The sequence below is a fragment of the Musa acuminata genome, chromosome BXJ3-5 (genome assembly GCF_036884655.1).
Source record: "Musa acuminata AAA Group cultivar baxijiao chromosome BXJ3-5, Cavendish_Baxijiao_AAA, whole genome shotgun sequence".
Lineage (NCBI taxonomy): Eukaryota > Viridiplantae > Streptophyta > Magnoliopsida > Zingiberales > Musaceae > Musa > Musa acuminata.
Genome location: NC_088353.1, coordinates 4,112,214 through 4,179,283, shown reverse-complemented (window position 1 = coordinate 4,179,283; position 67,070 = coordinate 4,112,214). Strand labels below are relative to the sequence as shown.

The following is a 67,070-nucleotide window of genomic DNA, read 5'->3' as shown; positions in this document are numbered from 1 at the left end:
CCTGCGCCTCGCTGTCTCTGAGCTCTATTTGGTTGGATTCTTTGGGGGTTCTCTGTCTCTAATTTGTTCGTATCCCATATTTTTTTAAGCTCCCTCTTCTCTCCGTCTTCTTCCCTGCCCAATGGCTCGTCCGAATCGGGCCGGGTAATCGAGAGCAGAGCGAGAGGAGCCTCCTTTTTTCTATCTGTCCTTTTAGCTCTCCGCTTTGTTCGTTCCGGAATCCTTCGGCGGAGATACAGAGATCTCTCCTCCTGTGCGATTTGCTTGATCCCCGCCCGAAAGAGCCCAGATATTGCGTAATTTTCTTCGGAGAAAGGTCGGAGTTTTTTTCCTTGTTGTGATCTTTAATGAAAGAAAGGACAGGTTTTGATATGTTATTCTTGTTTATTTGGAGGAAACGCAGGATGCGTTCTTGTGGAAGGTAGGAAGATTGAGATGCTCTTTTATTTCTTTCGGATCAGTCGTTGGTGGTATTGAGAGACTGCCGAATTCGAAGCGGAAAGCAGCAATTTTGTTCTGTTTAACCGACTTGGCAATTTTGGAGCTTGGTAGTGATATTTTCGCTGTTTTGCGCTTTTTTCTTTATTTCACGTTCCTTCTTCTTCTTCTTCTCATAATCACTAGGAATTAAGAGAGATATGGGGCTTCCGCGGTATGATTTGTAATTGGTCAAGAACAATTTTTTTGATGTCGTCGAAAACCCGAGGCAGTTCCCCATAAGATGAGGGATGACGGAGAGATTTATGAACTTCCTAAGGTCCTGCTGGGGGCCGTCGTCACGGCGGCACGACCACTCGGGCACCGACGCTCTTGGGCGGCAAGACGGGCTTCTCTGGTACAAGGATATAGGACGGCTTGCGAATGGGGATTTCTCCATGGCCGTTGTCCAGGCGAACAGCTTACTTGAGGACCAGAGCCAGATTGAGTCGGGTTCGCTGAGCTTGCATGGGCTCGGCCCCTACGGGACCTTCGTGGGGATCTACGACGGACATGGTGGTCCAGAAACATCCCGGTACATCAACGATCATCTTTTCCATCATCTCAAGAGTAAGTTTCTGAAGCTGGAGTGTGAACCTTGTTGCCGTTGTGTACTTATTTATGTGGATGGTGCATCGACATCCTTCAATGTCCTGATCAATAGTTCTCCCTTAATGAGTTTGTGTTCGCATTATTCTGACCTTAGAACGCAATTTATCTTGACACATGGTATGATATGATTTTTTTTCCTAATGCTTCTGGTGTAATCAGCTCCATTTTGTCTCCTAGCTTTTCAGTCATATTCTAGGATTTGCTACAGGATAAGATTTCCATGTGCTATATAATTCGCGCTGGTCCTTTTTTGGTCATTCCGATGTATAAAAATGTTAATTCTTTATATGAACTATAGCCAAAAATCACCCCAGAGCATGCCATCTGATATATATGTTGCATGGCAGGATTTGCATCGGAGCAACAATCAATTTCAGCTGATGTGATACGGAAGGCATTCAAAGCGACGGAAGAAGGGTTCCTATCTCTGGTAACTAAACAATGGCCTGTGAAACCTCAGATAGCAGCCGTTGGCTCCTGCTGTTTGGCGGGCATTATCTGCAGCGGAACCCTATACGTTGCAAACCTCGGAGACTCCCGTGTTGTTTTAGGTAGGCTTGTCAAGGCAACTGGAGAAGTTCTGGCTGTCCAGTTATCAGAAGAGCACAATGCAGGGATTGAGTCAGTCAGACAAGAATTGCATGCCTTGCATCCAGATGATTCTGAGATTGTAGTTCTAAAACATAATGTTTGGCGTGTCAAGGGAGTCATACAGGTAAAAATTAATCAAATCGTCGTTATGCCAATTCATATTTTTGTTATTTTCCCTGGATGAGTATTAATCAAATCTAGAACTTTATGATGGACGAGTATCAATTTGGAGGAATTAGTTTCTCTTTTTAAGTATATCTCTTGCTGATTTTTGGTGGATGGATGTCCTCCACTCTATCCTATTGTCATCAAGGTCACATTATTCATCCTTTAGGTCTATGTTGCATGTGTTTCTTGTATCGATGCTTTTAATGGACAGGTTTTCTTTTCACGACAGCCTAATTTCTATATGGGTATTGGTGTTGATAGAAGATTGCTGCTATACATCCTGTGTAAAGCATTCTTCTGATTAGATGTTCATATTTCAAAATGATGCATGGTTACTCAAGAGTGATCACAAATAGTATCTCAAAAACGCAATGCATTCTACAGTATAAATTGAAATTCAATTATGCAAATAGAATTAATGAACAAAGTGTGGCATGCATGCAACTCTGAAAAGTTTACAGAGTTGAGATATTGGCAAAGTCTGCAATTAAATATTGTTAATTTTGGCAAAGTGTGGCATGTATATACATATATTTCCTGATGTTCTGCTTGTTATCAGCAGTAGGTACTGTAACTCTGAGGTGTTATGATCTTGCTTGCAGGTTTCTAGGTCGATTGGAGACGTGTACCTTAAGAAAACAGAGTTTAACCAGGAGCCTTTGCAAGCAAAGTTCCTTCTTAGAGAGCCTTTCCAAAGACCAATTCTTAGTTCTGAACCATCAATTTCTGTACTACCATTGCAGCCGCAAGATCAATTTCTGATATTTGCCTCTGATGGCCTTTGGGAGCATCTAAGCAATCAGGAAGCAGTCAACATCGTTCAAAATAATCCATGCAGTGTATGTTCTTCATCTCAAAATAGCTAGTTGTTAAATTGGGAGCACAACTTGTATATCACAATGAAGCCACATTCAATACTTATACGATCCAGAAATTAATTGCGAGAGTCTAACTGTTTACCATTGTTTGAGGGGAGATCTCAATGACAGAAATAGTTGATTTCTAACGGCATGTGAATTTATGTGAATAAGAGTTTGTAGTGGGCATGCACAATTTTACATGTTAATACAATCATGATAGTTGAATAAGTTTCTGATCGTGAACTTTCATTACTGATTTTTTTTTATAAACTAGAATATCATTTTCTAGAAGAACGGTTTCAGATTTTTAAGGCAAAGAGAATTGCATCCTTTTTTGTTGAATGTGAAATTATCTAGAACATTTTCAGATTGTAGAGTGAAATTCCTCAATTAGGCTAACCATGAATGTCCGAGCTGATTTGGGGTTTTCTAACTTCAATTTGTTTTCCAATATTTAGCTTTAATTTTAAGTTGATATTGTGCCTTCTTCCAAAAGATAACATTGTTACCCAAAGCTTCGCCACCTTTTGTCTTTCAACTGTAATGCTTCAATCTGCAACAGGAACTACATCATTAATCCTTGACATTGATTCTCGCAGGGAATCGCTCGGAGGCTTGTCAAAGCTGCACTACAAGAAGCGGCAAAGAAAAGAGAGATGAGGTACTCTGACCTAAAGAAGATTGATCGTGGAGTTCGCCGGCATTTTCATGATGACATTACTGTCGTCGTTGTGTTCCTCGATTCAAGTCTTACCGGCTGGGTCAGCTCACACAAAGGTCCAACAGTGTCAATAAGAGGTGGTATCGATCGTCCTGCAAGTTCTCTTACATCTTATGCAAGTGCGAAGCTCGGAAATTCTTACTGAAGGCAGATCATGTGGTTTCATGTTGTACTAAATTAAAGCACACATTTTTCCATACTGTTTCGATCGACTCTTCTGCAAGCGATGTTTTGCAGATGGTCAATTATGAATCTCACACGCTCATTAATTAAGGGATGTCCATCTTATCTTTTATGAACAGCAAGGAGAGGAGAGATAGAAATGTGAAATTTTGTTATCCAGGAACTTGTGGTTCTTTTTTGTTATATATTTCCATTTCCATTTTTCCATATATATTATCTTTTGGAATGTGTACATCTCTATATATTGTAGGAAAAGTATGCACTTTTCCTTGCAATTTAATTTTCCGGGCATAATGTTCATCATTCCATACTAATTATGTATTGCATGAGAAGATGGGAACAAACATATAGCAGCACACCAATGCGGTTATGCTTATCCAAAGTTTGCCTTATAAACATTGTTGGATTCGGCCACACTCGTGTTTAGTCATTTAAGATGTGGATTTCGATGAAAGCAGAGATGGTGAAACTTTGGGCTTTTGTCATATATAATGCGTCCAGTATTTGTGTTTATACAGCTCGACTTCTATTAACATCGATATGGTAATCCCCCCATTCCACGAGAATTATCATCCTTTGTGTTGACACTATTATATGTTCGTGCAACCTGACAGCCTTTGGTGAAGCTTGCGATTTCTATTTAGCTCGCAAATGCATCTTATTTCTTCATTGACTCCATTAATTCTTAGCTCAAGCCGATTAATTCGCAAATGTAATGTAATGTAATATAATATAATATAATGTAATGTAATATAATATAATATAATGTAATGTAATATAATTATACTATATTATTTAATGTAATATAATTATAATATAGGCTCGAGCCGTCAACCACAATACATTTTGCGGTCACTGCTGCGCATCGCGTGCAGCGGAACTGCTTGATCCAATGGCGACTCTCCCCTCCAAAGGCATCACCGTTCCCGCATCCCTCCTCCTCCTCACCGCGGCCGCCGCCCTCCTCCTGTTCCTTCTTCTGTCTTCTCTCTCCCCTGCTCCCTCCTCCTCGTCTGCTGCATCCTTCTCTTGCCCTACCACCTCCGCGGCCTCCTCCATCGCTGCGGCCACTGGACCCCCAGATCCGATCTCCCCGACCCTCGACGACATCGCCTGGCTCAAATCCCAACTCGTCCTCAACTCCATCCAGGAACCCCCATCCTCGCCTGCCGCTTGGCATTCCCTCCGCAAGGGTATCAACCCTCGCACCCGCGACCAGCAGCTCCAAGACCTGCGCCGGTCGATTCCTCTCCCATCGATCGACCCAAGTCCCTCAATTTGGTTCAAGTCCTTCAAAATAAAATCTGATTTTGATTTGTTTTCTGCAGGTTCAAGGGCGTCTCTCACTACAAGGGCGACGACGCCGAGAATCACACGGCCCTCCCTTGCCCCGAGGAGCTCCTGGTGGAGGAGCACCACAGTAATTACGGCGAGCCATGGGCCGGCGGCCGTGACGTCTTCGAGTTCCTCGCTACCGCCGCCAGTCTCTCGCCCGCCGACCACGTGCTCGAGATCGGGTGCGGCACGCTCCGAGTCGGCCTTCACTTCATCCGGTACCTCGACCCGGCCAGATTCCACTGCCTCGAGCGGGACGAGCTGTCCCTCATGGCCGCGCTCCGCTATGAGATCCCTTCCCAGGGTCTCCTCCACAAGCGGCCGCTCATTCTCCGAGGGGAGGACATGGAGTTCGATCGATTCGGGTCCGACGTGCTCTATGATCTCATATATGCTAGCGCGGTGTTCCTCCACATGCCCGACGCGCTGGTCTGGGTGGGCATGGAGAGGTTGTCAGCCAGGCTAAAACTCGAGAAAGGTCGGATCTTTGTGTCCCACAACATCAAGTTCTGTTCACGATTGGGCGGCGATGTGTGCACCAACAGGCTCACGAATTTGGGATTGGAGTACGTTGGGAAGCGTACACACGATAGCTTGTTGTTCAACCATTACGAGATCTGGTTTGAGTTCAGAAAGTTAAAAGCTTAGGGTCTCCATGGTTGCTGGAATTGGGGGGTTTCGGTTGTAGGCCAGGGAGAACGGGCATCGGCATATATCAAGAGCAAGGCAGTGATTGCAAGACACTGAAGGAAGATAAAGGAGTGCCTTACATCTTCTCCTCGTTACAGGCGCAGATACACCTGGTGAATCTGCATCATTGGTCTTCTCCTCCTGGGAGTTCGGTGGATCTTGCCATGCGTGTAAGAGTTCTTCATCTTCTGGAGCAGCTCCAGAAATGCAGTAAGTAAGAACTGTGTACTTTTACTTGGCTCTGAGGAATTCTTAGAATGCAAATTATTTCTTTTTTTTCCGCTGGTTGATATTTGGGTCAAATTGTTAACTACGAGGATTCTTTGGAATGCTAGCGTAGATCGATCTGCATTTCCTTCTCCTCGAAGAAATTTATGAAGAGATCTGAATAAGATAAAATGACAAAATCACCAGCTTTAAGCCTTCATTCAAGGCTGACACCCAAGAGAAGGAAAAGAAGCTTGAACCGATCATACCTTGAAGCATATGTCAAACTTAATGGGTTGCATTGGTCTCTCTTCTCAAACATAGGACCCAGATGAAGATATCATCAAGTTATCTATGCCAGCAGCTTTCTATCATCCATCAGACTTGCAAATCTTGTGGAAGTACTGACCAACCAATTCGAACCAATTCCTACTTATTTCTAGCTCCTTTTTACCTGTCTCCAATCACTGCCAACGAGTCTCAAGTCAACTGCTAAAGTTGGTAGATTCCATGAAATCTGATCTTGTTCCTCGGATGTATTCTTGATCCACCAACCCTTCATGAATTCTGGAAACCAATGGATTCGAGTGTTCATGAATTTACAGTCAACATTCACAAGGAATGCTCACCAGTAATCACCGCAAGAACAGCTTCCATCCTTGAAGTGATGAAACCGGTTTGTATCTCTTACGAGTATCTCCCTGCCCTCGAAGCTTGATATGAATTTTATAGCAGCATGACAGTCTCCACATATTCGAAGATTCTTGATCACCCGGAGCATAGTCCCTGTCGGCGTGCTAATGAGTCCCAATGCTACCGCTAACTTCTCGCTGTGCCCGCACAGGATCTGCTCTTTGTCTTGCTCCTCCACATCCTGCAACACGAAGTCGGTGCTCGGGAGGTACCCCAATCTCTTCATCTCTACACTAAGCTTCTCCAACCTCTCGGCAATCTGGCTCATCTGGGGATGTGATTTGTCCCCAGCCAACAACATGTGCACCTTGTTCTTGATCTCGATCCAGCTACATCCTGGGTCTTTCCTCACACCCATGTTCTTCATGACATCCCTCATCCTGTCCACCCCCTCCAACATCCCTTTGGCAGCATAGATGTTTGAGAGCAACACGTAACTCCCGGCATTTCCAGGCTCCAACTGGAATAGCTTCTCTGCTGCAATCTCTGCCAGCTCGACATTGTTGTGAATCCTGCAAGAACTGAGCAAGGCTCCCCACACACAGCCATCTGGCTCAAGTTGCATCTTTCTTATCAGACCATACGCCTCGTCTAGCCTTCCCGCACGACCGAGGAGGCTAACCATGCAGGCATAATGCTCCATTCTGGCAGTGATCCCGTGCTCTTCCTGCATCTCACCGAAGTAGCGCTCTCCCGCTTCTGTTAGCCCAGCTTGACCACAAGCAGAGAGCACACAGGTGAAGGTTATATGGTCGGGCTTTCGCCTGCATTTCTTCATCAAAAGGAACAACTCAATTGCATCCTTCGCCTTTCCGTGCATTGCGTACCCTCCGATCATTGCATTCCAAGAGACCACGTTCCGTGATGGCATTGCATCAAAGACGACTCGAGCATCCCTGATCCTACCGCACTTTGCATACATATCCGCCAGGGCGCTGCCCACGAACACATCCGCGAGAATGCCCTTTCGAAGAGCAAAGCTGTGGGCCGATTTCCCGTGCAACAAGGCTGCGATGTTTGCACAAGCCGGCAACAGACACGGGATTGTCACCGCATTCGGCTCCACCCCAACAATCTGCATCTCCCTGAAGAGCTCCAATGCTTCCATGTCCTTCCCGTTCTGCGAGCAACAAGCCACGATCGAGGTCCAAGACACAACATTTAGCTCCACCCCTTGTGCTTCGAAATTGCTAAATGCCTTTAGAGCGTCATCAACACGGCCGTTCCTCGAAAGTCCAGCAACGAGAGCATTGCAAGAGCCGACATCTCTTTGGCCCGCCTCATCAAACACTCGGACCATCTCCTCCGGGCGACCACTTTTTCCGTGCATATCGACTAGAGCACTGACGACGGAACTATCGGCTCCCAGTCCTGTCTTGGTGACATAGCCATGAATCTGACTTCCGATCACAACATCCTCCATGTCACCGACCGCCGAAAGCGTGCTCGAGATGCCGACCGCATCCATTTCAAAGCCCTCGGAGTGCATTCTCCGCATCAGCAGCACAGTGTCATAAGGACGCCCACTACGGTTGAAACCCACGATCATCCCATTCCAGGTGATCGGATTTGGCTCTGTGCCGGAACTTCGCATGCGTTCAAGCATCCGCAAAGCCTCGCCTACGTGTCCGTAAGTCGCGTAGCCAGCTATCATGGCGCTCCAGGTCACGATGCTCTTCTCCGCCATTCGGTCGAACGCTACGTGCGCGTCGGCCATCGCTCCACATTTGAGGTACATATGGACGAGAGCGGAGGCGACGAAGGGGTCCCCGGAGATGCCAGCCACAAGGGACAGGGAATGGAGCTGCCGGCCGAGGGCGATGGAGGGGAGAGCGGCGCAGGCCTTGAGAGCGGCGGGGATGACGAACGGGTCGGGAGCGAGGCGAAGGGAGAGCATGGAGGGAAGGAGAGAGAGGGCTGGGGAAAAGTGGCGGGATCGGACGAGGGCGGAGATGAGAACGGAGAAGGAGAAGGGGTCGGGGCGAGGGAGTGAGCGGAAGAGGAGAGCCGCATCGTCAAAGCGGAGGTGACGAGCGTAGAGGGTAAGGAGCTTGGTAGTGGGGTGGGCGTCGACGGGGACGAGGCCGCACTTGAGGAGGCCGGCGTGGGCTTGCTGCGTCTGAGGCAGAGAGGGAGATGAGCGTTGGAGGAGGTGGAGCGAGGTGGCCATGTATGAGGAAATTGCTCTGAGAGAGATGCTGAGAGTAGCGAGTGAGGAAATTGCTCTCATAAGGCACGCATGAAACGATCCTTATGGCTCAAAAACAATTTTTGATTTGATTTGAATTTTTTTATTGTACCCACACAAATAAATATTTAATTAATTTTATTAAAAATATTATATAAAATAATATATGCCGCTCACACATGAATTCAAATATAAGGGATTTAAACTTGAGACCTATTATGTATAGGGCTAATTTAGTTAGCATTTTAAAAGTTATATTTGGGACTCCATAATTTTAAAAATACTATAAGTTAGTTGACTTTTAACTCAATTATATTCCTTTGTTGGAAAATAGTGCACATAACATCGTGTGCAAAATTGGCACAAATAGATAATAAAAATAAGGATATTTTGATTAAAAAATAGGATTGTAGTTTACTTAAATTAAATTTGACTTACGGATAAACTTTCACCGTGGGACCCACGAGGGTCACTAGTTGTATAATTACATTTATATTAGTAATTGTTGTGATTTGAAAACCGTATCTCTATTGACTTACTCTTCCTCGCCTTCTAATTCGATATGTGATACAATGATGCGATGGTGCTAGCAACCTATTGTTGTTTTCATCTTTTTTACTATTTCCTTCTCATTCTATGTCTCTTGTGACTTCCTCTCATCTATCACCTCTTCATCTCCATCACCACATTAAACTCCACCACCTTGACCTAGCCTATCGACTGCTTAATGAATCATGTCATCCATGAGCTCCTTGCATCCCTCTGCCACCTCCAATCTTTACTTCTCCTGTATTCCATCCTCCTTTCCGATTAAGGAGATGCTACTTCTCATCTCTCTTAATAATTCCTCTACTATAATCAGTGGCGTCAAACTCTTCTACCTCTTTGACACGAGTGTCACCCCTCCGGCCCTTCACGTTAACTCTTCCTTCTGAATAATATTCACCATATTCGTCCTTTCTATACTTTGGCATCACTTTGGAGCCATCTTCATAATACCCTGATCTCAAGTATCCACTAGTCAACATGGCTCACGTATGAATCATTCTCTATCGCACATGACATCGTCATTTTTATTAAGATCATCAAGTTTTTAAAATAATTATGCAATTATTTTGATCATCAATTTCACATGTGAAGTGTTTTTTATTAAATAATTAAATGACAGAGTTAGTAATAGACTAATAATCTATAGCATTTTCAAAACTATTGAGATCACTTTTAAAAATCCAACATGAGAAAATATATAATTAGTCCTCGTTTATAAAAAAAAATATACTAAAAAATCATATATCTAAAAAAACAGATGCATCTTTTGTATTCGCTGGTAAGTAAAGGAAATCTCGACAGAACCACTAAGGTCTGTGCGCTCCATCATCCATTTCTATCGAGCCATTGGGTTCTTCCGCAAGATAATTCCCAAGACATTTAAAATCGACCACTTAAATGATTCTTGTCGACTGGCACCAACAATTATTCCCAACTACTTGCGGTACTGTTAAGTTGCATGATTGATCTGACCGCAAAGTGTGCACTATTCACATTGACCCGAATCAGGTTCGGTCAAGATGCTGACGGACTCCAACTATTATTCGACCAAAGACTTTGCTGGGTCAATTGTCCATGTTTGCAGTTCAAGTTTGTGGACTTGACTCGCTCATCGAACACGTTGACCCAACAGTCCCAGTAAGTTTCCCATGCAACCGAGGGAGGAAGGTGGAAACGCAGGTGACTTCTTCGTGTTGTAGGAGGAAGCTTCGGGGATGAACACGATGACTCCATGCAAGTTTGGCCATGGCCATCTTTTCTTCAGGCAACATATAATAACGGGCCTTGAACTAACCGAACCATATGGATCAGATGTTCTACTCCTTCACCTTCTCAAACCTGTGTTGGACAATCAAGATCTATATTAATAATATTAAAATAAAGTATTAATATTTTATCTTAACTTTGATAGATTGAGTCGATTGGTATGTTACCCAAGACATTTTCCACTTATATTTCAACATCGCCCTTGTATTAGTATGATCAACTTCTGTACATTTATTTTGAAATAGATAAATTGTTAGAATAATATACCTTTAATCCTTTTATATCAAAAGAGACACAATTAGCCTCGTCATGATTTTGGGATTATCGGTTTCGTCTCATGAAAAATAAAATTATATGCAAATTGTTACGGGTGATTATAGAATTATTAATTTAGATTCTACTTTTTAATATAATTTTAAAAATATATCGTTGACGTCTTTATCGGTACGATGTGATCCTGATTCGAAATCATTCAAATGAAAAACATCTTCTTCGAAGTTGTTATCAGTACGATGCTTCAGTTTAGTGTTGATGTCCACTTCTCTGACTCTAAGTTCTCTTCTCCTTACGTAGAGTTATAAATTTATTTTTATACCCGACCTTGAGAAGACGAAATATCCTATAAAAATTTTATAGGGGAGACGATTTATAATCAATCTAAGTTGCCTCTAGACTCTCGAGAATATTTCGTAAGGGAAACAGTTCGTAATTATCCCAAGTTATCCCATGAACTCTTATAAATATTTTTATTAATATTTCACGATGGAGATCGTTTGATATTGAACTCGTGCTATCATATATATATATATATATCCCGTTCAAAAAATATAGATATACCATTGTAGTCGATCTTCTTCGTCGGTTGTCGATGACGTAGACACTAATATATACTTCAAAAGAATTGAGAAATATAAACTTTAAATAATCGACGAAAACATAAAAAATAAATCTTATTTTTTAGTTGGCGTAGTAAGGAGGACATGAAGAGTTAGCACTATGCAGTACGATTGCAGTCATTCATTAACATACATGTGGACCATGACTAATCACATCCATATTAAAACTGAAAGGTACCTATCGAAGAATCTCCTTCACGCACATGAAACGGGGCCCATCCCTCGTGCTATGATGTTTCAAGATGGGGGAAGGTTGCAATAGTGCAACCATACCTCTAAATAACTATACATAATGACTTCTTCCCACTGGACAACCTAATCGGGTCCCACCATAGCATCGGACCAACCGCCGAGTCATTGGACCGCCCAATATGAGCTCCTCCTGCTTGAGCTAACGCGCGGATCACATGGAACACCATAAAACTCGGGAGTTTCCAAAACAATGTCAGTCCATCCACCAAGAAATTGAAGTGCAAGTGACGGCCTGTGTACTGACGATTAAACTCGTCCTTTTTGCACTGCAATAATAATAACGTTTGACTCGATGCGCCACAACATGAACCGCTTGGCACGTCTCGATTGGCCAAACAATTGCACGGTTGCTGTTTGCCATTGCCGGTCCTCGGTTCACCACCGACTTAAGCAAGAGAGGCATAACCACATGGGAGTGCAGCGCAGGAAACAGAGGTCTCTGAAAGAGGGGTTGTTGTGCCTTTGACTCTGAGAAAGGGTGAAGGGAGGGGTGATGGCAGAGACGACGCCGAATCACACGCAGACTGTGTTCGGATGGGCAGCGAAGGATTCATCCGGAAAGATCACCCCTTTTGTCTTCAAGAGAAGGTGATGCTGCTTTGTGGTCTTCTTCTTTCTCTGTTTCTTTCTTTTTCCTGCTTCTTCTTCTTCTTGTAGAGAAGGCCTTAACCGGAAAGGAATGGGTTTGCTTTGGTCAACATAGGGAGAACGGAGTCGACGACGTGACGATCAAGATACTCTACTGCGGGATGTGCCACACCGATCTCCACTACATCAAGAACGACTGGGGAATCACCATGTACCCTGTTGTTCCTGGGTACACTCTTTCTCTTTCTCCCAAACCTATAGAATTCAATTTTCTGTCACCGAGAGTCAGATCGACAAGTGACGCATGTCAGAGATGAGAGGTTTTACGATCTCTTCCGCATAAAGACATGTTGGAAGCAGTGCGGACATCGAATCAAGGCTAAAAGTAGAGTTTCTACTCCTCGGATCAGCTGTAATTGCTGATTGGATAGTCTATGATGCGAGATCGATGAATATGAATGGAGTCTAGTGGCGTTTCTTTTGTGGGAAAAGAGATTGTATTAGATGATTTTTATGATCTTAATTAATTGATTAAGATATATTAAAATTTTAATTATATTTTGATCAAAATAATTAAAGCAAAGTGACGTCTTTGTAGATTTCATATGATTAAAGCTAAATAAATGAAATTATTTATGGCAGGCATGAGATAACAGGCATAATCACCGAGGTTGGGAGCAACGTGAGCAACTTCAAGGTGGGAGACAGAGTAGGGGTAGGATGCTTGGCTGCGTCGTGCCTCAAATGCGAGTTCTGCAAGGATTCACAGGAAAACTACTGCGACCAGCTCCAGTTCACATATAATGGCATCTTTTGGGATGGTAGCATCACCTACGGCGGCTACTCCCAAATGCTGGTGGCCGACAACAGGTCAAATCCACTTCATGGATTTGTCATCTCCTAGAATCCCATCCCTTTTCTTGTTCTGTGATCTTGAAGTTTCACCACCATAATATGTTTCAGGTATGTGGTGCACATTCCGGACAGTCTCCCCTTGGACAAGGCAGCTCCGCTGCTGTGTGCAGGGATCACCGTGTTTAGCCCCATGAAGCAGCACGACATGCTGCAACCAGGCAAGAAGCTGGGTGTCGTCGGCTTGGGTGGGCTTGGTCACATAGCTGTCAAGTTCGGGAAAGCGTTCGGGCTTCACGTGACCGTGATCAGCACATCCCCCTCCAAGGAGACGGAGGCGAAGATGCGTCTGGGCGCTGATGATTTCCTCGTTAGCACCGATCCGAAACAGATGCAGGTATGGATCGATCACCCTGGTGAACTGTAGCTGTCATCATATCGGACTCTCGAGCTTAAGAGAGTCCCCTGGCTTGGCATCAGGCTTGTGCGAGGAGCCTGGACTTCATCATCGACACGGTGTCGGCGAAGCATTCGCTGGGGCCAATACTGGAGCTGCTCAAGATCAGGGGGACGTTGGCTCTCGTGGGAGCTCCAGATAAGCCGATGGAGCTCCCATCCTTCCCTCTAATCTTTGGTGAGTTGACATGGAAATCCCAAACGAGTGGTGGTGTGCAAAGGTCGACGTTCTTGTTAGTGATGGACCGGCGATGTGATTTTGCAGGGAAGAGGACGGTGAGCGGAAGCATCATCGGCGGGATGAAGGAGACGCAGGAGATGATGGACGTGTGCGGGAAGTACAACATCACTAGCGAAATCGAGCTGGTGACGCCGGACCACATCAACGAGGCATTAGATAGGCTCGCGAGGAACGACGTCCGATACCGATTCGTCATCGACATCGCTCCCAAGACCAACCTCTGATGTCACCAAGACGAGGAACGATGGCTCTCGTCTCGGTGTCTTCTTCCAAGAAGGCTCCTTTCATTTGCTTGTGTGCCACCAGTTTGGATTCTAAGATCTATGTTATGTAGCCAAGAAAGCAAGAGAAGCTTGTGGTCGAACTCGTTATAGCGAGACCTGCTTAAGTAAGTGGTCGACGATCCAATTCGGATCGATTGGTCGAGAAGCATCGGCATGACTCGTCGAGATAGGGCTCATTAAGATCGTAGCCTAATCTTTCTGCGATAATTCTAGGCATCACTACGAGTACGATCGTAATACGAATAAGTTTAGAACAGAAGTATTTAGCATCACTTGGAAATCAGCATTGGCAGATCTTAAAATAGTCATGATTGATTTCAAGAGCCCATAAAACAAATCCAATGGGCAAGCAACTAAAGAACAGTTATCAGCAGAAGAATCCGAATCCGAATCCGAATCCGAGGTGGTGGAGATCCACACGGGACGCAGACCATTGTTAGTAGGTCGTCCGACATGTTAGGGATTGATACCTGATTCTAACATAATATTATGTTAGAATCATCAAAAGTAACTCCATTAATTTTTAGTTTCTAAAAAATAATTAGACATCTAAGATATGTTGACCATCTCGTCATGCTCTAAATGATCAAATGTTATAGGTAGTAGTATATAAATATGTTGACATTAGTGGTTTTCGATTGAAATATCATGTTGATTAGACATTTAAGATGATGAAAGAATTAGTTGATCGATATGTCGAGCTGACGAGATGGTCAATGGGAAGTTCGATGAGGATAGAGTAATAGAGTTATTTTAAGAAACTAAAAATTAGTAATAGAGTTTGTCGATTACGAGATATATCCTACTTGGATGCATAATCAACTAGTGTTTATATATAGATAAAGGATTTATTTGAGAAGTAATAAGCGCCTTTGACATCTCTCTTGAGCCTTATGTTGGATAGAATTATAGTTAAGTCTGATAACCTAATGATTAATATAAATAAAGGTCAAACATAGCCTAAATGTATTCGGCTCACTCGATTAGGGCTTGATTAGAAAAGAATCTCGTATCTATTTAATATTTTAAGATTTCTTCATAAGTAGTGTAAATAGGTAATTTGAGTTTCTAGGTTTCTATTATTCAAAAATAAATTATTATTTTGGCTACCATTAATTTTCTTCGTCATCTTCCTCGAGTTTTCTCTTCGGTCATCAAAATGGTTTAATGTTGGTGAACAATTCAAATTTGAGCTCATTCATAATACAAGAGTAATCTATTAGGTCATACAAATCATATCAAAATCGAGCCAAACATAAACAATCATATTCTCATTTACATCAATCACAAATAAAGGTTTTGTTTTGTGATCGACATATATAGCGCGAGACCTAATTCGTCATAGGTTCAGTAATATTTTGGATTAGTCAGAGTGGGAGAAGACTTGATTTGAGTTAATGATGATTAGATTGGTTTATTACTATTAATTTGTTTTGAATATTCTATGTCAATAATTCAAGCTCAATAAACTTAATAGATTAACTATTCTATCCAACTGAATAGTGGCATGCTTCGAAGAATATTTCGGGAGGAATATTAACAAAACATCCCTTCAAGATCTCAGAAAAATATTTTGAAAATCATATTTTGTTATTATTAATAGTGCACATTTCGATATTGCCCACATGGACCAGACAAGTAAACACGACGATATAGACATAGAACTTTAAGTTCGATGTGGCGCACAACACATATACGATGGGTAACCGCTCATTGCCCTCTCCGTACGAAACGATATCATCATGGTACAGTCATCCCGGAAAGCTCGGGGCGATGCCGCACAATGCCAATCCGTGTAGATTGGAAAGCTTAACCCTTTTAAACCATACCAGTGCTAACTTAACCTTTGGAGGGGCTAAGTCGGAAGACCCCTCCCCTCCTGACTCAGGCCTATGTGCAGAAGCTTAACGATGACGAAACAGACTGCGTATTGATTGACGGAGCGAGAATGGAGCCAACTCCTAGTTTGACTCGACGAAGGCCTTGTCACTGGTCCTGAACATCGACAATTGGACCTAATCGTGTTGACACTTCGACTAAAAAAAGGTGAGACTTGGTTTTCTTTTTTTTTTTCAACCTCGTCATAGCTGTATAGCTACATGTATTTAATTGAATTATATAAGAGCAACAATTGGTAAATATACATAATTGGATCTCCAATTAGATTTTTTTTTTTTTGACAAGATGATAACTAGTCGTAATGTCTCAATTATTTAAGACCTATTAGATTTTTCTACTTCATTAAAATTTATATATGCTACAGATATTTTTACCGTGTCAGTACAAAATTTTTGTCGTCCAACTAATTAAAATGGAAGAATAGTATGAATAGTTTCAATGTGTTGAGACAAAGAGATTGAGCTAAGAAATTCTAATAAATGCCATTAAATTTGGTATGGATAAAGAAGCAGCAGCATGCCATAGGTTCAATATTATTGTCAATCATTTTCATTTCGTTCTGCTCCATATTTTATTTCAAATCATTAAGAGTTTGAATCATTTGATTATTTCTTGTCTTTACTCATTCGTGGGTCATTATGATGGCAGTACATATAATTCACATTATTTGTACGTGATAGAGACACGGAAGAAGCCACGTTTTCCATCACCCTCGAAACACGCAAGTATTGTTGGGTCATTATTCGAAGCTTATTTGTTGATCGGACATTGGGACTTGTCCTCGAGAACAAAAACTTAAACAGGCCTTTTAATATGATGATAATTCTTCAGCATATTTCAATATATACAAATGTCGAGTATCATACAAAGCGGCTAATTATATAATATAATATGCAGTTAGTTATCTTTAGTCTCTCGATCTATAACACTTTAAATAGTTATATTAATTTCTCTATATTTACGAAAGTGAAACATGTAAGTTCATATATCATAACGTTATTGATTTTATCAATGAAAATATAAAAATATAAAAATAATTTTAATGTTTTAGTTGGTGATGATAGACGATGGCACCATTAGAGATTGCAGAAGACAGTTATGGATGAGAAGAGCAATGACGAGATGAAAGAGTCATCTCAACATTGACACATTGCTTAGCGATTCTTTCATCTGTTTACATTTATATCAGTGTCGGTGCAGTTATAAAGCAACAAAAGGGTTGTTTAGCAAATTGCGTCGACACTTATATAATTTGTCGAGCGACGAAAGGGCTACCAATACATATGTAGAAAGGTAAAAAAGTCACTGGGCAATTGTATGGACATCGACGCAAATGTAGAGCGATTGTCATCTCTCGTGATCGCTCTCCTCATTCATAATAGCTACCTGCGATCCTTAGTGCTGCCACCGTTTGCCACTACCAACATCGTCCGCCATCATTAACTGGAATGTTAAAATTATCTTTTTACCCTTTGTTTTTTATATTTTCGTTGATAAAATCGATAGCGTTAGAATAAATGAATATAAATATTTAACTTTCATAATTATAAGAATATTAGTATGACTTTTTTAAATGTAAAAATCGAAATACTAAAGATAATAATTATTTAGATAATATGTAATTAGCAAATATCTTTTTATCCGGAAACAAATTCTAATTCTTGCTGAATGAATTGGTCGCTGCACCGTAATAATTTGATAGGAGGATCGATTACGTGGAAGATTTGCAAATCAATAGGTTGATTGATGTGTACTTGTGAGGCTTGAATCGAAGAACTTGCAACGTGATCGAATTTTCTACACCGAAAGGAACAAGACCCTTCACGAATCTTATGGATGGCCACATCAACTATGATTAGAACACGACATTGTGGATCAGGTTGGCGAATTCGATTGATGCTCGCTGCTGCGGCTCGAATTGGAAAATATGTAATCTGATCGAATATGAGAGGTCTCTTCACACCACTTAGCGGCGGTCGACAACTGGGAGTGGAAAAGATGAGAACACCACTCACAACATGATCGCAAGTGTTGGATCGAGAAGCTTGTGATGGCCATCGTCGATTGCGAACGGAAGGGACGATAACATCACGAGGGATCTTGTGACTCGATGGACAAGCACCTTCCTTGTGTGCCTGCCATTTCAGACCTTCTCCCTCGCCAGTGCTGCAGCACACCAACAAGCTGTCAATGGTGCAAGCCAAGTGCAGCACGCCACAGCTTTACAGAGCTGCGGCAGGAGGGCCAACCTGAGAACTCCACACTGTGAGCTTTCGACGACCAGGGACAGTTATCCGCGTGGCACGGCAGTCGGGAATGAACAGCCTTTCGCTTTGCACGAGGCAAAAGATCTTTCTGTCTTTCGCTCGTCTTCTTTTGCATAAAAGAAGAGCAAAGTAGGGTTGGGCAAAGTAAAAGAAGAGCAGAGTTGGGTGGAAGCAAGTGGAGGACAAGTTAAAAGATACGGGCCGAGGAAGCAAGTGGAGGGCAAGTCAAAAGATAAGGGCCAAAGGTGGTGGGTGTGATATGTCCTGCAAATTGATTCCCCTCTCATAATTAGACTACCAATGAGCACAATTTAAGACGATGTTACTGAGAACAGACAACGGTGTTGTTAAGAAATAGACTAGAAGACAACAACCCATAGTTTCCCCCAACTTGAAGTAACCAGAGTGCCACACATCCCCCTTACATTACACAAGGCAAAGAAGAAGCTGAGAGAGACGAAACAAAGGCAGATAAAATAAGGAAATCAGAAGCAACCCTCTATCCCCCTTTCTCTTCACTTCCCTCGCGTGCAATCATCATTCACACAAACGAAAGAAGACGAGAAAAGGCGAGGCTTCTGCTGCTGCATGCTTCAAGAAGCTGATTTTAGTTGGTGGGGTTGCTCCTGAAGGAACCCAGAGCCTTGATGGCCGCTGCTCTCAGGATGTACTGGTGGTACGCCGCCGCGGCTAACGCTCCGACGAAGGGACCCACCCAGAAGATCCACTGCATGCACAACCAGAGAGAACACAATCATTCCACCTCCAAAACAACCACAGACATGAAAGAATTCGTATAATGCCCGAAATTATGGTCTCACATGGTCATCCCAGGGCTTGTCCTGGTTGTAGATGACTGCAGCGCCAAGGCTCCGAGCAGGGTTGATGCCGGTCCCGGTGATGGGGATGGTGGCGAGGTGCACCATGAACACGGCGAACCCGATGGGGAGTGGTGCCAACACCTGTAAACAATTAATTCAAGTCAACAGAATCCACTGAAAAAAGACTTCAAAACACCAGTAATTTAGGGTAGACATGCGTGTTGTCTTTTTGGTACGTACGGGAACGTGCGAGTCGCGAGCGCTGCGCTTGGGGTCGGTGGCAGAGAAGACGGTGTAGACGAGGACGAAGGTGCCGATGATCTCCGCCCCGAGGGCGGTACCCTTGGAGTAGCCGGCGGCGACCACGTTGGCTCCGCCGCCGAGGGAGTTATACTGGTGCTTCATGATCCCCTTCACGATCCCCACCCCGACGATGGCTCCCAAGCACTGCGCCACCATGTACAGCAACGCCCGTATCAGCGACACCTTCCGCGCCAAGAACAGCCCGAGCGTGACCGCGGGGTTGATGTGCCCTCCTACAGAACCCAAGCGAAGTAGGATTTAGCACATATGCATTTTAGTTGAATTTTTGGGTTAAAAATCGAAAGGTGGGCGAGGAGGACCAGAGATGCCGGCGGTGCAGTAGACGAGGATGAAGATCATGCCGCCGAAGGCCCAGGCGATACCGAGGAGGCCGACGCCGCTGCACTGGTCGGCCGCGTTCTGTTCCTTGTGGCCGATGACGGTGGCGATGGTGACGTACAGGAAGAGGAGTGTGGCCACGAACTCGGCGATGAGAGCGCGGTAGAAGGACCAAAGCCGGAGCTCCCCGAAGTTTAACAGCGGCTCCGGCGGAGGGTCCGTGTAGTCCTTCACCGGCGGCTGCTCCCCCTCCACGTTCACCTCCTTCGACATGGCGGTCTTCTCTCTGCTTTAGCTCACTTGCGGCTACTGCTACCCTCGGTGGCTCGTCTTCTCTATCATCGAATGAGGGTGCGGGGGGTTTTATGGATCGCAAGTGGACTGCCCTGCTTGGTGGGCTCGTCTTTTCAAGAGTTATCTTCATGCCATAGTAAATCTCCGAATCCGTAACACGACCACCGTTTACACAAACAGGTATAGTAAGTTCAGGTATTCGGGAGAAGAAGGCCCACGTCAACGGCAGCTCCACCTGTCCGCCTTTGATTCCAGCTCCAATCGGGAAAGAGCTGTTGGATTATGTGTCGTGATGTTTGCCGTCGTGAAGAGATAAGAGGCAGATGAGTTGTAAGGTGGTCCAGGTAGGGCCCGGTGACAGCCAGACCATGTGAGCTCATCATCTTTCCTATTCATTTCTGGGTGGCGCAGTAGATGAGGCTGCGTCTTCTCGCACAGGGAACTCTAGCCTGCCATGTAACGGCTCTTCCATCCTTTACAACCCAACAGTCATTAACTTTGTGTACGTGTGTCTCCTATATTTAGATACGGATCTGTCCTCTTTTTTCTTCCTTTATTCTTCTTCCTCGAGATAGAAATTGGGCGGTGGAGTGAAGCTGATTCGTGTCACCCGTGAACCAAATGTTTGACCGGGCAGCGCTCGAGGGAACCAAATCTGTGGAATGTGTTGGTCCCATCCGGTCTGGTTGAGCCGACTGTGGAATATTCTACTTGTTGCTACGCTCCAACTTAGGCTGACACACAGTCGAGTGCCTTACGGGAGCCACAAGGAGACAACTCCAGCTCGAGACGGCTCGGCCACCAGCCGTCCAGATGCAAACCAACGACGGCTTTTCTGCCCTTTAAATCTCCAACGCACCGGACCCAACCTGGGTGAAGAAAGGAAAAGGAGACGCTCGAGTCTGCGATCGAGCTCGTGTCACGTGGAAAAAAGGAGTCGGGCCCTGCTTCGTCCTCACGGCCTTTCGCTGCGCCTCGAGGGGCGGTCCTCGTCAACCTGACAGTACTTCGATCGCTCGCTGCATAGCGCCAAACAGCAAACAGTTCGATCATGGTGGATCGCTTCCCGTAACGTGTCGGTTTCCTTGGCTGCTTCCGGCCTTTTTCTTCCTTTTTATACGTTATACCAAAGACAACGCAGCTGTGCCATCGAGGACAGCAATCGCACTTAAAACCCAGCAGAATAGAGGAATCGCGGAGTGGACGCACTCTTTGCTTCTGTGTTTCAGAGGGACACTCGAAGAAGATGCTGTCCCACTCGGAACAGCTGATGGAAGTAACATGGGACCGACCTTTCCCCCATTTTTCCGCTGAGCAACTATCATGCGGGCCAGCTCATCGGCTGTTTGTCGATGGTCACGGAACAAAGTGATTTACATGTGGAATCGCGACACGTGTATCCTGGTCGTATGTTGTCCAATGGGATTCTCGAAATTAGGCTGTCCGTCCATCCATACATCCACTAAATCCGTCTCTTGAGAGGGTTCGCTGCAAATCTTTAATTCACCAATTTTAGCATGCGCATGGATAAACATGAATCATGACAACTGCTCAATAATAATCCCTGAAACGAGGCGGACGCCATTTGATTTATTTAATCCAATGCTTATTATATCTCAAAGTCAATGATTAGTGATAATTCTACATTAGCGCATGGACTTAATAGGCATTATGCCGCAAATTGAACCATCATCAAGGAAATTTTTTGCACTTCTTTCGATTTCAAGCTTTCTCAATAGAATCCCAATCAGAAGAAGCAAAGGCATTCGAACATGTTTTGATTCGCACAAGGCTTCGTTTCAATGCTGAAATGTTGTACACCTTGGAAAATAGAAACACATCACATGAGACATGACGAGATGAGATTGATCTTGCTTATGATATATCTAGGTTGTGTATCATCGATGCTCTAAAGTAAACAGAGTTCGGCCAACGACAGAAGCGCGATAATTCAGCTAAAATTCGACAGCTCCTCGCCAAGGGTGAATGAAGCCTGTCGACAGTAGACACGGTCTACATCATATATTTTTGGGCACATCAAGTGGCATGTGTCGATATGTTATCATAGAATCCAAACACGCTGCAAATAGTGCATGTCACGTTCATATCCCCATCACGCATCTATCCTGTTAAAGTCGTATGATTAAATGCATACTTTCAAGTAAAGAATTAGATGATAAGCTGTCATGCCTTGTATACTCTCATTTTTCTCGCTAGGTATCGTGTTGTGGTTCATTAGTGATAAAGCTAATGCAAGTTTCTGATGGGATCAGAGCAATTGACAGAAGTAATCCTAACATTACTGTCAAACAATGGCTAAAGAGTGTTGGTCGGTAACTCGGCAGACTCGGTTGGCCCAAGACAGAAAGGGGTCTTCACACTTCACAGTTCCAAAATGTACATGAAGTGATCCTCACGTCATCCTTGAGGATAGACTTCGACTGCAGTCATGGGGATTAAGGAAGAATCTTTTAGGTGGGAGGTTCGAGAGTAATGTATCTACTTCTGCTGGAGAAGGTTAACTGATTCAGCAAGCAACAAGCACGGTGGGCTTCCATCATCTGTACTGCATGGATATATCTTCTTTTTCTTTTAAGAAGAAGATAAAAAAACTGCAACAGCATCTAATGAGACAGTGAGGTTCTGCTGGCAGCTTCTTCTCTGGATATATCTTCTTTTTGTTTTAAGAAGAAGATAAAAAAACTGCGGCAGCATCTAATGAGACAGTGAGGTTCTTCTGGCAGCTTCTTTTCTGGAGAATATGCTCGCTGAAAGAGTGGTTTAGGGTTTTTGTTAATCAAACATGACCAACGAAGCATGGCGTCTCAATCATTGGAAGCCAGAAGGAACCACAGATTTGGTCGGCGGGCTGCTACAAAACAAATCTTTTCAGTGGATTGAACGTTGATTGATGGCTAGAGAGAGAGAAAGCGAGAGAGGTTAACGAAGCCAGTTTTCATGGAAGCATCACCATCACGTTTTTTTTCAGAAGGAAAGCTCAGTTCTACCAGCAACAATCCATATTATTTACAAAAACTGCAGCTCAAGTCAATTAGCCTTTCTGATGATGGGAATTAGCTTCATTTCGAATACTGTAGAGTAAGAAGTGTGTGTGTGTGAGAGAGAGAGAGAGAGAGAGAGATAGAGAGAGAAGCAGACTCGCTGAAGATGAGGGACTTATTGTTGTGACATGCACCTATAAGTTTCACTTATTCTAGAATTAGGACATAAGAACTTGTACCGAAAACCCTGAACTGGAGCATGGCTTAAGTGCTAGAGAAGGTTCGATGTTGTTCCTTGCCACAAATTCGTGTGTGATTTGCTTCAGCTTTGAAGGAGAAAAATCTCCGAGGCCGCATGTCGCCACTTCAAAGATAATATTAATACATGGTGCACAACAAATCGAGATGCTCTCAGACCTCACATGAAAGAAACTGTAGCAGCTTCTTTGCAGTCCATCCCTTTCTCGCCCGGTTGTGGCCTCTCATCTCTCCATCCTTAACTGGTTGGAATGTGCCGTCGGCCTCTCACGCGTCTGTCTTGTTTGAGTTTATTTTGGGCTGATGTGAACCTTTGCTCGCCAATGCCCCCACAGATTGTTGCAATCGTTACCGGGCTCAGCCCATGCGCATAACTTCTTTACCTTTCCCTTTCATGCTTGTATATATATATAAGCGTTTTGTTGTGAGTAGATTTGCATCGCAAGTTGAAACTTGGTGCCTTCCCACTTCTTACAGCTCCTACCTTGGAAACTCCATATGCTGTTGGAGGAGATCGGCAATTTACTTCAGGATGTCTCCGTGCAAGATGCAGTGTCTTCTTTCTCGACTGCTACTACGCCAACTCCTCCCTTTCAACGAAAACACGGCCTCTTCCTCATCTGCTCTGAGAGCGATCCAACTTGAAACCTGAGAAGTGCTGGCAAAAGGGCAGAGCGTGCGATGAGAAGGAGCAGATGAGATCCAAATAACTATTTCGGAAGAAAGGTGCCTGTATACTGCTGCTCCGGCACAGTTTGAGTCGATGCATAACGAGTTAATTATATATTATATTATAGTTAATTATTTTTAGTATACTGATTCTTATATTTTAAAAAATTATATTAAAAATATTATTATTTTTATAATAAGAAAGTACGTTTTAATTAGTTGTGATGGACGATGACACCGTTGAAGCCACCGGTGACTATAGTAGATGAAGATAATGACGACAAAAGGTAAGGGTCATTCTGTACATTTGTCGACATCGACGCAGTCGTCGAAAATGTATCAACACAATTGTCAAGCGATTCTCATCTCTTGCTATCGCTATTCTCATCCATAATAATCATCTGTGGCTTATAGTAATATTATCGTCTATGATTATCAACTGAAATATTAATTTTTTTTTTCATATTTTTATTTATAAAATTGATAATATTATGATAAATAGATTTAGATGTTTTATTTTTATAATTATAATGATGTCAATATAATTTTAAAATATAAAAATTAAAAATATTAAGGATAATTAGCTACAGTGTACACATAATTAGCCCGTACTCACTATTAGCTTCGTTTATACTCGCATATTTCTTTCCGATCTGGCACAGTACAAATGACTACAGAGGTTCGTCGCATCCTCAAGAGGGATCATTTGGCTCTTTGGCCACTTTTGGCCCCAGGTTCTCATCACCACAGTGAAACAAGAACTCCATCAATTATCCCTCCTTTCATATCATATCAAACATCACACTGCCCTTTTGCTTTGCTTATACCATAAAACTGTAATATAAAGCAAAGAAAAGTATGATGAACGCAAAGATATCTCATCAAAGTCGGCTTCATATCATGTCAAAGGACAAACTTGTGCCCCATTGTTTCCTCCCCAAAGGACAAAGGAGCCCATAAGCGAGCTCAACAAAAAGAAAAGCCAACAGAGTACATGTTTGGTGGCTGTATCTGGGTTCTCAGGTAAGTATAATTTTTCTCTGTGCATTTCTTGTTTTTGACTCTCATAAAAGAGATCTAATCGGAAGATGTCTTGCATACCATGAATCAAAAGGAGGTCCATATGTGTACTTTGGTACGGATTTCAATTCTGTTGTTGTTAAGAGAAGAAGAATGCATTACGGCGCAATTGATGGCAGAGCCTCGTTTCATCCCTCTCTTCTTGACCCCAGAGCTAGCATGAGAAACCTTTTTCTTCTCCTTCCCTCACGACCTACAGTATCTTCTTCCCTACACAGTCATGAGACCAACAGCAAAATCGACCATTACAGAGTAGCAGTAGCTCCAAGGGGTAGTATCATCGTCTTCGACAAGACCCTCCCCCTTCGTCCAACTCTTCCGTCCTCGTTCCCCAGATACCAAGCAGGAGGACCATGGAGGAGGTGTGGAAGAATGTGACTCTCAACAGCCTCTACCAAGACAAGCCCATGACGCCTGTGGACTGCTACCGCCACGACCACCCGACCTCTTCACCTTCCTTCAGGGGCATGATCCTACAGGACTTCCCTGCCGGGCCATTGAACAGGCCCCTCACCATCTCTCCACCTGCCATCGAAGAGCTACCGGTGCCACCTCCTCCATCCCCTCCTGCCCACCCTCAAACAGTCGTCAATTTGAACTCGGGTTTGGAGTTCCAGCACCTTGTAGTTGATGCCAACTCCCGCTCCAATGCTAGCAATTCCAATGGCCAGTACTCATCCGCATTCTCGCCCACTGGGCTCTTCTCGTGCTGCTCCAACAGAAAGATGATGAGGGAAAGCATCGCCATCGGCATTGATCGCAAGCATAAGAGACTGATCAAGAACCGGGAATCTGCCGCCCGATCACGCGCAAGGAAACAGGCATATCCATCTTTCTCTTCGACGGTTTATATGGCTTGGCTTAAGTCTTCGTTTTTATTCTTTCATGATCAATCCGGTGCAGGCGTATACCATTCAGCTAGAGCTGGAAGTTGCCCATCTAAAGGAGGAGAATGCCAAACTAAAGAGGCAAAATGAGGAGGTAGACTTATTTGTTAGAGATGATCTTGGTGTTCCTGATGTTTTCATTCTTTCGGGGTTTTAAGATAACCTTTCTTTTACGTGTTGTTGATTGTTGTACTACGGGACAGCTGCAGCTTCGTTTGGCAATGGCTACCCAGCTACCCAAAAGAAACACACTCCAAAGGAGCTCCACACCGCCATTTTGAGGCAGAATGGAAGAGAAGTAGAACATTTGGCTGCAGCAGAGGATCTCTCTCCACCACTCTCATTCCCCTGTTTCCTTCGATCTATTACGTGTATCTTGCCCTCCTCGCTTTTCCTTTTCACTGAAACAAAATAGTAGTAGGAGCTCTGCTATGCAGAAACTGAAGCATCTGATGGGTAGCCTATCACTGAGCTCCTTTCTTACTCCCTTTTTTTCCCGCTAATCAAGCACATCCCACATTCTCTCTCTCTCTCTCTCTAACCAGGTAGGACTGGATTACCCGGTACTTTTACTATGGCGTAAGACTGTTTTCAGCCATATTTGCATGGTTAGATGACGACCCTTATAATAGAAGGCAGCCAGAATCGCTTGCTTAGCAGTGTGGGGGTGAAGTGACTCTCCAAATAAGAGGGAGGGCCGGAGACCGTCGGTTGCCGGCGGGGAAAAGCTTTGTTGCATGCCGGGCATTTGGCTTGTAGCGGTGCGGGCCACTCGGGCTCCATCACGAGCACTGCATGTCAGCTGGATATCCAGCGTCACCGCCACTCCGCTCCGAGGTTTGCGTACGTGCTTGGCACCGCTAAAGTTCTGCTATACGGCACTGCCATGACACGATGGGAAGGGAATCTTGCAACCCTCAGGCCTTTGACCAAAAGTGTAAAGTTGACCATTCAACACCTTCGATTTCCGGTTAGCATGGAAAAAATAATCGAACCAGCATTATCGAAGTTGCCATAATTGTTGATTCCCATGCATGTTCCAAACGAGCTCACCATTGCTCACATACGTACTCTTACGAGAAGCCACGGTAAGTAACATCGACTTAGGGGCATGCGTCCGAAGAGGGAGACTGAAGGCGGAAACATGTACTCGTTAATCCGATTTGACTAGCGAAAAAGTCAAAACATTGTTTTGTACTTAATTATTGAGTATAATGGATCATTTTTAGAAGGCTGTATCAAAGGGTTGGGCTTAATCGGGAGAAATATAAGTCAACCTTGAGTATCTATCTCTATAAATAATCATATTGGTAAAGCAACATATTAAAGCATTGTGCACATTTATGAAGTATGCATTGCGTCCAAGTGTATTTCAAGTTAAATATTATTTTTTAAGCTGATAAAAAAAATATAGATTTTTTAAAATAGATTATCTTTGAATAATTAGAAACTGTTTGTCCACTTTAATCTGACAATTTTTTTCTTGGACCAAGTTAGCCATAGCTCATGTAAATCATAATGGATTTTTAAGTAATTTTCACACTTTTTGAAATGTTTATTCAACTTTAACAAGTCCAAAAGATATCATAATTCGTCGCAATTAGTCCTCTTATCCATTTTAGGAAAGATCTGAGTTTGAGTCATGAATTTTTTTTTTATATTTTAAAAATAATTTAAATAGAAGAATATTTATATTGACTCATTTTAAATTTCATATTCACAGGAGCTTCATTGATTAGGTATATATCTAGATTTTGTAATACGTCCCTAATATCTCTTTACATTCTCATTTAATTTTGGTGACTCATCCCTAACATCTACATCGTAAAAAAAGATAATTATTCTTTAGCAAAAAAAATTCTATTATAAAAATAAAAAAAATGATCACAACTCATGAAAAATGGTCAAATGATATTTTTATTTTAAAAAAAAATCATATGTATCAAATACTGTATGGATGAATTTGGGAACAAGCTTTTGGTTGTAGTAAGATTTGATGGACATCAAAAGAAAGAACCATTTTCTCAACATAAAAATGGTAATAATTAGTTGATTTGAGGCCACAATTATAATTTGTGAAGGTAACGTGAGATGCAATCTAGCTTATATTTCAATTCAACCAATTAGATGCACCATAGGAAAATGCATGATAACTTTACTACCGCAATTTCTTTGAGACTACACGTTGGATTTGACTTTGATATCGGATAAACATAGCTTCTTCGCATAACACCTTTTGACGAGGGTTTGGATGTAAAGTTCATAGTTTAAGATCAGTGAGTTGATTATTTGTTATGCGTTCAGGTACACTCTCCATACATCTGCTCTTCGACATCTGATCAAAGTCTTTGAACCCAAACTCACTATAAGTATCAGAGAGGAGGTGCAAATATAGTATTCTATCTAGAAATCTATTTGGTTAATTTCGAATCATTATCCACGTTGGACAATCAACGTAGCACGCCCATATGATGATGTGTAAACGGGTTGGTCTGTGCTTGTGAATGTGGTATGAGATCGATCCGAGGAACAGAGATATTGGATGGTGAAGGCGATCCAAGTGCGGTGGGTTTTGGATCGAGGTGTTCCAAACCCAGCCGCAACGGTGTCCTGTTTTCGTGGGTGAGAGAGCAACTTTGGCTATCATGCTCCGCTATCCGAATCTCCCCGGAAAAGTGATCCTTATTCATGTGAAGACTCCAGACCAAATCAGGCGCTTTCCGAACTCTCCTCGACGTTGCGTTGGGTCGTATATATTTCCTACGTGTATGTTGCGGCGGACCACCAGAACAAAAACCCTCTCTACGTCGCCCCTTCTCTCGTGGATTCTTCCGCAAGGATTCCCGTCTCGTCTGCCGCCGTTTAATATTTGCCCTAATAGAGAGAGAGAGAGAGAGAGAGAGAGAGAAGAGAGAGAGAGAGAGAGAGAGAGAGAGATCTGTTCTTGAAAGGGTCGGATCGCATCGGGAGAGAAGCAATGGGAAGGGTTGCTCACGGTCTCATCGCTCGATCCCTTCTCCGCCGCAACCTTGCTCCTCCCCCCTTCTCCTCCTACGCCGCCGCCGCCGCCGCCCAGCGGACGGTCCCAATTGCATCTTCCTGCGGCACCGCCTCTGATGTTGCGACCTCTCCGAGGCCGAGATGGCGGTTGTTCTCTCTCCCGGTTGCGCCTTCGAGGTCCGTCTCTGTCGGCCTGGCCGGAGCTCTCTCCTTCTCCTTGACCCTTGTGACGGCGGCCGAGGCGAAGGAGCCTCCGTCCCCCGAGCTGATCCCCAAGGATGTCGTCCTCTACCAGTACGAGGCCTGCCCCTTCTGTAACAAGGTCAAAGGTGAGTCCTTCGTGTTGGATTCTTGGCCGACGCTTGCTTTATTATGGATTTGAAGGAATTAGCCGACAAGATGAGCTGCGTATCTTTTAATTTATTAATTTACCGATGCAACTTCCGGTTCGACTTTGTTGTACAATGCGTGCCGTGAGTTATTCGGTTGAAGTGATTGTACTTTGCATTAGGCGATGAGCAAGATTACGTAGCAGAAAAATTAGCCACGACCAATGATGTATATACAGGATTAGGAGGAAAAATTGGTAATTCAATTCTTTGGATTACATACATGCTGCTTCTTTCATGGAGGACCTAAAAAAGCTAATACAGTTGACAGGGGGCTTAAAAAACAATTCGTGTAGATATCATTGGTCATACATGATGTTGAAGGAGTTTTTGACTGGGGGATGAACACAATACTATTAGGGTATCAAGTTAATCATCTTGATATGCTAACTTTGCTAATCGGCACATCTAAGTTTCTTTCATCAACCTATTCTTACCAAGTGTTCGCTAAAACTTTAAAGAAAGGATAGGTTGTTTCTCTTTTCTCATGCACCTTTCATGGAATTTTTGAAGTCGAAGATCTCTTCAATGACAAGCATGTGCCATACCACTAGCAGCCCTGTAGGCGAGAACTTGTTGGTTATATATTCATGGTTGTACTCAATTTACCAATTCCGGTTTCTAGGTTATTTTATTCACTCAATGGCCAGTTCTAGTTTTGGTTCAGTTTTATGCAAGCATGTAGTATGCATGTCCTTGAAGGTTCAAGGATATTTGACTAAGAAATTACAATTGATTATTTTCTAGCAGTGTGTATATTTATCTTTTTAACTATGGTTCTCATGTTATTCTTCCAGCTTTTTTGGACTATCATGATGTACCATACAAAGTTGTAGAGGTCAACCCTCTCAGTAAGAAGGAGATCAAGTGGTCTGATTATAAGAAGGTTCCCATACTGGTCGTGGATGGAGAACAGCTAATTGAATCATCAGGTTCTATTGATTTCGTATTGTTTTAAGCAAAGATATTTGAATCGTCTGATTTAATGCTTAGAGATATGATAGGTGGCCAGGACATAAAAATTCTTTACAAGATTTCTTACCAGCTTGTCAACATTTGGTTCCTGTTTGCAGATATAGTTAAAAAATTAAGCCAGAGGTTCCGTCCTGAGAATTCCGTCATTGATGAGGAGGAGACAAAATGGCTTAGGTATGCTTTTTCCGAGAGCCGTTGGTTAGATCATATTTTAAGAACATTGCTTTACATGCTAGAAAAATATGGATGTGCATTTGTAGTGTTTGAATTAGTACTTTTTTTTAAAAGTAAAAGTAAGTCTATTCAACCATCAACTGTAAATTGAGAACATTGTTCGGAAGAAAACACTGGAAATATTTATATAGTTGAGAGACTCTAATGCAGCAGATATGACCCAAATTTGTACCATATTAAAATCTCACTTAAAACAATAAATTAAATGTTTCATTATTTGATTTTTCTGCTATATTCAGTACTCCAGCTTGTTCATAATCTTTGATATATTTTAAAATTTATGCACTGACAATTTTTATTATATTATGCTAGCACTAGAAGCTCTTTGCATTTAAAACAAGATACACAGAGACTGGTGGTTATGTATGCACATATTGAGATTTTCAAGTTGCTTTAATAAAAAACATATGTTATTTTATCATACAAGTTAAGTTTGAGTTCTAGTAGTGGGATGTGATGCTGATGCCATGATACCAGCATTTTCTCAAAGGAATCTGCTCTTGATACATTTTGCTTCATTGTAGGTGGGTTGATGATCACCTGGTGCATATGTTGTCACCAAATATATACAGAACTACTTCTGAGGCGCTGGAATCCTTTGATTACATAGCCAAGCATGGTTTGTTCTCTTGATGGTCAAAGCAAACCCTTTTAATTCCATTTTTCATTTTTTTATTAAGGATCAAATCACTCCAAGAAGAATTGTTATATGTTCAAAGAAAATGCTTAAGATAATCTGGTTGTTAAAGGGCAAATTCTCATATTCTGTGAGACTCACAAGATTGACATTAGTGTTACAGTATTATATAGCATGTGGAAGAGCACTGGTAGACTTTTATATAGACAAACCAGTTTTAAAAGAAATCCTGATGTATTCCAGACCCTCACCTCCAGCCTGTGTTTCTCTTCTTTTATCAGTAAATACAGTCTTTCTTTCTACTAAGTGTACATTGTTTTCCAGTTGGTTTGATCGTTTGCCTTCTTTCCTTCACTATGATAACTATCATTTTTTACTGTAACTGTTTGAATTTGGCCAGTTGTAGAACCACTGATATTATTATTCAGCAATGCAAATCTTTATAGATGTCCCTGTTATGATAGCTAAATGGGAAAATCATAAACATTTACATTTATATACTAAATGACATTATGAAGTGTCATTTACATTTATATTCCAGACCCTCACCCCCAGCCTGTGTTTCTCTTCTTTTATCAGTAAATCCAGTTTTCTTTCTACTAAGTACATTGATTTCCAGTTGGCTTGATCGTTTGCCTTCTTTCCCTCACTATGATAACTATCATTTTTTACTTCAACTGTTTGAATTTGGCCAGTTGTAGAACTACTGATATCATTGTTCAGCAATGCAAATCTTTATAGATGTCTCTGTTATGATAGCAGCTAAATGGGAAAATCATAAACGTTTACATTTATATACTAAATGACATTATGAAGTGTCTCAATGATCTGCATTTTATAATCAACAATTTTTTTTTTCTCTTTTTTTGTGTGTATTTGTCATTCTGCAAATAATTGTATTTGACATTGTGATTAGAACCCTTTTAATTTCAGTTGCGATCATGAGGTTGCTTCAGATGTGGTTGAGTATAAATTTTGTCGTATAAGTATCAATCTGTCATAAAATTATAGTACAAAATAGACAACTTTCTAGTGTGAGACAGTTGTGCTGCCTGAGAATTAACTATCGCCATTGGTGGTTGATTTCTGAGCTGAGTGGATATCCTTATTTGAATTAACTATTGCCAGAATATTTCAGAACATATTTTGTTACTAGTGTGTTGTTACTCAATTGTCAGAATATTTCAGAACATCTTTTGTTACTAGTGTGTTGTTACTCGATTGTGAACACTCTGAAGGTTGACATGCTTCTGTGGGAAAATTTATGGTCTAGCTATCACTTCTTTTCTGGTACAACTCATAAAAATCCTCAGATGACTATTTTTTACTTCTGTAGGATCTTTTAAACATTTATAAACCCAAATACTTTCAGATAAACTTATCAGCTGCCTGATAATTCCTTCACAAAAAACTTTTTTAGCAAGCTCAGCTAGGCATTGGAACGTCAACGTCACGTGTAAAACTACCTGTGATTGCAGGAAACTTTAGCATGACAGAGCGGTTCACCGTGAAATATGCCGGAGCGGCAATCATGTACATGGTGTCCAAGAAGCTGAAGAAGAAATACAACATCACCGACGAGCGTGCTGCATTATATGAAGCTGCACAAACATGGACCACAGCACTTGATGGCAGAGATTTTCTTGGTACCCAAGCCTCAAACTTGAGGATTGATATGAAAGTTATTTTGTTTATTTGCTTCATTACTAGCCTCTATAAACAAATTTTTTCTTGATTTTCCTTCAGGTGGTGCAAAACCCAACTTAGCAGATCTTGCTGTCTATGGTGTGCTGAGACCAATTAGATATCTGAAGGCTGGTAAAGATATGGTGGATAACACTAAGATTGGTGAATGGTACCAAAGAATGGAAATTGCTGTTGGAGAGTCGTCAAGGATTGCAGCCTAATATGCAAATTGGTTTATTGCCAACTGATTTTGTTAAGGGAAAGCACAGAATTCTTTTCGGTCCTTCCTTGCAGTAGTTTTTTTTTTTTTTCTGATTATGTTTTACAGAAGCCAAAACCAGTTTTGGAAAACAGTTTGCCGGTTATAAATTGAGAGACTTAATGGGGAGATCTTATTGTTTCTCTGCCAGACAGGAATATCAATCTTGTTTCATTTAAGAATAATCTCGATTTGTATGGTTTATGTATTGAGGTCGTTTCTCTGCCAGACAGGAATATCAATCTAGTTTCATTTAATAATAATCCATATTTGTATGGTTTATTCATTAAGGTCATACTTGTGAACATTCTGGAGTTTGGTTTATTTATGCTTTTGCTTTTTCTGTTCTCTTTTCTGAAATAATTTTATTGCCAAATCAATCTAATTTATCCTTAATTTCTTGCAGTATATTTAAGCTATAAAAGGTCATAACCAAACTAAGGTTTTAGGGCTCTGTATTGTCGAGTCGAACAATTTAGATTTAGGTAGATATCAAAGATCTCTTCATTTACTAAAATTTAAATAACTATGTAATTTTTGGATTTCCAAAGTTTCTTCCTATCCATCTAAATAACTATATAGAATGGATAGGACAGTCGAGCATGGCATGGGCGTGCCAAAAATATAGGCTGGATGGATGATGACAAAATTGGTGGAGCAACGAAGCAAGCAATGATTCGATTGCATAATTGCAGCAAACATCGATTATGTGGCCATCTTGTTGTGATCTGCCTTCATGTTTCCTCCATACGAACAGGTACGACAAGAGATCATGCAGCATACGAATTCACCCCTCGGCAGGTATGAAGATGAAGGGAAGAGAGGATGACGAAGAGTTCCGAATGATGCTGGAGATCAAGGAAGAAGCAGTGACAACTGCGGACATCCTACCGATGATTCATACTACTGCTCATGTTAATTTTATGACGATTACATTTCTTTTAAGAACTTAACGAAGGTACGGTAACAATAGCAAAACGTATACTTCACGAGAACCTCTAATCAGCAAACTCTGCCTACTGCTACTTACTACCACATACAATAGGGTTTGTGATCCAAGACGGCGATGATCTGCGTCAAAATATCAGCACGAGGCGACTCTCGGATCTCTGAGCCTCACGTTTTACACTGCATGTGAGAGATGCAGAAAGAAACAAACTCAGCTCGTTCGATGATTCCTCACCTCCACGCATCTATCCATCCACCAAATCCACAGTCCATCGAAGTAGGTGCACAATATCAGCGTTTACCACTACTAGAGATTGAGATCACCAAGAACCATTGAATAGCTGGGTACAGGAAGCTGGCTCGCAACCACAAAGCAAGTACACGCCCTTCAGAATATTATTCGCAAGCGGAAGAATCTCTCTCTCGGTTTGGACTGCATGCAGAAGTTGGGTGAGTTGTTCTCCAGGGAAGGCTGGACCGGTGGTCAAGGAGACCATTTGTAGGGCTGCTCAGCGAAAGCTACTGACGAGCATCAACTGAGGTACTAAACAAACCCAGGCGAAGTATCCTCCTCCCTTGATGATAAAGGCAAGTCGGTCAAGAAAAAGAAAGAGAGCAAACACCCCCCTCTTTGTTTCACGTGGCCTGCATGAATGCCTTTTAGGAAGGCCATCTCACATGCCACCCCGAAGTCTCAGATACGGCTAAGTACGTCGGAAAAGTGGGGTGAGCCGCTTCTTCCGCCCATAAGGGAGTCGAAACTAAGTTGGATAGATATGTGTCCTCGTAAGCCTGTTTTGTACTTTATTCAGTGGTTCGGCCAATGGATCATAGCTTTCTACCATGCATGTATGAATAAAATTTATCGATATCATTAGCTTTTTTCTGGGATTATGTTAAGCAAAGGCTAGCTAGCTATTAAAAGCCTGTGACAGTACGTACATAAGTGGATAGAACAGTGAATATTCTTGTAACATCAAGTCAAATAAAACTGTGGTACAAACTGAAGAGAGATTAGCGAGGTCGAGTTGAATTAGGATCCGTAATAGAAATAGTTATCATATGGATGACATAAAAATATACGAGCTATCGCAAATCCAGACCACCCATCCGAAGCAAAGTCCGCGTGTACAGAATCGACCCAACATAAAACGACGCCACAACCATAATTTACCCAAACACCCCACGTTGGATGTTTCCGCCTGCATACCGCCATGCACGACTTCACATGGAACGTGGAGAGAGGAAGGAAAAGACAAAAAAAGAAAGGAAACCTCCCTCCCCTTCCCAATCCATTGAATGAGTCCATTTAATACGCATGTAGGTAAAGAGATCAGGGATTCGGCGTGTACGGTGAGCTCAGCCTTTTAAATGCCGTATTGAAGTCAGAGAGGCGAGCGAATCCGAAGGAGAAACCCACGGCTCCCCATAGTCCAGTCTTTGTAACCTTTCCCCATGTAAATCTTGCCATTACTTGCGGGTATTAATTGGCTTCCAGGCCTATGTAAGAGAGTCTCCTTCCTTCCTTCCCCCCACGTCGCAATCAATATATCTGTGAGATATAGCAAGGTTTGATGTACTGAGGAAGCCAAATCTCGCGGTTTGAGGAAAAGATCAGGAGGCGGCGGCTTTCCGTCCTCCGCCACTTCTTTCCTCCCATTACGTCGACGCGTGTTGTTGCTAGGAGATATCAGGCTTATCCCGTTACCTTTACATGAAGTTTCGAGGAGGAGAATAAGTGTATCAGAGTCCAGAGAGGGGGAAGCACCTCATCGCTTCTGCACCACCAACTCTTGCGTTGATTCAGCATCGGTCTCTCCCTTATATTTCATGGCCATCCAAGCGCCGCTTCCGTTCTTCTACAGCAGCGGCAGCAGTTTGGACGGGATGATGGAAGGCGGAGGACGATTGCCTGGTGATCCATGCCAATCTTTTCAGCAGCAGCAACAACAACAAATGGCGATGATGCCTTGGCCTCTTTGTCCTCCTCCTGCAACGTCGACGACAGGGTTTACTTTGCTTTCCTCTTGGACTTCAGGTCCTTCTGTTTCCATGGATCCTTCTCGTCATCTTATACAGAGACTTCTGGAGAAACAGGGGGATGAGATAGATCAGTTCCTTCGGCAACAGGTACGCTTTCGCTAAAGATCAATTTTTTTGCGCAAAGAACGATTAGAAAGATCGTTTTTATTCGTCTTCTTCGATGGCCGCTGATGTATCTACTGTTTCTGGAAAGAGCGACACGTTAGTAGCAGAACTTCGGCAACAGGCAAAGCGGCATACGGCGGCTATGGTACGGAGTCTCCAGTCCAAAGCATCCTTCCTTTTAAGACAACGGGAAGAAGAGTTGGCGAAGGCGAACAAGGTAGGTCTGGAACTGGAGTTGCGCCTGAAGAGTGCGGAGGAGGACCGGGCAAGGTGGCAAATTGTGGCCATGGAGAACGAGGCCATGGCTATTTCTCTCCACAACACTCTGGAGCAAGTGCGAGAACCATGCTTCTCCACCACCAACGGCGTCCCGACGGAAGAGGCGGCGGCACCGGAACCGACGGCGGGGATGAGCTCAACAACGCTGGGCCGCTGCAGGGTCTGCGGGCATCGTGATGCGTGCGTGGTGCTGCTCCCCTGCAGCCACCTCTGCTGCTGCCCGCCCTGCGCGTCCTTCCTCGAGGGGTGCCCCCTCTGCAGTTCCGTAAAGAGAGGCAGCGTGGAAGTGTTCTGGGAATGATGGAAAGGAAAGAAGCGAAGGGACAGGAAGACGGAGCGACGGAGATAAGCAGAAACGGCAGCAGCAGATGAATAGGACAAGACGAAAACCGTATAAATATACCATTTTGGGGGGTCACATTAACGTCTTTTCTCTTTTTTCTGCCGGTGCTGCATCCATCAGTTCGCCTCGCAGTCCTGTGTGCGTGTGTATAGTCTACCATGACATCAACCAAGACGGGATTCTGAATCTTTTGGGCAAAGACCAATAGGTCTTCTTTGACACGCTGGTAAATCTGTTGTGTTTCGACGTGGGAGGAGACGGGCGTGGAGTGCGTCGTGTACGGATCACGGAAGGGGTTGCTTGAGGTGGAGGGGAGTGGCATGGGGAATGCTGAAGGCGCTCTTCTCCTGGAGATCAGCCATTGGTGTGTGCCGAAATTTACTGAGTTCTGATGTCTTCGTTCCCTGTAGTAGACGTTGCGTTTTCTGATAGCTTTGACGCATTTTTCGGATATATATATATATATATATATATACACGACGTGCGTAAGGTCATCTTCCAAGGGGAAGACGATGGGGGAGTGAGATCGGGCTAGGGAGGTCAACTCCGAGGTGTTTCAAGGATATCCCGAGGTGGAGTTGAGTTGTGCTCGATCTAATCGGGATTTTATATAATAGGTCGACGTTGGGAGAGGGATTCTCGGATCGATCCTTTTGGTTAAGTTAGTGAATGAAAATATGTGAAAAAGGTTCTCTCCTTCGGGGGATTAGTCTTTGTACCTACGAAGATGATCCTATCACGATTGATAATGATCACTAATATCGACTCGTATAGTCCTGTTTAGCACAGAGCTGACAGGAGAGGCATCATCCGATAAATTTTATATTCAAAACACTGTTTTATTTTGTTCGATAAATTTCATATTCGAAACACTGTTATAAAATTTTATCCTCATCACATGTCTTCGAGAGCAAAAAAAAACTCTAAGAATTCTGCTCCCAAGAGAGAGAAAAAAGTGAACGAAAGTCTGAGTTTTGCTTGCTTCTCTTGCTTGAGATTGTGGTCTCAATTAGGTTACAGGTAAAAACAAGGCTCAGGCAATTAATACAAATGAAATAAAAGAACGCCTCAAATAATGAAATTTCTTATGGAATTTGCCATTCCATTGGGCTCACAACCATTCTTGAAGACTAATTCTGCACTGGAAGAACCATTTCACGCTAAAATTGCATTTTATGAGCCAAAGAATCATTGCACATCAGCAGACAACATCAGAACAAAACTATAGTGATATTTTTCATTTGGAAGTCGACAATCGTAACTAAGCAGGCGACCAGTAAATCTTCGAAATTTATAGTTACTATTACACATCTGGTAATGCAGCCATAGCGGCGCTCGTATAAAAAAACAAATGCAATTTTAGAACATTTGATCATCATCAAAACAAAACAAGACCAGTCCTCAACTGCCTATGATGGCTGGAGGTGTCCAAATTAAAAGCATAGCCAAGAAAGCTGAAATCTACCAGTGGCAGGACTTTTACCACACCTTATTCTTCACTATTTCCCCTTCTTTGCTCTCAGATCATTTGCAGCTGCCTTTGCCAGAGACGATGGTTTCATGGCACTCTTAGGGTTAAGCGCCTTCCGGATTTTGAAGACCGCCCATGCGGTTCCGAAAGCATGCCCTGCAGCATCGAGGCCCTCATGTGTGATTTCAGCAGCTTGGTCACCGTACCTGCAATGTTAGTCTAAAAGAATAAGTTGAACTATCTAGCATAGCTAAATTCTGTTTAGGAAAATCCAATATGCACAGGTTCTATAATGCTAAGAAGTGCTTATGGTTGATTGCAAATCTCGCAATTCTCAATGATGTGCCACTGCCCTTAAAGCCAATGATCTATTGCAAGCAGTAAAAAATCCCTAGTCCTATGGTAAGGTAGAAATTAAAAGACATAACAAGACAGTCTTGTTTAAGCCATCTATGCAGATTCAAGAACGTGAAAATTAATCGAGCAAAACTTTAGCTGATACCTGTGTGACACAATTCCAGTAGTCACAACTGAAGATGTTTGCAGGACATTCTTACCAGCTACTTCAACAGCATCACAAATTTTCCCTGTTGATATCCCATCACAAGGGGTAAAAAAAAAAAGAGCAAGTTACTACAAATCATAAGAATTGAGAAGGGGAGGGGGAAATTACGTTAATTGACAACATATACTGTAATCTTTAGAAAACTAAAAACAGTTGCAAATGATCAGCTTGAGCTAAAAATAAGATGGATCATACCACTGCATAACTGAAAGTAGCATGCATTATCTCCCAAAATTTATATACTATATGAATAACAAAGGACAATTTATAGATTAATAGTTAAGCACTGGACCAGAAATGAAAAAAATGTTGCAACACTGATTCTCTTCTCAAATGCCTAGATATTAATACCTCGAAATTCACTTTATTCCCTAAAACAGCCTAATTCATAATCATGCAGCATTACATTAGCAATTGAAACATCTAATGTTGGACCATTAAGCTTAAATAGAACGTATAATACATTAGCGATTGGAGAAAACATTTAAGAAGAGTAGTACCGAATCCATCTAGAGAAGCAAGGACTAACTCCCCAGGCAGAAGACCAAAGAACTTGCCTACTTTTGAATTTACAACAGAGCTTGTGAAAAACCCAGAAACCTTCACAACTCCAGATAGAACTCCGTTTGCTACTTTCTCTGACATTTTTGTGACCCTCTTTACCCTGGGGGAAGATAAACAAGCTAATAAGTAAAAGACCACGGAGTGGGGAAGGAAGATCCAGAAAATTATTGCAGAATGTAATAAGCAGCACACAACCCATGCACAGGATAACATGTGGATAAGAACTGCAAAGTAAAAACATATAAGAGAGAAACCAATGCTGACAAACTACAAAATAGCATTTCTTTACTTCCACTTATCATTCAGTCCTAGGAGACCAAATTTAAAAGGAAAAGAAGATTAGATTAATATCTGTAGCTGGCTGTAGCTAGATCCAGAACAGACATGTCTATATGACAACAATAAACATGTTTGTATAGCCATTATCCAGATTAATACGGGCAATGAACCTACTATAATTTTTAAAAGGTTATGCATCTTCACTATGTAAAACTATCAAAAAATAAAAATCAATTATTTCGTTACGATGAAACCTGGTCCAGTTTTAGATCAAATCATCATAATGAAGTTCTGCTGCATCCATTATTGTCTAAAGCCATAAGTATCAGAACATCTTAAAAATTCAGAAGCAATCATTATACAATGACTTGATTTACATCTTTAATTTCGGCTATCAGAAGATCTCTTCCTCAACCCAACAGACACTACCCCAAGTAAGGTTGGAAATCAAACCAAACTAACTTAAGTTGTACCCTCTCTATTGTTTTATTTTCTCCCTCTTCTCTTCTTCCCTCTTTCTCCTCTGTCTCAAAGAGTTAATTCACTTTCACATTATAAATTAATATACTGTCAGAAACTATCACCAAAATTTCACCTTGTCAAAAACATTAAAGAACTTACCAATATAAAAAAATTTTCACCTTCTCAAAATAGATTAAAGAACTTACCAACATTTTGACAAGTGAAAGGATTGTCACAATGCAAATTGTGTAGAGCAAGTAATACAAATGAACTTTTGCATAAGCCTTCAAATAAGAAAAGCCACGAAAGATTACGACGATGAATATGTCGACAAAAAATTCCTTGAGTTAATGAAATTTAAACTCGGGGGAATTTTTTGTGTTTGCTCAAGAGTTGCATGTGTAGCACATTAATCAAGCCTGGAAATCACATAACAACAAGAAGGTTAACCCATATCACTATATTAGTAATTTGCATGATGTGCATTTCAGCATCATGGAAATTTCTAATTGGTGCCCAAAATATAAAAAGCAGGTCCAATAAGATCAACAATGACTTTTTTGTATTTTTCCTAAAATCATATGTATACTGTTCCACATGATAAAAGTTTGAGATGTTGAAAGTCAAATGACAACCTTTTTGGACAGCGAATAGATATATTGAAATCCCAGAACGGATTCTATTATATGCAAAGTAAAACATGGCCAAACCACATAAATCTAAAATATTATTTTAGTCCAATGTACTCCATTTTGAAATCATATAAAAGCAACCAAACCTAACCTTTTCATCCGCTTCAGGGCATCCTTGCTGATCTCCGTCGGGTTCGAACTGGGTTCCAATCTCTTCTTCAGCAGATCCTCCCCCCACTTGAGCCGATCCACCGTCACATCCCCGCACCACAAGATCCCCTTGATGAGCTGGCCAGAACCCTTGGCGATCAATTTCGCCACCGAACTGCCATAATCTTCCACGTTAGGCGCGAGGGTTGTCCAGTATGCAGCCGACTCCTCCTCCATCATCTTCTTCTTCGGCCCCATTCCCTCGGCCGGAGTCACCTCCCTCGCCACCGATCCGTCCAGCACCTCGCCGTGATCCTTGCCTTTCACCTCGACCTTCTGGACCGAAAAGCTGCTGTAAGCCTGGAGAAGCCTATCCAGTTCCCCGAGGAGACCCTCCTGCCCCTTGGAGGCGAAGGTGAGGCCGTAATTGAGGAGGTTGTTGCCGTCGTCATCGTGATCGCCATCGTCGTGAGAGGTGTGGGGAACGTGGAGAGAGAAGAAATAGTGGGAATGGTCGAGCTTGACGGCGGCCTCGTCACGGGCGAGGGGCCACTGGACGAGGCCGTCGCCGACTCGGGCGAGAACGGCGACGGTGTTCTCGCCCTGGCGGAGGCGTACGAGGGAGAAGTCTCCGGCGCCGAGCTCGACGCTGCGATGTCGGTCGATGAGGTGGAGGATGGCACCGGGGATGCGGAGCAGGGTCTCCTCAACAGGAGGCGGCAGGCTGGGGTTTTTGGCCTCCGCATCATCCTCCCCAGCATCGAGGAAGAGGTTCTCGACAAGATCGCTCATGTCGACGGAAGGATACAAGGAAGAGGAGCTGGTGGCGGCACCGGTGGCGGGGCTATTGGGAGAGGGGGCGGAATGGATGGAGGGGTATAGAGAGGGCCGGGAAGAGGAGGAGGAGGAGACGAGGAAGGGGGAATGCATTTCGGGATTGGATTCGAGGACTTGGGGATAGAGCGGAGCGCTGGGCGGAGGCTGCTTGGATTCCATTGCTTTGGCGTTTCAGAGAGTAAAGGACTATGTTGGATCTTTGGAAGGAAGCAAATAAAGAGCGAGGAAGAGGAAACCGATCGATCGATTTATCCAGCGAGACAGATGTCGACGGAGAGGAGACTTTTAAGCGAACGAAAGTGGGGACGGCGCCGCGTCCATGACGTGTCTCGTTGCAGAGAGTAGGAAGGAAACGCGTGGTGAGAGATGGAGCAAGGACTATGGGGCCCGTTTTAGGGTATGTGGAGGGTGGGGCTGTGATACTCCTTCGATACTTTGAAACAAACTCTAGTGGGGCAGCTTTGATGGCCCACATGCGGGATCCACGTCGATGTCCAATAGTCGACTTCAGCCGCGAGATGGGTAACCCAAGCACGGGTTACGGTCAAAATATGGCTGCTCGCGGTATTACTCATGTTGTGAGAAGATAATATTTGATCGTGATTAATGTAATCTCGATGAATTATTTATTTTAGATATACATTTACGAGGGGATGATTTGATAGGTTTATAAATCCTGTTCTCCTATTTCTTAACGTAAGATTAAATAGTTTTATTAGTTCTCCAATCACTTATAATCCTCTTCTAGCATTATTTTAAGAAATCAATAGTTAATCGTCGTGCGATCTCAAGATACATGAGGAATTATCGGATTAATAAATTTATCGGATTAATAAAGATATTTAGTTTCACATTCATTAATAAATTTATCGGATTAATTATACCCTTATGTCTGTTTAGTTGACTAGCCCAAAACTACGCGTGGGCCTCATGGTCTAAATGTGTTGGGCTGCACCACATTTCAAATTCATCATCGACCTCAATATGCGACATCTCAGATACTCGATCACCATTTCATATACTCGGTTATCTACACACGACAATCAATTAGCAGGAATTCGTTTGATTTATTTTAAGATGTACTAATTTGTTATTTTAAATATATCCGAGCTTAATCCATTAGACATTAAGGTTTGAGGTGTCAAGACTTATATTAGTCTCATGTCATATTGGAGTGCTGATAATGTTCACATTTTCATATTGATGATCAAAGAAATACTTCCGTGAAGTATGTTATTGTCTCAATATCGTCAATCAGAGATCAACACGATTCGATCTTATCCCAAAGATGAAAAGTCATCCAGATAACTCTCGTAAAGACAATCGTTGCAAGGAACAAGGAGGACAAGGTAGATCCGCGGAGGTCTTCGTGAATCTGGCATAGCTTCTAGTTTATTGAAGATCCTGCACAAGATCGATATGAGAGAGGAGATTTTGGACCTCTCTCACTTTGAATTCTCTCGTACTCACTATTTTATGAAGAGCTACAAGACTGAATCGTGTCAATCTCCGATCGACGATGTTGAGACAATAACAAAGCTAGAGATGTCGATGGAACCTTTCATCGGAGGTGAATGATGGAGCGTCAACGCAAGTAGAACGCGAAGAGACTGCCTGCCGACTTCCATGGTTCGTGCGCTCTTACTTGCCAGGTGACGACTCAGATGGGAAGTGGGCTCTTTGCTTGGTCTCTTTACTTGCAGACCAAGTGTCAAAAAGTGGCGTCTCGTTTAGACGAGGACAGCAGGCCCCAAAAAGCGATACCTCCACATGCACGGTGAAGACACGGGTTGCAATATTATAAATAATTATCATGATATATATTTATTAGTTCATGAAGGGATGCAGAACGGCATCAATGGTGGGTTGGTGTACATCTCTTTCGCAATGATTCGAGGGTTTCACCCTATATCACCACCATCCTTGTTTGGGACGGAATCACATTTGCTGCTTTCTCATAGAAAACTCGAGTCATCAAACCCGTGTTGGGAAGTTTCTCGGGGTGGGAAGGATTTTGTATCTTTTAACATGAAGATTTCGTAGGTCATAAAGTCTCTGTCCTTTGTTGGTTAGAGATCGGCCACATTTATGTGATGGAAGGACCACCGAGGACTTAAAAGCCAAGCTCTTCGCTCCGCCTTCGTCTGCTTCACATTAATGACCCAACAAGCTCGACAGATGCGTGTCAGAGGAACTGTCCAAAAATCGCTTTATATGACCGTAATGGGGAGGGCTCTATTAATCCAAGACAAACATTTTTACGGTGGCCATCGGCTCCACTTCATCATCACCAGCTGCATGCCTCTTCTTTCCGGTCGGCAACTTCGAAGACCAAAGGGCAGGTTAGGTTCTGTCCACCATGTCTTGCCTATCAATTTATCGATAGGCATCGGTCAAGAACACTTATCATCTTATCATATGTTTCTATAGCCACCGAACCAAGTTATAGGGTTGGCAAGAGATGATCCAGTGGCAGAGAGGCATGGAGAATAGCCATTTAGATAGCCACCATAGTACTTCACAGGGTTGGCAACTGATGATCCATTAAGTATCTTAAATAGCTCATATTAAGGAGAGAGAGGACAGAAGTGTCCCACTCATAATAAGCCATTATTGTAATGTAGCACACGGAGGAGACTAATTATACAGTCAGTTCAGAACATTCAAGTGCTTAGATTTCCTTCTCTTCTTTTATTCTTACTTTGTTAAGGATCAGAGCTCCATCCGAACTGTTGGGTCCCTCACTTATTAGCAGATGTAAATATAAGACATCTCAACTTACAGTGCACGCTACGTGAAGCACTCGTGCCCGTCAATTAATGTTCGCACAAAGGTCTGCCAAACCATCATCACCAACAAGCGATCGAACGTATGTTGAGACTATGGAAACACCAAACCATTACATCCAAACAGCCAACAAGAGTCACGACTTTATCACACCATCTTGTACTAGCAATACAAGAAGTCCAAACGTACAATGGAGATGACCGCCGACAGAACGCCGGTGCTCCGCCACTCGCGCTAAACACACAACTGGAGGCTTCCACCCACCACCACGTGAGAGGCGAACCCCACCAAAAGCATTACTATTTCCTTTTCTTCTTCCTTCATTCTTCTGAAAAGAAAGAGACAAAGCCAAATAAAGCTTTACGCTTTCATCTCCTGATCTCCACCATATCTTACCTTCCTCGCCAACTTTTACCATCACCATCTCTTCCTTACTTTTTTCCATGCTGTGAAGCAGGAAAACTACAGAGCTTTAACTGGAGTAAACTAGCAAATCCACCGGTCGGTCCGGGCCGGCCTAGTGCTAATTAATTCCGGCTAGTCCGGTCTACCCAACCACCGACAGTTCGCTTCCGGTTGCCATGTTTGTCGTACGTTAGAGCGGTTGCATCCACGAGACCACGATTGCGCTCCGCACCTCGTGCTCCCCATCAGACCACACCAAGTAAGCGTACCTCGCCCCAGCGCCCCCGATCGCGGCCTCCGCCGCCGCCGTCACCGTCACCGCGAAACTCTGCCGCCTCGCCCCGGCCGTGAAAACCAGCTTCCTCGGCTTTATGGCGATCGACAACCCCTGCCCGGCCGCCATCTCCACCCTCGCCTGGTACACCGCTCCTGCACCCGCACCCACGTTCGTCGCCGTCCTCCGCACCCTCCTGCTCTGGTTCGACTCCGCCCCGTTGAATGCCACCGAGATCGACGGGTAGTTCAGGTCTTCCATCGACGGCCTCCTCGCGGGGCAGGCTGCCGGGGCGTGGGTGATCACCTGGACCGTCTTCGCGTCGTACCCGATGGCGCACAGGAAGGCCACGTAGTCCTGGTCCGAAAGGTCGTAGACCAGACCCGGGTTCATGGCCCGGTCCAGGTTCAGGTGCCCGGCCCCGAAATCGAAAGGCGTCGCCGGCCTTCCCGTGGACTCGTCGGTCACCGACCGGCGGAGGTTGTCGTCGAGGCTTGCCGTGGTCATCATCGCCGACCGGACTGCTGCCGGACTCCAGTCCGGATGGGCCGACTTCAGCAGGGCCGCCGCGCCGCTCACGTGCGGGCACGCCATCGACGTCCCAGAGAGGATGTTAAACTCCGTTCTCCGGCCGTCGGACTCTAGCCCAGTAGGCCCCGAAGAGCCGGTCCAGGCCGCAAGGATGTTGACCCCGGGAGCTATAAGGTCTGGCTTGAGGACCGCCGGGGTCAGTCCGTTGGGGCCACGGCCGGAGAAGGATGCCACTACCGGCGCCGGCCTGACGCCGAGGATGGTGCCCTTGAACTGGATAGTGACAGTGGGGGAAGCGGCAGAGGTGGCGTAAGCCTTGATGGTTTCGCCCTCAGCGGAGCCGACGGCGCAAGCCGGGAGAACGTGGGCGTCGCCGACGAGGCCTTCGCCGTTGGACGCGCCGTTTGCAAGGATCATCCCTACGCCACCCGCGTCCTTCACGACGAGCCCCTTGGCCACGCGCGGGCTGCTGCCTCGGTCGCAGATGACGATCTTGCCCGCCACAAGTTTGGGGTCCAGGGAGTTGTCCATACAGAGGGAAGCGGACAGGCCGCTGGACCTGCCAGGGTAGTCCAACGGGTACATTGTGCCTGCGAGGGGCTTCCCCGAGTAAAGGGAGACGCCAGACAGGCGGCGGCCATCGCCGAGCACGACGTCGGCCGGGAAGTTTCGGTCGATGGTGCCCGCGCCGACGGTGGTGAGCCAAGGGGAGAGGTTGGTGACGGACATAGAGGTGGGACCGTCGTTGCCGGCGGAGGACGCGACGAATACACCCCGGGAGACGGCGCCATATGAGCCGATGGCGATGGGGTCGAGGTAGTAAGGCGAGGCCATGCCGTCGCCCCCACCAATCGAGACCGAGATGACGTCTACGCCGTCCGCGACGGCGCAGTCGAACCCTGCGAGGATGTCGGAGTCTAGGCACCCGGAGCCCTTCCAGCAGACCTTGTAGGTGGCCACGCGGGCCTTCGGCGCGACGCCCTTGGCAATGCCCTCTGCATAGCCAGACATGCTCGCCTGGAACACGTGGCGGCCGGCGGCGGTGGAAGCAGTGTGCGTGCCATGGCCGTCGGCGTCACGCGGGGAGCGCGACTCGACCGTTTCGTTGATGCCTCCGCTGCCGGCTGCGAAGGCGGCGTCGTGGCCCTTGGAGAAGAAGCGGGCTCCGACGAGCTTGCGGTTGCATAGGGAGGCGGGGAAGCCGGGGCCGGTCTCGCAGGTGCCGCGCCACCGGGACGGGACGGGGCCCAGGTTGCGGTCGGAGAAGCTGCGGCGCTCGGGCCAAACGCCTGTGTCGAGGACGCCAACGATGACGTCGGAGCCATAGTCGGAGTCGGACCAAAGGCCGACCTGGTTGCGGAGGCCGAGAAACTGGGGGGACCGTGTGGTGTCCGGGCGGCGGACGCGGTCCTCGAAGACGGCAAGGACATTAGCGTGGGTGGCGAGGGCAGCGGCTCGGTCCTGAGTGACGGACGCGGAGAAACCATGGAAGACGGTGTCGTACACATGGAGGAGCGGAAGCGGATCGGCGCCGCCACCGGAGAAGCTTGCGGAGCCGTACCAGTGGGCATGAGTGGGGAACACGGAAGGCTTGGCACGGTGGTCGACGCGGACGATGTAAGTCTTCTTCCCCGCGGGGCCGGAGGCGGTTGTTTCTGTCTCCACCGCCTCCGCTGCCGCCAATAACGTGACGATGAGGATGAGGAGTAGCCAAGGAGAGGGAGATGCCATGCTGAAAGTGTTAGCCGGACTGATTCGTGGGAGAGTGGAGCGAGCGAGCTCTGTTCTCCTCGTTATATGCGCAAGTGGGCAGTGGCAGTGAAGGAGAACGTTTCCTGTGGGGATGGGTTGAAATGCATCCTAATTATCACGGCTGTTGTAAATGACCGTTCTTGAAAGCTTCGGATTGTACTGTGTGGAAGCTATTCAAATGGTCAGAGATGCATTGAAATTTTACTGTTGTCAAAAGTGGTAAAAGATTCGCGTTGTAGCTCCTCGATATTGTCAACAGCTGTATAACCACGGTTTCCTCCTGCACACGAACTCCCGAGTATATTGGGTGAGGAAGTACTTTTCTTTTGAAGCTTTAATTATTGATTTGGTTTAATTTCCATTGTAGGTTAATTTAGTTTCAATTTGAATCGATTCGTGATCATTGTTGTTCATATTCTTTTTGGTTGTTAACTAAGTGTTTCTGCATGTTTTATTTCCTGGGATTCACAGGGAAAGATTGAACATCACTAAAGGAAAGGTAGGAGGTGTTAATGAGAATATAGTTCCGATAACCCATAAAGCTCTCCCAATCAGCTTTAATTTGGATCAATCCCAAAGACTCGGTTGCTTCTTTCGTTTTCAAGCAGCATTGCCGAGACGAATCTTGACCTCTGTTGTCAGTCATTGCAGAAGACTGAAAGCAGCAGCAGTCTCAGCCAACATGGACATAATTCTTAGTAGTCGCTTCAGGCAGTGCTCATGGAGAATAAGAACAAGCATTTGATTGAAGGAACAATTGGCATATGCTTCTCACACCAGTGATATCTTTTACAGAAGAATCCTTGATTGAAGTTACACTTAGAAGATTATATTTATATATATATATATATATAAGCTAGCAAGCAAGCATGTACTTGCCATAATAACTTCTGAAGAGCTGAATTCACTGTGGTGCAAACCAAACTTAGGAACCTCATTAATTGCTACTGTGGACCCAAATCGAGGACATTATATATAAGCTTATCCTGCATTCATTTTCTTTCTCTCTTGTTTTTCCTCTTATTTTAACTTCTCTTCTTCTCACTCCAAATTAAATACAATTATATGGATAAATGAGAAATTTATGCAGAGTCCACACAATAACTTACTGTAATTTCAGACATTAATTATTTAGATAGTAAAAAAATAATATTTTATCATAATTAGTGCTATAGTATAAAGACTCATAAGAAATTATTTGTTTTAAGTGAGTCACAAAAGGTACATGTAAAGATAAAAGAAATGTTAGAGACTTATAAAATCGTTGATTCTTCTATTTTTCAATCAATTTGACTTAAATATTCATATCAATACCTCACGGAGAATTAAGGGCTCATAACTCATCTTCTAAAATTATTCTTAGATGTCAATATTTTCTTATCATCGATGAGAGAGCACGAAAGCTTATTCATTTTAAGTGAATTCATATAGTTTTATCCTTTATTCTAAAGAATAAAATCATATGAATTTATTTAAAACGGTTAATGATGATAAAAAATATTAATTTATCAGATAAATATATAGAATTATCTGATAAATGTATGATTTGTATTACTTCAACCTTTTGCGTTTTAATTGCGTGGTGGTGGAGAGCTTGTCGTGTATGAATGAAAAGAAAAAGCTCGCAAATGTCGTCCATCACCCCTCTTTTCCTGTCATTATTATCTTTGTTTTTAGTGCCTTCAATAGCAGACATCCGTGTATTGAAAGCGAAAGCTCTCTCTAATCATCATTAGCGCGCATCAAAAAGCACGAGATCTCTTCACGCCTTAATAGAGTAGAATGCAGCAAAAAGCTGCGCATGTTGCATCGCCCAAAACACGATGAAACCAAAGCTGCGAGGCTCGCTGTCACTGCGAAAGAGTCCCTCTGGCTCTGCTATTTCCTTATTTCCTCCTGCACAGACCATATTGCTTTCTCTAATCTTTGCTGCTCATTGGCGGTGGTCTGTGGATGAGGAACGAATGCCCCAAGTCTCTCTAAGAGTCACACTTTTACTCGGGAGTTATCTTACAGGTTGTTCGTTCGATGTCTTCAGGCAACAACCTCGTCGAAACTATTCTCCTCCATGTTTCGTGGACTGGTTAGGTCACAAATTTTGAAGGGGAAAGCTGAGGAGAAGAAAAGACGAGTGGAAAGTGGCACTGGTCCTTTTGGATAGGGACCATAGTGTGTATACATGTAGAGTATGTACGCCATGGATAAGAATGTTGAGCTGGCGCACAGACACGTACACACAAAACAATCCATGCTCTGCTATGTACGTTTCCACACCCGTGATGTGGTATTTATTGGTTCCATGAAATGAAATGGTTGGAACTCATAAATGCTTATGACCAATTAAACACCCAGCAACATTGGCGAGCACGGATAGACGGACTTTGGTGTGTATGGTGGTGGCTTCATGCGTGCATGGGGATTGTAGACCGATACGTCAATCCGAAGCATTTTCGTTCAGGAGAAGTCGACGCGATCGTCTATGTATGACACCTCACAGGATATGCTCCATATCTTCAAAAGATTGAGACTCTATGCATGTACTTTGTATGAAGATCTCCAACCGATGTGTTGTTCGCCAAATCACGGAGAGCAGATGAGATTGGTGAAAAGGCGAAGTGATTCTTGGTGAATACTTGTGGATGCGTAGGCAGGAAGGGGAACCAGAGGTCTCCCCAAGTCGACGTCGTCTTCCTGCAGAGGTAAACGACGAAGTCTGACATGGTCTTCCACAGCGTAGTCCGTGACTTGACTATGAAGTGTTCCAACCTCACACGACTTGTTCTTCTTCTTTTTAGGAAGCATACCAAGAGCTTGAGATGCAGTTCTACTAATAAGGAAGCCCAAGTGAAGAACGATCACCCACATACACGCTGATTCATGATTAAACATCTGAGGTTGACGAACCGTGCAGCATCAACTTATCATGTGCAACATGATGACCCCTTCACGTAGATTAGATTTATATGTAAAATCCTTTATGTTTAGTGTACATATGCATGCTAATTGATATATATCGTTGGAATCGGCTATGCTCATTTCGATGGTTGTTTGTGATTCTCTTGATCCAACTACAGTCTTTTTGTCGTGAATATTGATTATACCCGATTATATTACACTCAGTATCTTAATTATTAAAAATTCATCTATAAGATTAATAGATAAATAATGACATAGTCAATATCTTAATATTACGTGGTCGACACCTCGTTAATATACGATCAATACATCAATGTTATGTTATTGATATTTCAATTATGTATGATTGACATGATGTCGTTTCCCTTGAATATTATATTATCAATTATGTCATAGCCGTTACATGATCCTTAGTTTTGATGCAAGCATGATTCTCCTAAAACGATGATACATGCGTAATCATCCTCAACATTAATGCTCATCTATAAGCGTAACGATCATAAAGTCATACTACAAAAAGCCCTTCAAGGATACTCCTCCACACATAAATCTAACTCTTTAATATATATATATATATATATATATATATAAAGTAGGATCTCGTATGATTTGGATTTGGCAATCGTGATCAGGTTTACATTATTTATTTCTTTTGTGCTAATGCAATGATGTTGGAAACAAATCAAAGTAGCTATGGATGTGGGCAAATGACGGTTCTTTGGTTCTCACCGTTGTGAGGACAAGCCCAGTAGAGATCTGGACCGGGTTGACCTGCCCATTTAATGCTACATAGCATCGCACAACGATATCCATGGATCGACCTATCTACCTTAAATGGGGTTATTAGGATTAGATTCAAATTTTAATTGAATCAGTCTGAAACTAAAATCAAACCGGGTTAACGGCTTAACGGTTCTAAACCGAACTAGAATCGGTGCCACATGATTTAATTCTGATTCTTAAAAGTTCAAATTAGAACCGAAATCAATATTCCAAATCGACTAATATATATTAAAAAAAACATAAATAGGCTTCATGGTGCAACAGTTAGTACTTCAAAACTTAAAGCTTAATGATTTTGGTTTGAATCATTGTGGAGTAATTTTTTATTTTTATCTATCAAAATCGATAGATCGAATCAAAATCAAAACTAAATAAACAGTTTTGATTATAGAATCAACAGACCTTTTTTTAAAGTACCATACATTGATCATTTTTATTTTTTTTATTCTAATATATTTGATTAGTCCCATATCGAAAGTACGTTAGATTAAAATTGATTTATAGAGATTCAATAAATATATTATTTTCAAATTTAGTTTAAATATTTGGATCAATAATTTAGGTAGAACAAAATTGATAGAACAAAGCTCGCGTGCGCTGTGATGAAGAAAACTAATACAGCCAGAAAATAAAGAATGGGTCGATTCACCTTTCCAAGGTGAGTTAACATGCGTTCCATGTTCAAGCATCGCTGCAACAATCTAACTCATCCGCTAGTGGGAGTCCGAGCCAGACGTTGCTGTGCTTGCAGGCGGAAGAAAACAGAAGCGGGAGTCAAAGTTATTCGTCGTGGAGGCCACATGTGACCCTGCACGGGGGAATCACTAGAAGAAAAGAAACGAAGAAAGAAAGCAGAGGACCACTGTGCTCCCTGCGAGCTCAACCCCGGCTTCCTTGCTTGTTGCATCTCTTCTCTCCATGCCGTCATCGTCATCAATCCGCTCACGTTCCCTGGCCGCCCCTTACCCCTATTAAGTCTCCTGCTTGACTGCCCGGTTTCGGTGCGCACAAGTGAGAAGTGAAAGCAGCAGCGAGAGGGAGCAATGAGAGAGCCCTCGATCGGAACGTTTCTGCTCCTCACTTCGCCATGGGCGTTGTTCTACTTGCACCTTGTTGTCACAGCCTCCTACGGTCTGTTCATATCTCCTTTTGTATCTGTACTCTGTACAATTTGCACATTCTCGTCGAACTCATTGCAGTTTCTGCTGGTGCAGAGGGACCCTGGTACGATTATTCTGCTTACACCGAGGTCATCCTTCTCTCCTCCTCGTTGATTTCAATCAAACCTTTATAATTTTGTAGTGTTACGAAAAATATATAGGATGTTGCATAACAGATGCAACTCTACCAGTGATCGTCTCCCTCTTCTCTTAGTCGTATGCTTCGAATGTTTACATATAGGTACAGTACTACTTTTCAGGAAACGATGAAACCATTTTTTGGCTTCATAAGACTTTTGGCTATCGTTGGTTTTGGTAGCATCGCAAAGTCCTCCAACTCACAGTAGCATCTCTCTATCTAGTACCAAAAATTGTCTCATTTCGAAGACATGCTCCACCCCCACACACGTCCTCTCACCAACACTAGCATGCAAGGAATTTGAGTGTCGCCTAATGGAATTTCGACGACTTCTCAAAGTTGAGATAAAAGTAGTGGACAAGTTACGGTTGCGAAAGCTTGTTTGGCTTTTTAATGGGAGCCAAATGGAGATCTCATAAGACAGAAAAGACCGCAAGCTGTGTTGTGTGGTCGTTCCAGGACGATCCTCCCATGGAGGCTTTTGAACAGAGTGCAGTAGAGATTAGAAACAAAACGGAACGAAATGGAAGAAATGTGTTTTTTCGTCAATTCATATTGGGAAATCTACTAAGCTGAATTAGATATCCTATTAATGTCAGTGTAAATATCATCCTGAAGCTCCTCTTTACAATGGAGGAGTTCTGGTGGACCGAAGTGGAAGAATCCCCGTGGCATACCACAAGACCGAGACTGGTGTTTATGCTCCTGCCTTTCTGCTGTACAATCTGACAGAGACCACGAGATACAGTTTCTCTTGTAAGTGATTCCCAACTTTTTGCATGGTCTTTCAGTTCCATTATCATCTAAAACCTTGTGATTCTGTGCACATTTGGCCTTACAAAGGTTCATGCCATCGTAGGTTGGGTTAAAGCTAAGGGAACGGGTTCAGCTCTTGTGCGGGCGACGTTATCTGCAGAGGGTTCGACGTTGAATTGTATCGGGACTGTCCTGGCGAGAAGCGGTTGCTGGTCATTTCTCAAGGGTGGTTTCGTGCTTGATTCCTTTTCCAGGTCCTCTGTTCTTTATCTTCAGGTACCTCAAGCAAAATATATCCTTGTTTGTACTGATCTGAATCTAATGAAGATATGTTTGCAATGTTGGTTGATTTCTTGCGCAGGATGTTGATGAGAAGATGACTGAGATTTCAGTTGCGAGTGCTTCGTTGCAGCCGTTCTCGGTCGAGCAGTGGTCGATGCACCAACAGGACAGTATTAGAACGGTACCAACATGCTCTTCACCTACTTGTTCGAAGATGATATACTTGTTACTCTGTGTTCATGTCAACCGGAATGTCTAATGCGTCGACACACTCTGTGGCAGAGAAGAAAGCGTGCGGTCACGATTCATGTTTCAGATGAACAAGGGAACCTCGTCGGTGGAGCATCAGTCTCGATACGGCAATCGTCGAGAGACTTCCCGCTTGGTTCGGCAATCGCCAACACCATCCTGGGAAACAAGCAGTATCAGGTCCTCCAGATTAGTAAATTATGCTTGTCCTCCGTCAAGGAAAGTATACTCGTGCTTCCGTTCGATGTTAAGCCTCTGCGACCATTGAAATGCCACCGCAGGAATGGTTCGCCGAGCGATTCAATGCTGCGGTGTTCGAGAACGAGCTGAAGTGGTACGCAACAGAGCCGGAGCCGGGGAGACTCAACTACACTCTTGCAGATGAGATGCTGGAGTTCGTCGTGTCCAACCAGATCATAGCCCGAGGGCACAACATCTTCTGGGAAGACCCAATCTACACGCCGTCGTGGGTCCGGAAGCTCAGCGGCGACGACCTCCGAGCGGCCGTCAGGTCTCGGATTGAGAGCCTGTTGTCCAGGTACAGGGGCCAATTTGTGCACTGGGACGTCAGCAACGAGATGCTTCACTTCGACTTCTACGAGCAGCGGCTTGGATCCAATGCCTCCTCAGAATTCTTCCGCACGGCACAACAATCTGACCCGCTCGCGACGTTGTTCATGAATGAGTTCAACGTCGTGGAGACCTGCAGCGACGCGAGATCCACCGTCGACTCCTATATTTCAAGGCTTAAGGAGCTAAAAAATGGAGGGGCCGTTTTGGAAGGGATCGGACTGGAAGGACACTTCTGGAGGCCAAACATTCCGCTGATGAGAGCCGTGCTCGACAAATTATCTACTTTGGAGTTGCCCATTTGGCTGACGGAGATCGACATAAGCAAGAAGGTCGATGCGCAAGAACAGGTGATTCGCCTGCTTTAATGTTCCTCTCACTGTCTTATTATGGATTGCCTCGTGCAAATGGATTCGATGATCACGGCACGAATGTCGTAGGCTCTGTATCTCGAGGAGGTGCTGAGAGAAGGATTCTCCCACCCGTCCGTGGGCGGCATCATCTTGTGGACCGCACTCCATCCAAATGGCTGCTACCAAATGTGCCTCACTGACCAAAGTTTCGGCAATCTCCCTACGGGAGATGCGGTGGACGAGCTCTTGAAAGAGTGGGAAACGACGGAGGGAGGGTTGACGGATGAGCACGGACAATATAGCTTCATTGGATTCTTAGGGGAGTACAAGGTGTCTGTGGTGGCCGGAAACAAGTCCACAGAGACTTCACTGTTCCTTAGCCGAGGAGGCGAGACTAAGCACGCTACTGTTCATCTTTAAGGTTGATTTCCCTCAAGAAGCTTCATGCTTGCTTCAATGGGTTTGTTCTTGCTGGTGTTGGCAAGCAGCAGCAAAACAGTAAGTACAAACTATGAGAAGCCCATTTAATGTTTTGTGTCAAACATAGCCCAATATTTGAAGGCTAACATCACCAAGTAAACCAATAATTAGATGGCACGCTTCCAAAACATCAGATTATATTTCATTAACTTTAAAGCAACAAACAAATAGGTGATGAAACATTCTCTCGTTCCAAACGTTTCCCTTTCTTTTGGTATGGAACAATGTGAACATTTGTCTGGTATAGAATTCTCATCATCGACAATTTATCTCAAGACACATGATGATTCGGGTGCAGGAATACATGCATCTTCACCGGACAGGCCACAAGATTTGCAGTGGAAAGCATTACTAGCAGTGTAAAGCATTGGCTACTTATGAACATGTAGATCACTGGTAATGATAGCCTGGTTTGGTCCCTAGCACTCAGATAATTTTATTGTTTCTTCTTCCTTTTGTTCATTACTTATAAATTACATAGCAATATCAGTGGGTAACAACTGAATCATCTTCCATTTCTAGTCTTTATCGGCTATAACTTTGATTTGCAGAATGAGGTGTGTAAACTGATCTTTTGAAGCAGCAAACGATTTCCGCTAGATTTTGCATTACTTTTCAGAGTCTTCGGGAATGGTGTGGAGAGGTGGCGGAGTTGGTGCCGTTGTGGAACGAAGCTGAGTCAAAGGTGCCGAGCATTTCGACGATGACTAGCTAGCTGACATGACGGGGTCAGACGGAGGGGTTCCGTCATCTAGAGGTGACAGTTTGTGTCACCGCCCACCTAACAGTCTGAGCTCCAATCGCCGGGCCGGGGATGGTGCGCGGCCGTCCCTTACGAACCATGGCGCCGAAGGTTGGACTTTTTGCCTGCCACCAGCTTTGGCCGCTGCCATCTGAACATGTCTGGCTCATATCCGTAAGAAAGATGGAACAAATCCTATCTTAAGGCCTGGCGATTGTGCGGCCTCCCTCCTCTTTATCTTCTCCTCTTGCGAACCATGACGCCGAGGGTTGAGGTGGACCTTTTGCCTACCACCAGCTTTGGCCGCTGCCATCTTAACATGTCTAGCTCATATCCGTATCAAAGATGGAACAGATCCTATCTCAAGGGTTTCGGCAAGTCGAGAGATGGTCCTGCTTATCGTCAGCTGCTCTGTCCCTTCAGGAGTCCCACGATTTTCCAATCCAACATCGTTCTCAACCGCTGGAAATGCATTACTCCAACATCCTCATATTTCTTTCAACCAAGTGCAGTCCAACGAGCCGAAACAGCCGGAGGAGGACCTCACTCCTTCGTGTTCGTTCATGTCTTGTTCCGCGGACGTGGTGATCTCTTAAAGGGGCCGAACTCCATGTTTCAGATAAACGCCATAGTTACAGGCATGTGGAGGCACATGGAGATGGACCTAATCGTTGTTTCACGAAAAGCGACTTTTCTGACGAGAATATATGTTGATTGATGCCCTGCCGGACGCAAGCAGCAAAAGTAGACAAGGCATCCATATGCACGCAGCTTCAACGTGGCTAAAAGCCTGCAGATAACTTCTCTTTGGTGTAAAAGAAGTCCGTCCCAGTACAAAGCTCCCGTTGATGCCGCTTCGATCGATGTGATAAGATGAAGACGACGAATCCTGGAATTCTTTTTTCCGTAGATATATATTTATATATAATTTAATTTGACATTATATTTTTTGTTTGTTTTTAATGCTTTTCCCTCTTCCTTCCGAACGCCCACTTCTGGTCGCTGCCATCATTACATAGTTCATATACACATGGATAACTTTTACTTTCTCTTTGACGGTAGAAGTGAGCCAACTGAGGACAAAATTGCATGATGAGTAGGCCAAGTTAATCGAAACTTAAAGCGCAGGCAATGCTATTAAGGTCTGATGTGTTAGGTTGCCGAACAGTATCGCATGACGAGTAGGCCAAGATTGCAACATTCACCTTATCATGTGATCTAGTCGTCGTCTCGTCACATAATACTAGTAATGAATTTAATCTTCATCATGTACTTGTAATTTCACTTTGTGTCCCTGAAGTTAACATATAATTTCATGAATACCACAACAGGCGAATTAAATGAAAGCTCAGCGGACGATTTAGGGCTCGGATTAAAAGCGACATCACTGTCAGGCAGTACCAGTGATGGCGTAGGACACGGCGATTGCTTCTGCATCGCGATCGAGTACGTTGGCCCATTCATTGTGGTAATAGGGCCATGACCATGACTTGACACCCAACGAGGGGACGGCGACAATATGACGTGAACGAATAAATGAGTAATTACATGCATGCCAACGAGTATGAGTGAATAAACGGATAAATCACACTCCTTTCTGGCACTTCGATTTGTGGGCACCCTAAACGTTCCCATACCAACTGAGACGACTGAATGACCTAAATTGTTGGATTCAACAGCATACAAATGTTGATATATGCTCAACCACCTAACTTGACATTCCACCACTACTTTGTTCTCCGAGTGCCATACGCATACACGTACACGAATTCATTTTTCTTGTCGGTGACGTCCACTCGTCACCGACGAGGCGGTGGTGAGCTTGGCAATATAGCGGCGGCGGGACCCGTGGCAATTCACGATGATGTTTGTGCCAAACCCTTCATTGCCGATATTGCTCCTCCACTACCCAAAAAAATATAACGAGGTTATAATTGCCTTCGATCACTGCACCTAATTTGTCGCCACCAAACAAGTGCTCATCGAGACCATCAGTAATAAGATTATAGAATAAGATTACACTTGTATACACTGGTACACTGGTACACAGCCTTGGGTTGGGTCCAACCTCGAGCTTGCCCCTCCTCCCCTAAAAGTGAGAATGGAGGATGGTCTCGGAGACCGTTGGGAATCTCATATCCTTTTATCTTCTTCTTGTTCTTCAAAGTAGAGTAGACCATCTCGTCTTTATGGGCACCCTTTTACAGATCCCCTTTGACAAAAGGGTGTGGGAGAGAAGACATCGGGATGGGAGTGGGGAGCAGAATAAACCACTAGAGCTGCAGCAACAGTTGGACGCAAGCGGCTGTGAATGCAATCGATGAGTAGCGTAGGATAGGGATTCTCCTCCTCGTAGGGGCTGCGTCGCCGGTGGCCAAGCTTGCAAGCCATGCGTCGTCCGTAAGCATCATTCCTCCTTCCGGTTCTGACGTTGATGTTGAAGTCGAAGTCGAAGTCGAAGATGAAGATGAAGCAGAATCTCTTGCTGATTTCCAACTGCTTTGCACAGTTAATAGAAAATGAAAGAGAGAAGGCTAGTGAGTAATCAGTGTCTGTTGCTGAGTAAACAGAGAAGTCATGGTCATAAAATACTGGGAAATGGTAACAGTAAAAGGAGAAAGGTTTCTTAGCTAAGCTTAAAACAAAGGAAGAACTGCCACAGTGAAGTAAACAGGAGTAGCAAAAGGAGAGAAAAGGACCCATCTTTTAAGCAAATATCCAAGCGAACGATAATAATTGAGTTAAAGTGACAAACAGATATTTTTAAGGAAGCAAGACAAACTTTGGGACAATAAATATTGTACCAAAACAAGCCACGAAGAGAAGCAAAAGTTTTACCTACAAATCCCCAAATCCAAAGTGAGATTAGAAATATGCTGAGATTTTGGAGAACAATATGACAATTTAGAGCAAGAACAAATGCAGGAAGAAGACCAGATCTTGAACTGTCGTCAAACATGCACAGATGAATTGTAATGGTATACCTTGGGACGGAGTCCGGGCAGAAGGTGATGGTGTAATCCGCCCCACCGGTGCAGGTGAAGGTACTGGTCGGGTCGTCGAAGGCGTAGCTGTACGACTTGGGGCACGCCGCCTTGAAGACTTGCGAGTACGCCGTCGGCCGGCAGGTAGCCGGGCTCGCGTACGCGCCGCTGCAGCAGTACTCGGGCTTCCTGAACGCGTCGCACGCGCTCCGACACGCCTCCCCTACCCTCAGTTCCGCCGGACACCGCGTGCTCATGTCCACCACGCACCCCGCCGCGGCGCACCCCCGGCTGGCCTCCACCAACACCGGCAGGTTGTACCCGTCCACCAGGCTGACGTCGTAGAAGTCCTGCGCCGCCGACGAGGACGCGAGGGTGAACTCGGCGAGCGTCGCGGGAGGGGCAGCCCCGGCGCCGTTGCACTCCACCTGGCCCGAGCCACAGTCCCCGGTGGCGCAGCTCCAGGCAGCGTTACCGGAGGAGGCGGAGCAACCGGTGCGGGCCCAGAAGCGGCCGGACCAGCCAGTGGGTGCCTGAAGCGAGCGGGAGGAGGCGGAAGCCAGCTCGAAGCCTGTGGGCTGCAACTGGGTGCTGCCGGCGTTGGAGAGGATCCCTGGCCACACCGTCTCCCCGCACTTATTCACAAATTTGAACGTCGTGCCGTCCCCTGCACGCACAAGCACACTCTGCATCAGCAAACAGAACAAAGCTCGAGAAAAATAAGGTTCCACCGACGCAACATTTGCTACCTCTATCAAAGAAGAAGACTGGGAAAAGAAGAGTGAGATAAAGAATGATTTTTGCGGAGGAATGCAAAGGATCCATCACACAACGAAGAAATAGTTATCGAAGGTATCTCCTGATTTCTATATTTCTTGCCGACTCCGTTTGACCTTTAGTCCTTTGTCAGTGGTAATAATTATAGTGGGGAGTCGGAGGTAGAAGAAGACGAGGGAGCAGTAGATGGCAGCGAGTGGGGAGAGAATGCAGAGCATCACCAACCATTAATTATCAGTGCAGGGGAGAGGGGGAAGAGACGGAGGGACCGCGTGGCTCGATTTATAGGATGCTTGGCTATCTTTGGCCTCGTGATCTCCTTCCATGGTGACGTGGAAATGGCAGCATTGGTCATGATGGTGTATCATTCATTCCACATCATTTAAAGCTGGTAAGTGCTTCGGTGATTAGGCTCGGGGCTTTTACACGGCTATGAGTTGACAAAAGCAAAAGTGATTGGTTAAGAACGAGTATAGATTTTGCAACAGCGTCAAACGTCCACTGCATAAGTTTCCGCAAAAACGAACAGTTTATATATGTATATATATAAGGCGATAAAAAGAAAAGAAAGAAGTCAAAGTAAAGCTCCGATTGATTCCCAACTTTGCGGAGGTTAAAAAGAGCACCACTTGTCCAGCTTATTAATCACCCCCCAAGTACGTCTCCGGCAGCTGAATTGGTGTTTGTTTTTGGATGGATCGATATGGACCCAATCTTTATTTGGGCTTTGTCTCCGCTCTTGATGGCCCATCTTTTAAGGTTTTATTGGCGACATGATCAATAAGATTATGATGAATGCAAGTTCTTATGTATGTCTTATCTAACAACTTATTCCGCTTCATATTACAAGATTACAAGATCATGTGTGTTTTTTATTTTTCTAGTGCTTTGTTTTTTTTACATACATTGAAGTTTATATTTGGTTTACATTCATCATAATACTTCGTTTGGGTTGTTGGTGAACCTTTATGTCGTGATCAAGATGTCAGCACCGCTCGGTCCAATCCCGGATGTGCAAGATTGCCCACGCAGATGCTCGGGTAGATGAAGTGAGCATTGAGTTGAGTTGAGTCTTAGTCTCCCGGGTGCTGTCTTCTCTCTTGGCGAGTGACATGCTTCTTCATTGCTAGGCTCCTGCACTCAGGTCGAAGTCAAGAGGAAGATTTCCTAACTCGAACCTTTCAAAAATTAAGTTAGCATCGAGTGGAGTAAGAGGGAGTTGAATGTTCAAAGTCCTCCCTCCGACATCGATCAGGAGATCGACTTTTATATCTACGAATGAGTGTCGATCGTATGTGATCTGTTAATGGCAAGTGACTCATCGGACGGTCAACCTGTACCTCTTGTGTGAGCGCCAATTGATTTGAACGGATTCATGAGGCGCGACGTTGTTCTGAGCTTTCCGAAGCAGCTCTGTGCTATGTGACGTCATTTCGTACGGTTTCGGACAGCACGGAAACATGCGACTGTTCCATCCAAGTCCAAGGTGTCACTTCGATGCAATGCATCATATCAATCCAGAGGCTCCACGTTAGTATTGATATGACTACTAACTGTTGCCATGCGGGTGGTACTATGCCCATAAGTAACACACAATCTTAGAGCTCTCACCACGTCACATAGTAGTGCTTCGTCTTCTACCTTCAGCGAACACCTCCTGCTTTGCTCGGATAGATACCAAGGAATTAACGTCACATAGTAGCGCTTCATCTCTTGGCTTCAACAAACACCTCCTGCTAGAATAGCAACCGCCCGAAGCAATGCTTCGTCTCCCATCTTTAGCGAACACCTCCCTCTTGGATAATAGGCCAGTGGTGCACGCCGTCAACCACCATGTCCACCTAGTTCTTTAAAGAAACAAAAATAAGAATTCAATCACTCTATTCTACTGCTGTAGAAAGAATAAAAGAATTAATGTTTGTACAACAATCATATCCTCGGAATTGACAAACAAGTCTTGATTTAGTAATGTGAGCCGAAGAAGATGTAACATGGTTAAGTTTTCAAGGGATATAGTACGATTGAATGGAGGAAAAAGAGTTGACGAGATAGTTGATGTCATGCAGAGTGGTATGGTTGGACCATGAAAATGTTTCATGGTTGGTGATTGATGAGATGAATTGGTGGCAATCTAAATGGACAATTGGATATCGAACTCATTTCTGCAAGGTTACGAGTAATCATTCCTTAAGGGCACAACATCCAATTCGTAATGGGAAGGTTGTATGGGAAGTTGAGTATCATACGACAAGCGTGGAGCCATCATTATATTTGAGAAGGTATCTGTTAGGTGAACTTACGTGTTTTGGGCCGAGGAGTTAGCACGGCTTGGTCGATAGATTGATGTCCGGAGTCATCAACGTTTGGGAGCGTGTCTCTCGATCGACCGGAGGCGGTACCAAGGCCGGGTTGGATCAAAGGTCAGGGTGGTCGGGTCTTCAATGTGATATTGAGCTGGCTTGGGAGTGGACGTGTCCCTGCACACAGACTTGGGTCAAGGGATTCTCAACTTGGGCCCACATAGATTAAGTTAGTGGTTTATCACTTGTTTTTCCATCCCCTAACCAGATGTCAGTCATGGGCTTTTATATTGATACCCGAGGGTTAGTCGTACGTAGATTTGATGTGACGGCCAACCCCTCGAGTGACGAGTTCGTACCTTCGTATGATTATCACTCGGTATGCGTGGAACGACGCCATGCGGCACCGTGTCGAGCTTTTCGGAACGGGACTTACCGAGAGGACACCTCCCTATATGGGCTTCAGCTCGGTGCAGGAGAAAGGCGACCCTTATGCCGAATTTGCTGTGGTGTAGCCGATATAGCGCTTGGTCCATGTCACGAGGGCCCACGTTTGTGCTGACGCTAGAGGTGGATCGTGACATAGATCATGAGGTGATCGAGATATGAAATATACTTTATCAATAACCTATGTCACCATTATCATTACATGTAGAGATCAAACTATCACATTTTAAAAGATAAGCATAAGTGATTTCAATTCCTAAGATGATAAATATAAAAAGGCTAATAATGATGATTATGAAAAAGATAATTATTGTGATCGTTCTAGAGAAGCTAGAGAGAATTTATGATAAAACTTCTAATATATATATATATATATATATATATATATATATATATATATATATATATATATATATATATATATATATATATATATATAGGGATAGGGGGAGGAGAAAGCCAACTTGAGGTGAGGAGGTGATGTCAAATAAATTTTCATAAGAATATTTTACCTTTGGAAAGGATGAATAAATCCCAAATTATCTTCCAACCAATCCAATTACTATCATTAGATAGTTTATTATTTTTAAAAGATATAGACATCAAAAACCCATTTATTATCGTGAGGGATGAATGGAACTTATAGCTAAGATTTTTGCTATAAGATTTAGGTAAAATATCGAGACGAAGATTCAAGCATTCCTGATAATAAAATTAAAAATAATAAAAACCTAATCTACTAAGTTAATATTAAATAGGCCAAACGATATGTTTAGAGAAATATTATCAAACTATATCAAACTAGAGGTCAAGACAAATATGAACGGAATGATCATTACTAATGAGTAAGCAAAAGAGTTCGAGGTATATATTTCCAGACCGAAGATAAATTAGATTTTGGATTTGAATACTAGGAGTGCAGGGTATCATATTCAATCAAAAGGAAAGTGACTCATAAGAGTAGATCATTATCGATCAAATGAATGATTCTTTGAGCACCTATACTTTTCCTTACAAAATGAAGGTCTTTGATACATAAACCCTCAACATCTTTAAAAGAGATGATACAATCTTTGCTTAAGAGTTTAACTTTTTTATGATTATTATTATCATTCTACAAAAGTCTTTGGAGGTACAATTAATGCGATGAATGATCTTTTTTTGGATATTCTAGAATTTATATTCATAGGGATAGCGTTGACCGTAAAGTTGATTAAAATAACCTCATCAACATAAAAATTCCATCCCCTTAAATCTAAATGGAGTGATAAATTTGCGTTTATTCAAAGAGTGAAAAATGATTTATGGAACAATAATGAAAAGACATGATGAAATATGTTATACACTCTTATGTATTAAGAGTATATACTAATATCATATCTTATAAAATAATTTATTTTTTTATATATCGGGAGTAAATATTTTCCTCAGCAGAGTCGACAACATGAGAAAAAACATGATTAAATATTTTATTTTTATAAGTATATAATTATAATATAATTTTTAAAATATAAAAACTAGAATGCTAAAGATGATAATAATAATCCATAATTAGCCCTAAAATGTTATTGTACACATATGTGACATGGGACGGGCTCACATCACCGGGAGCCCCAATCCTCCTGTCCGGCCCAATCTGTTGCTTTGGCCCATCCATCGGAGTCTGCAGTCACACTCACCATCTCGTTGAAGTCCTTTGGGTCACCATTTGACCACGTACAAAAATGTCTACTATACGTATAGAATACAAGATTCAACGACTAGGTTATCCCAGCTGGCTATTCACAGATCACCAGCAGAGCTCGACTCCATGCGCACACCACCTCACATGGGTCGTGTTCTTCAATCCTCGAAAAAGCACCGGTGTTATGATGCCAATTTCCGCGAGCTTTTCGATTGGATTCCTTCATATGCCACAAAGCTCATCATCTTTCTCGCATCATCCTGTCCCACTCTTTCTGTCGTGCCCTCGAACGAGGTCCCCGTGGTGATGTAAGCCAGTGGAGAGCACAAGTCAAACGAACCAGTAAAGCAGAAACAAATCTTCGCTTCTTTTGGCACAAAACGAGGGCCTCTTTAATCCATGCCGGCTAATGGATCACCAACATTGACCACACTGGCGTCCGGTCATAGCTAGGGGAAGTGAGTTTTGAGGTTTGCGTCTCGCTCGCCCGAAAAGAAAGAGGAGGGGAAGGAGGCTCTCTGGAAGACAACATGATGCAGATTGCAGAGGAGATGACGAGGGATGCCATCATGTTGTGCATACGGGCAGCGGCAAAGTGTGAGGGCTGTGTTGTGGAGCTGGGGACCATCGTCGAGAGAGCCCACAGCCGCTGCCGGTGTTGGGTAGCGAGAGGATCCCCTGAGGAGAGCACCACAACGAAACAGGGGGCTCTTGTCTAGAGAAACCATGCATGATGAGATGCCCGCCTGGTGCGCCAAAAGCTAAAGATCCTTTCGCACCGTGCTCGGTGCAACACAAACTGCGAGCGAATCATGAGCCCAACATTCCAGTGCGCGACTCCACCATCCATGGCAATGTGAGCTGAGCGCTCACAGTTCTGCGTCATCTTCCTCCTGTTAATGCGGACACTGGTTTGCATCCACGGATAAAACGGACACAAATGTTCATCAGATCAACCTTGTTGATGGAGGTGGGTGATAGCTTCAATGATTGCTAAACCAAGTTGAAGGGGTCCATTGCGAACAAACACAAGTTTATAGACGAGCTAAAGCAAAAGCTAAAGCTCCGAACTGGGGGGGTGCATATGTACTTGTGGATAACTCCGTAGACCAGCACAAGACAAGGCTCGACGAATTAGGAGGAGAAGTGATGCCGAAAGAAGGGTTCATGAAATCATGGCGACCAGCTCGGTCGTTCTCTTCAATCATGAAGAAAGATTGTTGGATGTCAACCTCCGGTATCATTTGGAGAAGACGCATTCTTTGGGATCGTGAATGGTAATTAGTCAAAAGCAAGTTTCTTTGTTGAACGACGAGACGCATCAAAGTCCCACCATTTGAATACCACCCGAAGGTCACTTCGAATTTTTCCTCGGCAAGTCACGCGGTGCTGGGAACTCTCAAATGTCAACCCGATTTAGACCGATCCAGACTGATGCTTACTTGATGGAAAATAATTCCTGGAGGAGAAAAGATGTTCGTTCTTGGTATAGATACTTGTTTCATGGAATGTTTCTACTCGAATCCACAAGAAAAGAAAAGGGGAATGAATAAAATAGCAAGTAATTTCGAAGGAAGACACAATCATCCTAATTAATTTGTAAGGAATAATATAATTTTAATTTGAGGTACACCATTTTTAGCTCGAAGGAGCAACAAAGAAGCAAGCCTGCATACTTCACAGTGTATTGGCTGGCTCTTACTACAGAAACAAACAATGGAAAGTGACTTGTGATACTTTAAAGGCCCTAAGCACAGCTGTAACTCTTGCAAACTCACTATCATTACGCTTAGCAGACCAACTCTGCCAGAATCAGAAATGTCGTGTGTACAACAATGGTATGATATCGACTGTATATGCTGCAACTTAACCACAAAAAAAAAAAAAGCATGCAAGCAGACACCTTGTCCTCCCTGCCAAAAGGTGTATTGGCTCTTACTTGCAAGTAGCCAGTCTTTTCTAGAGGAAGGCAAGCCTGGGAAATTGCTTACTACCAAATCGTGCAACAATATACAAGTAATTGTGGCAGAAGATACAAGTAACTGCAATGATGCATCCAATGAGAAAACCAAGGGAAATGTCATAAGAAACAGGGAGAACAGTGGCGGAGACGTCGCCCGACTCGGGATATGGAAGCAGTCCATGTGACTCTGCGGGTGGGTGTTCCGAAAGGGAGAACGGGGGAGGAGCACCAGACCTCGACAGTAGAAAAGAAATGGGAGGGGGAGGAATGTCGCTGAAGGGGGTTGCCGCTCTCGCAGGGCGCACGGCCCAAACACTCTGGGCCCCCCTTGTGGGGACCTCACCTCAAGCCTTGTGTGTATTTCCCCTTTATTTATCATTAATATTCATCGATAAACCAATTATAAATATTGATTTATTTTGTATTGATGAATAATAAATCTTTTGCAGCGGGCGTCCCATGTGGTAAAAGCTCCTTTAGCGGGGCTTATAATAGTGTGGGGAAGAGGCCCCCTCTTCGCAGCACATAAAGGTGACACGCTTGTTCGGCCGCAATCATGCCCTGTTGCTCCTTTCCATAATTCTTTCTTCGCCGTCTCGAGACGTGCTTCGTCGCCACTCTCGCCTTCACCCGTCTCGTCTCTCTCGGTCTAACCCTCTCCAAAACATGCAAGCTTTTTCCATGTATCGTTTGTTTGGTAGTCTCGCTCGCTCGACCGCCCGTCCATTCATCTCATCTCTTCACTGGGGGCCCCTCGAGTCGCAGCTTTAAGCCGGTTCACCGCACCTAAAGTCGATTAGCATATTTCGATATGATAAATGACCAACCATGCGAGGATGCAATTATCTTGATCTCGTATAGTCGCATTTAGTGACGAAGAACAAAAAGCAGAATATGGGGATGCCTGGGTGATTCAGGAATTACGTAGTGCAGTGGAAGCAGTGAGCAGC

General features: G+C 43.8%; 12 protein-coding genes across 16 annotated transcripts; 7 read left to right on the top strand and 5 right to left on the bottom strand.

The window, feature by feature from the left end:
- Nucleotides 1–56: 56 nt before the first annotated feature.
- Nucleotides 57–3,821, top strand: LOC103984547 (probable protein phosphatase 2C 60). Its single transcript, XM_018826643.2, has 6 exons — nucleotides 57–316; nucleotides 404–548; nucleotides 625–1,047; nucleotides 1,437–1,804; nucleotides 2,451–2,687; nucleotides 3,308–3,821. The coding sequence occupies exons 3-6, from the start codon at nucleotides 729–731 to the stop codon at nucleotides 3,572–3,574; spliced, it is 1,191 nt and encodes a 396-aa protein (XP_018682188.2). The 5' UTR covers nucleotides 57–316; nucleotides 404–548; nucleotides 625–728; the 3' UTR covers nucleotides 3,575–3,821.
- Nucleotides 3,822–4,444: 623 nt separating this feature from the next.
- On the top strand, nucleotides 4,445–5,917 carry LOC135637575 (uncharacterized). The gene is made up of 2 exons (XM_065150187.1): nucleotides 4,445–4,851; nucleotides 4,941–5,917. The coding sequence occupies exons 1-2, from the start codon at nucleotides 4,505–4,507 to the stop codon at nucleotides 5,593–5,595; spliced, it is 1,002 nt and encodes a 333-aa protein (XP_065006259.1). The 5' UTR covers nucleotides 4,445–4,504; the 3' UTR covers nucleotides 5,596–5,917.
- A 207-nt stretch (nucleotides 5,918–6,124) lies between these two features.
- Nucleotides 6,125–8,754, bottom strand: LOC103984549 (pentatricopeptide repeat-containing protein At1g20230). The gene has a single exon (XM_009402066.3). It carries the CDS (start codon nucleotides 8,705–8,707, stop codon nucleotides 6,470–6,472), a length of 2,238 nt encoding a protein of 745 aa, XP_009400341.2. The 5' UTR covers nucleotides 8,708–8,754; the 3' UTR covers nucleotides 6,125–6,469.
- Nucleotides 8,755–12,069: 3,315 nt separating this feature from the next.
- On the top strand, nucleotides 12,070–14,254 carry LOC135638578 (probable cinnamyl alcohol dehydrogenase 6). Its single transcript, XM_065151746.1, has 6 exons — nucleotides 12,070–12,276; nucleotides 12,392–12,505; nucleotides 12,919–13,146; nucleotides 13,240–13,525; nucleotides 13,609–13,762; nucleotides 13,850–14,254. Exons 1-6 carry the CDS (start codon nucleotides 12,182–12,184, stop codon nucleotides 14,047–14,049), a joined length of 1,077 nt encoding a protein of 358 aa, XP_065007818.1. The 5' UTR covers nucleotides 12,070–12,181; the 3' UTR covers nucleotides 14,050–14,254.
- A 4,343-nt stretch (nucleotides 14,255–18,597) lies between these two features.
- On the bottom strand, nucleotides 18,598–20,089 carry LOC135638579 (aquaporin PIP2-7). The gene is made up of 4 exons (XM_065151747.1): nucleotides 19,720–20,089; nucleotides 19,337–19,632; nucleotides 19,097–19,237; nucleotides 18,598–19,002 (listed from the first exon to the last, which is right to left on the bottom strand). Exons 1-4 carry the CDS (start codon nucleotides 20,009–20,011, stop codon nucleotides 18,883–18,885), a joined length of 849 nt encoding a protein of 282 aa, XP_065007819.1. The 5' UTR covers nucleotides 20,012–20,089; the 3' UTR covers nucleotides 18,598–18,882.
- A 5,305-nt stretch (nucleotides 20,090–25,394) lies between these two features.
- Nucleotides 25,395–26,085, top strand: LOC103984778 (bZIP transcription factor 27-like). The gene is made up of 2 exons (XM_018826082.2): nucleotides 25,395–25,862; nucleotides 25,945–26,085. Exons 1-2 carry the CDS (start codon nucleotides 25,395–25,397, stop codon nucleotides 26,083–26,085), a joined length of 609 nt encoding a protein of 202 aa, XP_018681627.2.
- A 2,629-nt stretch (nucleotides 26,086–28,714) lies between these two features.
- On the top strand, nucleotides 28,715–33,394 carry LOC103984552 (uncharacterized). The gene is made up of 6 exons (XM_009402069.3): nucleotides 28,715–29,257; nucleotides 30,115–30,249; nucleotides 30,391–30,466; nucleotides 31,051–31,145; nucleotides 32,642–32,809; nucleotides 32,910–33,394. Exons 1-6 carry the CDS (start codon nucleotides 28,906–28,908, stop codon nucleotides 33,068–33,070), a joined length of 987 nt encoding a protein of 328 aa, XP_009400344.2. The 5' UTR covers nucleotides 28,715–28,905; the 3' UTR covers nucleotides 33,071–33,394.
- A 2,053-nt stretch (nucleotides 33,395–35,447) lies between these two features.
- Nucleotides 35,448–37,599, top strand: LOC135638567 (E3 ubiquitin-protein ligase BOI-like). The gene is made up of 2 exons (XM_065151735.1): nucleotides 35,448–36,186; nucleotides 36,293–37,599. Exons 1-2 carry the CDS (start codon nucleotides 35,887–35,889, stop codon nucleotides 36,782–36,784), a joined length of 792 nt encoding a protein of 263 aa, XP_065007807.1. The 5' UTR covers nucleotides 35,448–35,886; the 3' UTR covers nucleotides 36,785–37,599.
- A 441-nt stretch (nucleotides 37,600–38,040) lies between these two features.
- On the bottom strand, nucleotides 38,041–42,033 carry LOC103984555 (protein EARLY-RESPONSIVE TO DEHYDRATION 7, chloroplastic). The gene is made up of 4 exons (XM_009402071.3): nucleotides 40,951–42,033; nucleotides 39,363–39,526; nucleotides 38,800–38,884; nucleotides 38,041–38,503 (listed from the first exon to the last, which is right to left on the bottom strand). Exons 1-4 carry the CDS (start codon nucleotides 41,943–41,945, stop codon nucleotides 38,326–38,328), a joined length of 1,422 nt encoding a protein of 473 aa, XP_009400346.2. The 5' UTR covers nucleotides 41,946–42,033; the 3' UTR covers nucleotides 38,041–38,325.
- Nucleotides 42,034–44,635: 2,602 nt separating this feature from the next.
- Nucleotides 44,636–47,632, bottom strand: LOC103984556 (subtilisin-like protease SBT1.6). Its single transcript, XM_009402072.3, has one exon. It carries the CDS (start codon nucleotides 47,512–47,514, stop codon nucleotides 45,169–45,171), a length of 2,346 nt encoding a protein of 781 aa, XP_009400347.2. The 5' UTR covers nucleotides 47,515–47,632; the 3' UTR covers nucleotides 44,636–45,168.
- Nucleotides 47,633–52,117: 4,485 nt separating this feature from the next.
- Nucleotides 52,118–56,863, top strand: LOC103984779 (endo-1,4-beta-xylanase 5). Of its 4 annotated transcripts, XR_010496659.1 has the most exons (10): nucleotides 52,118–52,365; nucleotides 52,449–52,483; nucleotides 53,133–53,289; nucleotides 53,393–53,565; nucleotides 53,651–53,752; nucleotides 53,854–54,000; nucleotides 54,102–54,740; nucleotides 54,831–55,241; nucleotides 55,522–55,619; nucleotides 55,775–56,863. XR_010496659.1 is itself a non-coding variant. In XM_018826161.2 (8 exons), the coding sequence occupies exons 1-8, from the start codon at nucleotides 52,278–52,280 to the stop codon at nucleotides 55,161–55,163; spliced, it is 1,674 nt and encodes a 557-aa protein (XP_018681706.2). In that variant the 5' UTR covers nucleotides 52,118–52,277; the 3' UTR covers nucleotides 55,164–55,478. The 4 variants fall into 4 exon arrangements, 1 of the variants encoding a protein (XP_018681706.2); XR_010496660.1 differs by lacking the exon at nucleotides 55,775–56,863 and having other exon boundaries at nucleotides 55,522–55,696; XM_018826161.2 differs by lacking the exons at nucleotides 55,522–55,619; nucleotides 55,775–56,863 and having other exon boundaries at nucleotides 54,831–55,478.
- Nucleotides 56,864–57,947: 1,084 nt separating this feature from the next.
- LOC103984557 (thaumatin-like protein 1) lies at nucleotides 57,948–59,989 on the bottom strand. Of its 2 annotated transcripts, none has more exons than XM_009402074.3 (3): nucleotides 59,699–59,989; nucleotides 58,950–59,616; nucleotides 57,948–58,464 (listed from the first exon to the last, which is right to left on the bottom strand). In XM_009402074.3, exons 1-3 carry the CDS (start codon nucleotides 59,772–59,774, stop codon nucleotides 58,239–58,241), a joined length of 969 nt encoding a protein of 322 aa, XP_009400349.2. In that variant the 5' UTR covers nucleotides 59,775–59,989; the 3' UTR covers nucleotides 57,948–58,238. The 2 variants fall into 2 exon arrangements, with proteins under 2 accessions (XP_009400349.2, XP_009400350.2); XM_009402075.3 differs by having other exon boundaries at nucleotides 57,948–58,461; nucleotides 59,699–59,987.
- Between the last annotated feature and the right edge of the window lie 7,081 nt (nucleotides 59,990–67,070).

Coding starts and splice junctions, on each gene's coding strand:
- LOC103984547 (XM_018826643.2), top strand. CDS start 729: ATGACGGAGAGATTTATGAACTTCCTAAGGTCCTGCTGGGGGCCGTCG. Junction 1,805..2,450: donor GTGTCAAGGGAGTCATACAG/GTAAAAATTAAT, acceptor TCTTGCTTGCAG/GTTTCTAGGTCGATTGGAGA. Junction 2,688..3,307: donor TTCAAAATAATCCATGCAGT/GTATGTTCTTCA, acceptor TGATTCTCGCAG/GGAATCGCTCGGAGGCTTGT.
- LOC135637575 (XM_065150187.1), top strand. CDS start 4,505: ATGGCGACTCTCCCCTCCAAAGGCATCACCGTTCCCGCATCCCTCCTC. Junction 4,852..4,940: donor CAGCTCCAAGACCTGCGCCG/GTCGATTCCTCT, acceptor TGTTTTCTGCAG/GTTCAAGGGCGTCTCTCACT.
- LOC103984549 (XM_009402066.3), bottom strand. CDS start 8,707: ATGGCCACCTCGCTCCACCTCCTCCAACGCTCATCTCCCTCTCTGCCT.
- LOC135638578 (XM_065151746.1), top strand. CDS start 12,182: ATGGCAGAGACGACGCCGAATCACACGCAGACTGTGTTCGGATGGGCA. Junction 12,506..12,918: donor ATGTACCCTGTTGTTCCTGG/GTACACTCTTTC, acceptor TATTTATGGCAG/GCATGAGATAACAGGCATAA. Junction 13,526..13,608: donor CCGATCCGAAACAGATGCAG/GTATGGATCGAT, acceptor GCTTGGCATCAG/GCTTGTGCGAGGAGCCTGGA.
- LOC135638579 (XM_065151747.1), bottom strand. CDS start 20,011: ATGTCGAAGGAGGTGAACGTGGAGGGGGAGCAGCCGCCGGTGAAGGAC. Junction 19,633..19,719: donor CTGCACCGCCGGCATCTCTG/GTCCTCCTCGCC, acceptor TGGGTTCTGTAG/GAGGGCACATCAACCCCGCG. Junction 19,003..19,096: donor ACAAGCCCTGGGATGACCAT/GTGAGACCATAA, acceptor TTGTGCATGCAG/TGGATCTTCTGGGTGGGTCC.
- LOC103984778 (XM_018826082.2), top strand. CDS start 25,395: ATGGAGGAGGTGTGGAAGAATGTGACTCTCAACAGCCTCTACCAAGAC. Junction 25,863..25,944: donor GATCACGCGCAAGGAAACAG/GCATATCCATCT, acceptor AATCCGGTGCAG/GCGTATACCATTCAGCTAGA.
- LOC103984552 (XM_009402069.3), top strand. CDS start 28,906: ATGGGAAGGGTTGCTCACGGTCTCATCGCTCGATCCCTTCTCCGCCGC. Junction 30,250..30,390: donor ACAGCTAATTGAATCATCAG/GTTCTATTGATT, acceptor TCCTGTTTGCAG/ATATAGTTAAAAAATTAAGC. Junction 32,810..32,909: donor TGATGGCAGAGATTTTCTTG/GTACCCAAGCCT, acceptor ATTTTCCTTCAG/GTGGTGCAAAACCCAACTTA.
- LOC135638567 (XM_065151735.1), top strand. CDS start 35,887: ATGGCCATCCAAGCGCCGCTTCCGTTCTTCTACAGCAGCGGCAGCAGT. Junction 36,187..36,292: donor ATCAGTTCCTTCGGCAACAG/GTACGCTTTCGC, acceptor GTTTCTGGAAAG/AGCGACACGTTAGTAGCAGA.
- LOC103984555 (XM_009402071.3), bottom strand. CDS start 41,945: ATGGAATCCAAGCAGCCTCCGCCCAGCGCTCCGCTCTATCCCCAAGTC. Junction 39,527..40,950: donor GCCCTGAAGCGGATGAAAAG/GTTAGGTTTGGT, acceptor ATCTTCCCCCAG/GGTAAAGAGGGTCACAAAAA. Junction 38,504..38,799: donor ACTGGAATTGTGTCACACAG/GTATCAGCTAAA, acceptor CTAACATTGCAG/GTACGGTGACCAAGCTGCTG.
- LOC103984556 (XM_009402072.3), bottom strand. CDS start 47,514: ATGGCATCTCCCTCTCCTTGGCTACTCCTCATCCTCATCGTCACGTTA.
- LOC103984779 (XM_018826161.2), top strand. CDS start 52,278: ATGAGAGAGCCCTCGATCGGAACGTTTCTGCTCCTCACTTCGCCATGG. Junction 52,366..52,448: donor TGTTGTCACAGCCTCCTACG/GTCTGTTCATAT, acceptor CTGCTGGTGCAG/AGGGACCCTGGTACGATTAT. Junction 52,484..53,132: donor ATTATTCTGCTTACACCGAG/GTCATCCTTCTC, acceptor TATTAATGTCAG/TGTAAATATCATCCTGAAGC.
- LOC103984557 (XM_009402074.3), bottom strand. CDS start 59,774: ATGGATCCTTTGCATTCCTCCGCAAAAATCATTCTTTATCTCACTCTT. Junction 59,617..59,698: donor AGTCTTCTTCTTTGATAGAG/GTAGCAAATGTT, acceptor TTGTGCGTGCAG/GGGACGGCACGACGTTCAAA. Junction 58,465..58,949: donor TGCCCGGACTCCGTCCCAAG/GTATACCATTAC, acceptor AACTGTGCAAAG/CAGTTGGAAATCAGCAAGAG.